Source organism: Aedes albopictus, chromosome 2 (genome assembly GCF_035046485.1).
Source record: "Aedes albopictus strain Foshan chromosome 2, AalbF5, whole genome shotgun sequence".
NCBI classification, from domain to species: domain Eukaryota; kingdom Metazoa; phylum Arthropoda; class Insecta; order Diptera; family Culicidae; genus Aedes; species Aedes albopictus.
In genome coordinates, this window is record NC_085137.1 from 84,440,615 (window position 1) to 84,512,703 (window position 72,089).

A 72,089-nucleotide genomic window follows, 5' to 3' on the forward strand; every position below is an offset into this window, starting at 1 on the left:
TCTTAGAGATTCCAGGGGATCTTCCAGAAATGTTTGAAATTTGTTCAAGAATCCCTCTAGAAATTCCTTCGGGGATTCCTCTTGGAATACATTGGGGATGCCTCAAGAAAATTTTTCAGAGTTTCTTTCAGGACTTTGTTTCAAGAATTGCTCTAGAAGTTCCTTCAGTGATCTCTCAGGAATTTCCCAGTGATTCTCTTCAGGGATTTCCCTAATAGCTCCAGGAGGATTGAGGGATGCCTCCACGTGTTCATTGGGAATTCCTTCAGAAGTTCCCTAAGCTATTTCAACGGGAGTTCGTTCAGGTATCCTTCCAGAAGTCCCATTAAAGATTCATAAATGCCACCTGAAGAAAAATTCCGTGAGTAGTTTCTTCAGAAATTCCTGCAGGAGGTCTTTAGAAATTAGTTCCTGCAGAGATTCCTTCTGAACTATCTTTAACAATTCCAACAGGAGTTCTTTCCAAGAATTCCATCAGAGATTCTCCCAGGTGTTTCAGGAATTCTTGCAGATGCTTCTTCAGAGATTCCTCCAGATTTTTTTTAGGGATTCCTACGAAGTTCCTTCAGAAACCTCTACACAAGTTCTACAGAGAAATTTATACAAAGATCCAGGGATTACCCCAGAAGTTTATAGAGGGACTAGCTGTCCCCGGCAAACTTTGTCTTGCCTACTGCGTTTTTTGACGTTTTAAGTTTCCATCCAAGACCAAGTCCCCGGTCACAAAACGTATGTAAGATCGATTTTTAAAAACTCTCAATTTTTCCATGTTTTTTGCCTCATAAACCTTCCTTGGGTGAAAACTAACAGAACAAAACTAAGACGATTAGAATCGGACCTTCCGTTCGCAAGTTATGCGTGGTCCCGCGTATGCCACTGCATTTATATATAAAAAATGCTCTGAGCTATCAGAGTTTATAAAAAAAAACAATTTTATTTCACTTAATTGATAGATTACAATAAATATCACTCACTTCACACTCGGAACTAACTCAAAACTTCTACCGCTAAACCTTTTATTATCTAAACCTATCGACTCAGCAAAACGGTCCCGGCCAAAGTCTGCGTCGATGTCTTCCGATCCGTCGTCGTCCACGTTGGTTGGGCGCGCGTTGCCACCTCGATTGGATAATTGGCTAGGTCATCACTTCCACGTTGCATCGATCGATGGGCCGATCGATGGTGTCTTCTGATTGGCTGGCATGTGGGCAAGTCTGTTCCTAACGCCTCCCCCCTCAAGTATCAAGCGTCCTCGTTTGATGTTTCAGGAGCTCGAATCTTGGCTCTGGGATGAGTTTCAGCCGCTTCTTCTCAGGATCCTTTCCTTCTGTTTGGGTATTGGAACCACCGGTTGCTTCTACTTCTCCTAGATTCTTTGCTCTAAGTAGCAGAGCGTCGACGTGGTTCTCCTTGGTATCCTTGTTGTGGGTTTTCTTGTAAAGAAAAGCAATGACGAAACAAAGAAATGTTAAAACCAGGAGGGCTAGGCCTCCAAATGTTACCCTCTTGTGTGTGCTGTTAAGAGAAAGTTGAATCTCGCTGAGTTCTTCCAAGTTTTGAATTCGCAGCATGAAGTTTTCCTCTTCGTTGTACGTGTAGTTTGCCTTCTGAAGAGGTTTGCTGTAAATTGGGATCAAGTAGTTTTCTTGGCTTATGACATCAATTTTACCGGAGAATGTGAAATTGCGTGCTCTGATTGTGCAATTCCCGATCTCTATTATAGTTGGTTCGGTAATTATTCTTGAATCCCCGCATGAATCATTCACCTCGATGTTTTCCGCAGTGTCAATAAGGATTACGCCGTCTATGACCTCTTTGACTTGGAATCTTTGTTTTGTACTTACGAGTGGGCACTTTGGTGTTTGATGTGTTAAGATATTGTAGATGCACTCGTCTTCAATAAGCTTGTTACCTTCGCAAATATCGCATTTTGTCGTTTGAGCGTAGATCAGATTGCCGTGTTTTGCCACCAGGTTTATGTCGGTTTCTATCCTCGAATCGTTGACCTTTAACGTGTGAAGCTCCAGCAGGTCGTAGTGGTGTTCGTCTAGTACTGGGGTCTTCACGAGTACCATCGCTTGTCCGCCGCTGATACCGATAGTTGCTGAGCAATACTGAAAGATTTCGTCAAAATAGTTAAGGGGGATGTTTTGCTTCCTAAGTTTTCCTGCGATAGCCTGCTTGTCATGTAACGAAAGAATATTCTTGTTTATGAGGCCTAATCTGGAGAACTCGATTTGTTCTTCTATGGATTCCAATATATGAATTATTTTGTCTGCATTCCAAATGAGATTAATGAACTCTAAGTCGGATCTAAGGTTTTGTACTGTGTTAAATTCTCTAGAGATTGTCGTACTAATTTTCCTTAATGAATCTGTAATGTTATTAAGTTTGCTTTTGTAAAGCTCGTTAATTTGGATTTGCTTGATTTGGTTTTGTACTAACTTATTCTCCTGATCCTGCAATATTCCTAATCCTTCGTGTATGATCTCCAGATCCTCGTTATCGGGATTACCCGCAATAAATTTAATTGCTGTTCCAAGGACATTCATCAGTGCTCTCTTTGTTCTACGTGGGATTAAACTAGAAAGTTTCTCCTTAGCTATCGTTAACTTCTCCTGAAGGGTTTGCTCTAAATGTTCAACGGTTTTATATGAGTGTGTGATCTTTTCTATGTATTTGATGTTATCTTCAAGGGATACCAGATTAATCTTATGTAGCGTCCTTTCATATCCTGTTTTTATCCGTACTGTTTTTATTTTTATGGCGACCATGCCATTATTGTTCGATATTTCCTTGTATGTGGTCGCATTTACCAGGTGGATGAGAATTAGTCTGGAAAGGAATATTTTTTTATTTGTTTAATGTTTTATAATGTTATGGTTTTTAAGATTTTATGTTTTTATTTTTTAATCCGGTTTTTGTGTATTTTAATGTCGTTACTGTCTATGTATGTAAGCTCATTATTAGTTTTAACTGTTGAAATTTTATACGGGTCTTGATCTTTATTTAGTCTTTGACCGTTTTTAATAAATAGTTTATCATTTTGGTTTAGAGGTTTGGGGCTTTCATTATCCGAAAACTTTTTCTCGTGATTTATTTTTCTCTTATTAAGCTCGACTTTGACGGCCGATTGAATTTTATGAAAATGTTCTGCTATTTCTTCTTGGTTGGTAGAATTAGATGAATTGAAAACTACTTCCCGTGGTTTTTGATTAATTGCAGAATGAAAAGTATTATTATAAATGTCCACCAAAACGTTCATTATTTCATTAATGCTTAGATCTTTGAATTTTGAATGAAGAGTCCGATAGAGTTCTATCAATGTAGAATGAAATCTCTCTACGATTCCATTAGAGCAAGAATTACTCGCGTGGTGGATCTCGATGTTTAAATTGTTAAGAAAACCGATAAAATCGATGGATTTAAAGGAAGGTTCTTGATCACAAACTATAGTTTTCGGTCTACCGAATTGCCTGATGTGTTCTGTAATTGCGTGCTTCATATCGACTATGGTCCTCGTTTGAAGCGCAATAATGTTTGCGAATTTTGAAAATGAGTCAACTATAGTAAGCCATTTTTGTCCCTTCATGAAAAATACATCAATATGGATTCTATCGAAAACAGTGTCGCCAAAAGTACTTTTTTGTATTAGTTGTGGGGGCTTGCGATCGTATTTACTACGTTTGCAAGTGTCACAAGCGTTTATAAAAATTTTGAGCTTTCTGTCGAGCTCTGGAAAAAAGTATTTTTGGAGAATCTGTCGTTTATTTTCTTTCAATCCTCGATGACCATACTCGTGGGTCTTTGCGATTAAATCATCCTGGTCGTTGCCCCATCTGACGTCTTCTAAAAGTGTCTCTGAAATGAAAACTTTGAATATTCTATTAGCAGAGAAATGATTTTTGTAAGTTTCCTGTATAAGTTGTAAGAGAGAAACAGGGGCTTTGATACAATTGATTCCTTTGGGATTTAGGCATCTTTTGAATACGTTTACTATGTCGACTTCGGTATATTCTGGTTGAGTTATGAGGTATCTGTTATATTTTGGGAAAACAGCTTCGTACGAATCGATGGTAATGTTGTCTATTCTGAATATTAACTGGGTTTTAAAGAAATTTATTGGCCTTTCTGTGCAATTAATGAAATAATCATCGCTAGTATCAGCAGAATGAATAGTCTCCAAATCCTCATCGTCATCATCTGTATTAACATTTAATTCGTCCTTTGCTTGTATCCTCGATAAAGCGTCCGCTACGACATTTTGCTTTCCGGGTTTATAGACGATCTCGTAGTCGAATTCGCTCAACTCCAACTTCCATCTAACGATTTTATCGTTAGAGTTAGTTAGTGAATAAATCAAAGGTTTATGGTCTGTTACAAGTTTAAATCTTCGACCATATAGATAGGATTTAAAATGTTTCACTGCCCAAACTATCGCTAAGAGTTCTTTCTCCGTGGTGCTATATCTTTCTTCTGTTACATTTAGCGTTCTTGATGCGAATGCTACTGGCCGATCTTTGCCTGGTGTACCTTGAGAAAGTACCGCTCCAATGGCGTAATCGCTCGCATCGGTCGTTAAAATAAACTCTTTTTCATAATCTGGGTAGATGAGTATCGGATCTCTTACGAGTATCTCCTTACATTTTTTGAAACATTCCTCCATTTCTGGAGTGATTTCAAATTCAACGTCTTTTCGGAGTAATTTTGTTAAAGGTTTCACTAGTTTAGCGAAATCTTTGATAAATCTCCTATAGTAGCCTAAGGTTCCAAGAAACTGTCTGATTTCTTTAACATTCTTAGGTACTGGCCATGCCCTTATAATTTTGATCTTGTCTTCATTTGGTAACACTCCGTCTTTGGTGACAGTGTGACCTAAAAATTGTACTTCATTTCTAAAGAATTCGCACTTATCAAGCTGAATCTTTAGTCCGGCTTCCTTTAACCGTTTCATAATCAAGTCAAGATGCATTTGATGTTCCTGTAGAGAAGTGGAAAATATAATAATATCGTCCATATAGACGAAACAGCAGACTCCGATTAAATCTCTGAGCATACAATCCATTACGCGTTGGAATGTTGCCGGAGCGTTCTTTAGTCCGAAAGGCATTCTGGTGAATTCGTATTTGCCTGAATTCACAGAAAATGCGGTTTTTTCAGTGTCTTCTTCGTCCAGTTGTATCTGATGGAAACCAGATACCAGATCAATTGTGGAAAAATAACGGGCTCTACCTAATTTGTCCAATATATCGGTTATATCGGGTATTGGGTATTTATCATTAATGGTTTTTTCGTTTAGTTTTCTGTAATCGATAACCAATCGAAATTTCTTTTTCCCGGAGGCGTCTGCCTTTTTCGGTACAACCCATACAGGTGCAGTGTATGGAGAAATTGATTCTTTGATTATACCATCGTTCAACATTTTTTTCACTTGTTTTTGAATTTCCTGTTCAAAAATTTGTGGATATCTGTAAGATTTTACGTGGATCGGCAAATTATCGGTAGTTCTAATTTTGTGTTTTATTTTGTGCGTAAACGTAAGTTTTTCGTTTTCGTCGTAAAGAATTTCTAGGTTTTTACGGATTACCTGTTCGAGAGCTTTTTTCTCTTCGTCGTTCATATGCTCATTCCTAAGGCGGTAATCGACATGCTTCTGAGAAAACTCGATGTTCGGTTTCTCTGCAATTTCACATTTATCCGGCCTGATATCAATTTGGTTCATATTTATCTCAAGAGGTATTTTTGAATGGTTTTGAATTGCTACCGTCGCCTTTCCATTTAAACTTCTGTAGATTCCCGGTAAAATTGAAAATTTACCGAAATTCCTTTCATCTGTGATTGTAAAATCTCCATCCTTTGAAGTTTTTAAAGTCAAATATTGAAATTTTTGTTCTGTTGTATTGATCTTTAGGTCGTTGAGGAATTTTTGTTTCAATTTAAATTCCTTTCTTCCGACTTTCAAGGTGTTTTTTGAAATATTCAGTTGAGCCTTTAGGTCTCTCAAGGATTCATATCCAATCAGACCATCGAAAAATTCATGGAATTTAAAAACGTAAAACTTCAGTTTCTTTTTAATCTGGAATGGATCAAATGAAACCGAATGTGTAATTTCATGAGCCCCTTTAATATTTGCCACCTTTACGCCTTTAACGACGTCGCAGTACTCTAGATTTACGCGGTCAGCAGAAATGTAATTCTTATTCGCGCCAGTGTCGATTAAGAATTTCAACTCGCCTTTAGTGGTGACGAAGGTAATGTACGGCAGAAAGTTGTTGTTATTTATTTGTTTGGATCGTCGCTTAGACCCTGGAGAAAATTTAGCTCCTCGCCAATGAAGTAATCGTCCTCATCGGATTCCAAAGTGGTGTCGACGACCGGTGGGGTATCAAATTCTGGTTCGTCTGACTCTGGTTTACTGTCGTCACTTTTGCCGTTAGTATGTGCGTTGATTTGCATTTTTGAACGGGACGTTCTCATTGAGACGTCGTTGTCGATCAGCTGTTTTGATGTATGATTTTTAAATTGTCCAGAGTGACTGGAGGCTTGGTTGCTATTTGGATTATTAGATTGTGGTTTATTATATTGATTCGGATAGCCTGAAGGGCGTTTGGAAAAATGTTGTGGGGTATTAGGTTTTTGTTCCATTTTCTGTCTATAAGCAGCGTTGGAATACTGCATGGTTATGTTATAGGCTTCTTCCAAAGATTCGGGCCGATAACTTCTGACGTGCATGGATAACTTTTCCCCTAGACCGTCAATGAATCTCGTGAGAGTCATGAGGCCGATTAATTTATTTATCGCTTTCGTACTGGATTTATAGTCTTCCATTACCGAAGCGGTTGATTTAATTGCCGTATCTATGCTTTTGATTGTGTTATAGTATTCCGTTATCGTTTTGTTCCCCTGGCTGATGTAAAATAATGATTGGAAATGTGAGGCCAGATCTCTTCTGTCCCCGTAAGCATTCAATAACACATCTTTTATGTCCTCCCAAGTGTTTGGGTTACCCGCTGCTATTAGGATTTCCTTTGCATTGCCGATAATTTTGGATTTGATTGCACGAATTATCTGGGAATACGTAGGAGTATTTTTATGTTTTTCAAAAAAATTTAACGTGTCTTCCACGTCCTCAAGCCATGCTTGGGTTTCTTTTTTGTTGCCACTAAATGGGCTTAAAATTTTTATTGGATCAGGCGTTTGGTATGCCAAAAATGGATCCTCTGCTTTCGTTTGCAATCTCGCTATGGTGTCGAATAGCGATTGCTGGTTGTCCGTAAGCTGTTGAATGTGAGCGATAAGCTCCTCTTTCGTAAGCTCGTTGGCCATTGTTATGTTTCTATTCACGTTGAATAGCACGGCTCGTTTAGATTTCGCGTGTGTGTTAATTTTTGTAGTGGGTAATGAGATTTGAGCTCGATATTCGCTCTCGCTGCAAATATGATTTCAATACACCTTGTGAGCAGTTGATTGCTCAAATAGAGAACACTAGAGCAGAAATTATTTGAGTTCGATATTCGCTCTTACTTCAAACAAATTCCGTTAATGCACTTTTTTTTCTTAATGCACATCAAAATAAAAATTATTTGGGTTCAATATTCGCTCTCCCCACAAATAGAATTTTCACTAATGCACTTTTTGTTTCACTTTGTAATAGTAGTAGTTAAATTGGTACTTACAAGATGATTCGTTTCATCAGGGAGTCCGAGTTAAGTTGGGATACGGGTTCCAAATGGCGGGAACAATCCTCCTATAGCCTCGAATCCTGGATATCCGCTCCACGATAGCTAATGCTGGACTACAGGTGCCCTCGGTTGTGCGTAGAACTGCTCCTCTTTAGAAACTTGATGAATGTGATAAACGATGTCCGCTCGGCTAACACTTCACTAAATTTCACCACTTGACTACAAGACTGCGCCAAAAATGCTCTGAGCTATCAGAGTTTATAAAAAAAAAACAATTTTATTTCACTTAATTGATAGATTACAATAAATATCACTCACTTCACACTCGGAACTAACTCAAAACTTCTACCGCTAAACCTTTTATTATCTAAACCTATCGACTCAGCAAAACGGTCCCGGCCAAAGTCTGCGTCGATGTCTTCCGATCCGTCGTCGTCCACGTTGGTTGGGCGCGCGTTGCCACCTCGATTGGATAATTGGCTAGGTCATCACTTCCACGTTGCATCGATCGATGGGCCGATCGATGGTGTCTTCTGATTGGCTGGCATGTGGGCAAGTCTGTTCCTAACGTATATATATATATATAGATAGATAGATAGATTCCCATATAAGAGTTCTTTCCAAGATTCCTTCAGAATATTTTTTGTAGATTGCTCAAGAAGTTCCTTCGGAAATTCTTCCAGAAGTTCTTCCAGAGATCTCTTGTGGGGTTCTTTCAGATTATAGATTGAGATTGAGATTTTTCCAGGAAGACTCACGGATGTCTCCAGGAGTTACATCATTTCTCCAGAAGCACATTCAAGAAGTCCTACAGGAGTTGCTTCAGGGTTTCTTGTAGGAGCTTTTTCAAGTATTCCCTAAGGATTAAATTCAGGCATATCTTCAGGATATTCTTGGGGGATCTTTCATGGAGTTTTTTTCAATAATTCCTCAAGAATTTCCTTCTGGAATTCTTTAGAGAATACCTCCTGCAAATCCTTCTTACCGGAATTCCTTCAAAAATTCACAAGAGACGAATCAGCCAAGGGCTGAAAGTCTCTATAAAAAAGACTAATCAATCAATCAATTGATCATTCCCCTGGAATCCCTGCAGGGATTTCTCCTGTAATTTCTTTGGGGATTCTTCCTAGAAATTTTTCAGAGGTTCCCCTGGACTTCTTTCAGGAATTCCTCCGGAGATTCTTCTTAGATTTTCTTTCGAGGTTTTCTCCTAGACTTCCTTCTAGGATTCCTCCTGAAATTGTTTCGGGGATTACTACTAATATTCCTTCGAATTTCTTTGGTAATTCCTATTAGAATTTTTCAGAAATTCCTCCTAGATTCCTCATGGAATTCCTCCAGGGATTTCTCCTGCACTTCATTTAGGGATTCCTCTTGGACTCTCTTCGGGGATTCCTCCTAGAATTCATTCTGGAATGTCTCCTGGAATTTCTTTGGGAATTTCTCATGGAATTCTTTCGGGTATTCCTCCTGAACATCCTTCATAAATTTCTCCTGATCTTATTTCGGGGCTTTCTCAAGATATTTTAAAGTGAATCTCTCTTGAAATTTTTTCGGGGTTTCCTCCTGGAATTTCTTTGATAATTTATCTTAGAAATCCTTCGGCTCGGAGATTCCTGTTGGATTTGCTTCAGGGATTCCTCATGACATTCTTTCAGGAGTCCTCCTGGAACTCCTTTGGGGTTTCCTTCTGGAAGTGCTTCATAGATTTCTCATAGAATTCCTTCGGGGATTCCTCCTGGAATTCGTTCGGAGATTTTTCCTGGACTTCCTGTGGGGATTCCTCTTGAAAATCCTTCGAGTATTCCGCTTGGAAATCTTTCGGAGATTACTCCCAGAATTCCTTCAGGGGTCCCCTCTGGGATTCCTGCAGATATTTCTCCTGTAAATGTTTCGGGGATTTCTCCTGGAATTCCTTAAGGAATTCTTCCAGGAATTCCGTCGGGTATTTCTGCTGGACTTCTTTCGGGGATTCCTCCTGAACTTTCTTTGAGGATTGCTCCTAAACGTTTTTCCAGAATTCCTCTTAAAATTTCTTCGGCGATTCCTCCTAACACTCCGTCGGGGATTCCTCCTGAAATTTCTACGGGAATTACTCTTCGAATTTCTTCGAGGATTCTTCCTGGAATTATTTCGGATTTTGCTCTTGGAATTTCTGCGGGAAATCCTCCTAGAATTATTTCAGGGGTTTCTCATGGAGTTCCTACGAGGACTTCTCCTGGATATTTTTCGTTGGTCCCTTCTAGAAACACTTAGATGATTTCTTCTCGAATTTCTTTAGAAAAAAACCTGGAATTTCTTTGGGGATTCCTCCTGGACTCCCTTTATTAAATTCTCCTGGGATTTTTTCGGGGATTCCTGTTGATGTTTCGTCGTGGATTCCTCTTGGAATACCTTCGGGGTTTCCTCCTGGGATTCCTTTGGTTATTCCTCTTAGATCTTCTTCGGATTTTCTTCATGAAATTCCTTCAAAAATTCCTCATGGAATTACTCCAGGATTCTTAATGGAATTCCTTCGGAATTTCCTTCTTGAATGTTTTCGGTGATTTTCCTAGAATTCCTTCGGAAATTTCTCCTGATATTCGAAGATTCTTCCTAGAGTTTCTTCGAGGATTCCATCTTGAATCCATCATGAATTATTCTTTGGGGATTCCTCTCAGAATTCCATCGGGGTTTCCTCTTTGAGGAATCCGCTTGTGATTTCTTCGGAGATTCCTCCCGCAATTCCTTCGGAGGTGCCCTCTGGGATTTCTCCTGTAATTTCTTCGAGGATTCCTTCTAGACTTCCTTCGAAGATTCCTTCTTAAATTTCCTCCTGATATTTTGTCGAGGATTTGCGGAATTTCCTCATAAAATTTCATTGGTGATTTCTCTTCGAATTCTGAAATTCCTTTGGGAGTCCTCCTTGAACTCCTGCAGGGTTTCCTCCTGGAATTCCTTCGGTGATTTTTATCGGGGATTTCTCTTGGAATTTCTTCGAGGATTCCTGCTGGAGTAATTTCGGGGATTCCTCTTATTGCTTTTCGGGGGTTTCTCTTGAGGGGTTCTTAATTCGAGCATTTTTCCTGAAATTCCTTCGGAGATTTCTCCTGATATTTCGTCGGGGATTCCTTCTGGATTTCCTTCGGAATTCCCTCTTGGGATTCCTTTGGTAAAACTTCTTCAATTTTCTTCGGAGATTCTCCTATAGTTCCTCCGGGGATCTCTTACGGAATTTCTCCGGGGGTTCCTCTTAGAATTCCTCTAGGGATTCTTCCTAGAATTACTTCGGAGTTTCCTGCTGGAATATCTTATGGGATTTCTCATAGAATTCTTACGAAAATTCCTCTTAGTATTCCCTCAGGAATATCTCCTGGAATTCCTTTAGAGATTCCTTCTCGACAGTTTTTGTTGATTCGTCCTAGAAATTCTTTGGGGATTCCTTCTGGAATATCTTTAGAAATTCCCGCTGGCATTCCATCGGGGTTTTCTCCTGGAATTCCTTTGTAAACTCCAGCTGTAATTCGCTTGGGATTCCTGTTTGAATTCATTTGAGGAATCTTCCTGGAATTTCTTTCGAAGTTTCATCCTGGATTTTCTTCTGAAATACCTCGAAAACTTTAATGAGGGATTTCTTCAGAATTTTCTGCATGGATTTCTAAAAGAGATTCTTGAACCGCCTGAGACACCTGCAGAAGTTTCTTCAGGGTTTCATACAGCAGCTCCTGCAGAGATACGTCCACCATTTTAATCATGGATTCATTAATCATGAGTTCCTAAAATTCCTCCCTGAAAACACTCGGAGATTCCTTAGTGAAAATAGTGTTACTTAATTATCAAGTTTGATAGCTTCTGAAGGTTTTGAGAAAACAAAATAAGAAACTGTAGTAAAATCAAAATTTTATTGCCCTTCGTTTGCAATGGAATAACGCAACATGCATTACACTGAGGATACCGGTAATGTCTCAATATTCCATTCATGATTGTACGACATTTCCCCGAAAACCAGTTCCCCGAATGAAGTTTCCCCGAAAGTTATTTCCCCGAAAAACGATTCCCCGAACGAACCGTTTCCCCGAATGTACCGTTTCCCCGAATGTACCGTTTCCCCGAATGTACCGTTACCCCGAATGTACCGTTTCCCCGAAATATTTATAATACTATTTTTAGTACTGGTTTCTAATCATTTTCTTGATTAACTCCATTGTCTGAACTAGTCATTAAAACGAAGTAGCGGAAAGTTAGCCTGAGTACAAAGTGTGCCGATGTATAGTCTTCAGAAAGATATCAAGATCATGGAATTTTACATCTCATTGATATTGTGCATTCTCTCTTACCATGAATTCTTCGAGATATAGGGTAAAAAATATAATTTGGACATGTATATAATTTGGACATGCACTGTGAAATATGTCTTGTTCCGGAGAGCTAATAAAAGTAGATACTTCTGAATATCGATTATTGGATCAAACAGACCCTATTCTGATGACTTACGTTGAAAATACGCTTAACAATTAAGAATTTACTTCAAAATTATCGAAAATGTAAAATATTTCACTAAAACCCCTCAAATGCACAGGTATGCAGGACGACATACACTTCACAGTCACATACAATATTCACCTCAGAACCGTTGAATTGATAATTGTAAGAAATTTAAAAGCCTTATTGCAATGAAAACTATTCAATTAAGAAGCATTGGGCAGCCAATCTCTTAACATTAATCTAGAACGCCTGAAATAGGTGATGTCCAAAATACATTACAAATTTTCTACTGTAAATATATTTTGGTCATCTTACGAACTACATGGGGATGCTATGTGATTGCATACTTGGAGGCGTATTATGTGGTTCTGCCGATATTTCCTCGATTTTAACAAAAACTGTAATAGTTATCAAAATAGATGCCTGTTAAGCGGAGACATTTGATTATTTACAAGAAAATATTTGTTAATGTATGCTACTTTCATGATAAAGCAGTATTCATTGCTGAACATGGTGATAATTGCCCTGTCCAAATTATATATACCTGAGGGTGTCCAAAACATATATTCGGTGTCCAAAATGCAATTCTAACAGGTGATTGGAAATTGTGATTTTCTCAGCATTAAATGCGTTCGTTAAGCTGTTTATCACCAGGAACGCAAAGTACAGGCATATTATAAGCGTAATAGTAACTTTACAAAATAATCAAATCCTTTCTAAGGAAGCTATGGGACGATTTTTCTAACATTGTCCTCAGCCTGTCCAAAATACATGAATTACCCTAATGTTCTTCATGATGCTTCAATGAGGTTTGCTTTTTTTTAATATGGGTCGTTCTTTTCTGTTGTACTGATTGAAAATGACATGGCACTCAACTAAGAATACGCTCATCAAAATTTTCCCTTCTTTAATTCATAGGCTGTTCTTTCTATTTATTTTTGAATTTTCAATCGATGAAACGCATAATACCTTTAAAACGAGTCATCGTGATTGTGATAGTAATCTGCTAAAGTTCATTGTCATTGTAAAACACATGATCCAGATGACTTCAACTTTAAGTCTTAAAGTATTCTTGCAAGCGAAGGAAATGAGCATAATTTGAATGTGTTATTAACAGGCTCTAAAACAAAAGTATGTAATGTAATTCAATTTGTTTGACAAACAGATTTGAAGCTAAGCACTCTTCAGTTTTTTTTTTGTAAATCAATGGATCAATCATAATCGAAGTAGCATTTGGAATTGACATTTCTACAGAAAATACTAGTAGTTAGACCGACGGCAATATTTTGAAAGAACAGTATATGATGAAAGAAGGGGGAATCTTTGATGAAGATTTCTACTATTCTTCATTACACCAACAAAGCTAGCCATGAAAATGTTTGATAATTCTCAGGTCATTTTCACAGACCACATACGTGCACGAAAAAGACGGATCATATATTCTACTTTATCGATCATGTTGCCCTCCTTTTCATGCTCATGTTAAATCTGTCAAAATGATCTCAGGTTCGTTGGTGTAATAAAGAATAATGCCTATAGATACAGTAGATGTATGAGAAATTACATCGCTAATGGCGTTGTAGACAATAAATTAATTAATTTTATTACATATCTCAGGTGTATTTATCCTTTATTTTTACATACACATGTTGTTGTGGATGTTTTGTTTTGGCTCGTCGAGTCAAGTACAAGACACTGAAGACGGCCTTACAGTTGAGGTCGAAATACGTATCTGTCAAAGGATGCAAATTCTTAGTGGAATTCAAAGGAACCGTACTTAACCCGATTTTCTTTTATTTACAGATATTCCCCTAACAAGCCCAGGTTAATCATAACTATAAAATTGGTTTGACACGGCTGCGAACGGTCGCGTGGTTTGACAGAGGTGTTAGGTCCGCGTGTTTTTTTTTTTTTTCGTTTGAAACGGCGGATGAAAATTTGATTCCGCTGTAGGTACTACGCCTTCCGGCATAGATTTGAGTATGTTTACCGTAGTTTTGGTGGAATCAGCTCGCGTGTGAAGATAAAATTGTCAATGAAATTGACGAGAATATGTGAATTATTCAGTGATAACATTCTCTTCTACCCTCGGATATCGGTGGTCAAAGAGATGAGTTTGGAGTGGAACTGTGTAGAATGCCGTCGCAATCGGTAGTCCTATCACGTCACAGTTACGGTTGAGTTATAATGAAACATGTTTAATAGGTATGCATATGGGTGCAAAAAGACTAATTCAAAGAAGATCACAACGGAAAACAGAGTTTTGTGAAGAAAAAATAATAGTAATAAAGTGCATTTCTGGCTCATGGTCCAGCGATGTTCAGTGATGATGCGCGACGGAGGTGAAAGCAAATGCATGACAGCACCACGTTGGGCTTGTTTCGAGCTGCGATTGAAGGATGAACTTTTGAGAAAGCTTCAAAAATGTTGGATTTGATTATCGGTTGAATCGGGTGAGATCTTTCTGATTTTATTTATTGAAGTACTTATAAAATTTTGTTAATTAAACTGGACCATGTCATTGGGAGAGATCAGTAGTGTTTCTCGTTTCAGAGAGCGAGTTTAGGCGCTTAAGCCTAGGCATTAGGGCCAGGACACGGACCAAATACCTGTGTTCCATCCCAGGATTCCAAGGACCAAGGGGCGACATTAACCTTCTTAGCAACGTCACCCCCACCGATTTTTCACGTAGTTAGCTTTCTATACAAAACTGAGCGGTTGGTACGAGATGTCCCCGTTTAATGGTTTTATTGTATAATCAATAACGCTGCACAGTAGGCCTGGCCGCTTTAATACTTGTAATGCATTTTCGATGATGTACTGCAAGCATTAATAATGACAAGAAAAATGGTAGAAGTAGTCGATTCTATCATTTTCCAGGATTCTTTCAATGAATGGCTGTGTATGTGTAGACTAGACTAGACTAGACTAGACTATAAAATTGGTTTGACACTTTTAGGACCGGTACTGACGCTGTGAGGGAGTGGCAAACTAGATGTTGGTCACACGAACGCTCGTGACATTGACATTCTGTGGCTAGTTATTCTACTATAGATACCTACTAGAACAGTCGGTCACAAAAAAAATATTAAATATAGCAGCAATTAAATTACTGATGACTGATTGAGCAGTTTAACTTGAAAGAACAGTCTATGTTTGAAAGAAGGAAAATTTTATTAAATGAATGGTTATCAATCTAGCCAAAAAGAATCTGCTGGATCTTTAGGCAGAAGTATGTCAGGCCGAAGTACGTTAGACTGCAATCATTAGGCCGAAAGTATCATTACGCCGGACGAGCATAATTACGATTGAGTTGAAAGCCAAGAAAAAAAACCAGTTCGATCATATACGGGGCTGAAATTTTTCAACAGGCCTTTTTGATAGCGATATATATTTTGCTTTTTTTCATTTTCTCTGTTTTTCTGTCATTGTTATTTTCCGATCAGAAACACGGGAGCGAAATGAAATAGGTACTCACACTCGCACGCAGCGAGCTGAAAGCGAAAACTGACAGGGCTAAATTTCAATTCAATTTTCGGTAGTTGAGTGTTTTTACCCGTGGTAGCGTATAGGGCACTCACTCTCACAAGCCACCGCTTGAGACGAGTGGCCTGTCAGCATGAGTAGTGTGTGGATGATTGGGAAATGACCTAGTTGGGACGCTCATGGATGGAGCTCTCGGCCTCTGTCAGTTCTCACATCGAGGAACTGAAAACAACCGCCGCAGTCATTCATGTTCGGCTGAAAAACAGGCACTGAGACTGATATTTAGCAGGCCCAATACTCAAAAGAATAGTCGACTTCTCAAAGAAGGGTAATCTGTCATGGGACAGTCAGTGGTTTGATAAATTACTACCGTCAATAAGCTATGCAATATTACAACTAAAAACGACTGTTATAAAAAGAAGCGAAATTTGATGATGGAATGTTGGCAGAGTGTTCACTTAATTGATCATCAATACTTCAGTAACAGTATCACATCAACATTAAGAAATCATCTATGTGAGAAAAGGGAAAAGGATAAAAGAATATTGTGAAATCATGGAAGTATATCCCAGTATCCATAGAATTCCCTAGATTCGAGGAATGTTAAACACTCAAGGGACTCAAACATCTTCTAGGCCTTCGAAAACAAATTTTAACATCGTTTATGAAGTAAATTAAGAAGACGGCCTACTGACCCATTCTACCCTATGAACTTCAGCTTCGCAACCCATTCGGCTTAACGTACTTCGGTCTGACGTACTTTGGCTAAGCGTACTCCGTCCTAAATACCGGATGCCCCTAGTTGTGCATTGGGTCAATGTTAAATGGCATATGCAATAATCTTTTCGGGGAAACGGTACATTCGGGGAAACATTTTTCGGGGAAATGATACATTCGGGAAAAAAAACTTTCGGGGAAACTTCATTCGGGGAGCTGGTTTTCGGGGAAATGTACAACCTCCATTCATATTATAAATATTTGTCTGCTCCATAAACAAATATAGGGCACTGCACTGTTTTGATTTCGTATGGGATTTTGACGTTTCTTGGCCTTGTTGTTTATAAAATTTCTGTAAGAGTGAAAGAGAAGGATAGAACTTCATGCAGTGCCCTATAGTATTAAGGCCGTCAAAAATTTCAAAAATGTAAACAACGTAAAAACCAAAAATCATTTCGGATCTGTTATGCCCATATGTGACGCCTGATTTTTCCAAATAAAAGAATAAGTTAAAAAAGCCTAATCACTGGTGGCAGTGCGGAGCCGAACAGAAATAAAAAAGGTATTAATTCTAATGTAACAGTTTATGTCATCAATGGTCATGAAAAAGCCCATAGAACGTAATGACAACTTTTTTGCTTTGCCAATGTTGAAATTATGGTCAAATTTTGGTCACGCCGATTCACGCCGCCGCCGCCGCCGCCGAAAGCTGCTACCGGCGTGACGCCGATGACGCCGCCGCCGCCGGCCAAAAATGACCCTCACGCCGCCGCCGCGCAAAATATAGTCGGCGCACAGGTCTACATCAGCCTCCACTAAACGGCAGCAGGAGCAGCAGCAGAAAAATCAAAAGCCAGAAAATCAGATATGAAAAGAGCAAGTGAAAAAGAAAATTGGACTGAAAGTTGTAGCCAGCGCCCAGTTTGGGGGGATGGTGGCAGCAAAATATAATCTGAAAAGACCGAAATCAGATTACGGATGATGTTGGGGTCCTGTCTTGGTTGCATTCAGCTTTGCCCTTCTACTACTCGGTGCAGGTTGACGCGTTCATCGGGAAATTATTTTCCCTGACTGTCATAATGCTATGATAATTGCATGGCAGAGTTCGCGAATCAACTTTGACACGCCTTCTACCGAGTTTAAGTAATAGAAGTCAGTTTACTGAATGTAGATTTTACGCGCATGATGCCTTTGCGAGAAATCAAAACAGTGTTAAATGAAATTCGTGGTACTTCAAGCAAGGGAAAACCTTCCTATCAATTTTCTCCGCAATCGAGTCAGTAAGTAGTGTTACCCAACTAACAATTTTGCTGTATAAAAGTTTAGGAGAGCTTTCTTTCACAAGCGCTTTCTCCATTAGCTATTACGCAGCTACCTTTGTTAGTAGGGTAAACATGATTCACTGTTATGTTCTTAAAAAAAACCCAAAACACTAACAACAGACGAATACAGAGTGAATAGATTTCTATTTGAATATAATTTTAGAAATAGAAAAACTGTTTAAGGTACTCTTAATATCTACCTGAGATAGGCTCAATCAAACAATGAGCCGAAACGTTCAATGCTATAGATAAAGCCGGCTAAAATAATATTCTGAAAGAAAAAAAAACTAACCAAGAAGCAAAGAAACATAAAAGAGACATTAAAAAACTTCATAAAAAATCGAATACGATTGATTTAATATGTATGTTTTGTATGTATCTTATTGTCCCAAAAAATGCAACTTTGTTTTGTCAGTAATGAACAGATCAGATAAACAATCCAATATAGAAACTTCTATTCCATTCTTCCTCCAAGTTCTTTGTGCCTGAAAACAATGACAAAGTTATCTTGAATCTCTTCGACATCTCTCGTGAGATGTGATTCAATGACATCAGTATGCGCGCTTGCATATCAGACTTTCCTCTACCACGGCTTCCGTCAATATCATCCCCATAAAGACCTAATTAAACTTCTGTAAACTCATCAGGAGATAAAATCGAGTAGACTAATCTCGTTAAAAAATCACACAAATCGTGAGAGTAAAGTGGCAACAGCAGCAGAGGCCACTCCTTCCCATCCGCATTCCGCATCCCTTGAATGCCAAAGATCTAGCCTCGGACGAGCACGCTGCTCTGGCAACCAACGACAAACTTTCGTCTCTAAAAGAGTCCACAGTTCTTCCGCTTTCTCCAACAACGCCAGCCAGCACGATGCAAAACAAAATCGGCGACAATTTCAACTTCCATTCTTCTTCAACCATAACAATTGCCGTGTCCTTTCAGCAGTTTCAATTTTCCATTCTGAATAAAAGATGTATTTCTAACGCCTTGCAGGCCACCGGCCACCTCCTTCCCATAGCAGCAGCAGCAGCAGCTGCCTTAATCTTTGACTTGATTTCTGTTTCGAGCACAGGCCGCTGCCCGTCGTCGTCGCCTCCGGCAGGCAGCCTGCTACTCTGGCCAATCTGCTTGCCATGCACACTAAACGGAAACTTCCAAAAATTGGAAAAGTTTCCTCCCGAGTCAGATAATAAAATAAAGCTGTTTCCTCCCCGGCCCGGCTGGTATAGTGTGCGAGCTTTCAACACTCGATATTTCACTGCCGTTCGTTGTCATTTCCGCGCACCGAGTGGGTGCCAGTCAGCAGCGAAAGTACCCCTACAAGAGGGTTTTCTAGTTCTTAATTATTTAGCTGGTTATTCAATCAGCAAAGTTGGTCATGGCTGACTGCCGTCCGTGGTGGTGTGACTTTCGATGTATCGATGGAAGAAGTTCGACTTTCAACTATGGAACATACTTAATGAGTTGGCTATAAACTTTCCAAGTTGGGCTAGGTTGTTATCGAACAATAAGTTCATCAATTCATAATCTAGAACATCTAGGTATAAAGGTTGAAATAAGTCACTAAGTTTTCGCCAAATAACGGTTCACAGCCGGAAAGTCTCACACAAGACGTATGATGCTGCCCAATGCTCAATAAACACTGTAGGGCAATGGTTCCCAAACTTGTCGGAGCAATCACCCCCTTGAAGCTGTTGAAAAATATTTTCGCCCCCCTAAGTTTGCATTTTTTGAAATAAGTTTCAAAATTTTGGAATTGTATAAAAATCTACAAATTCTGTCTATTCCGTAGGTTACTGGAACAAAGTTTTCTTATTTTCACTGTATTTTTTGATATTTTGAAAATGTTTTGACGCGCCAACAAATTTTATTACATTTTCATTTAACTTCCAGTCTATAATTTATAAAACAGAATAGTGACTAAACAACTTTATATTATATTTATATTTTTGGAAAATTTTAAGAAAATGTAACTCAATTTAATTATTTTCAAATATCGAAGAAAGAAGATTGAAAGTAGGGATTCAGCCTTGAAAGTCGTCTTGGTTTTGCTGACAAAATCTTCAAAAGTTCGGCAAAGATTGAAACTTTACCGAAAATTAGATGATCTGTAATAAATATGCCAAAAACAAAACAAAAACCTTTCAAGTAGAGTGGCAAATATCAGCAATTTTACTAAATATGTAGGCGTAAAATGTCATCTTGATTATCAACTCTCGAATAGCGAGAAATTTGTAAATTCAAACTTGAACAAAATCATAAGGTTCCGAATTTTGTTTAAAATTCTAGCACAAAATCTCAGAATACATGAAGCTTGAAAAACTCTGGTAAAATCAAAATACTTTCATAGTTTTCCTATATACTGAAATATATGAAAGCATTAAGAAAAAAAAATCGCGTTTTGAATTCACACCTGAGACAAATCAAAGGCAGACAAGTTTCGTATTTCTTAATACATAAAGAATCATTTTGTTGCAAATTTCCATAATTACTTCATTTTCAAAAAAAAAAAAAAATAGATAACAAAAGTGTAACATGCTTTCTCATTAAATAAATGTTAAAATTTCAAACATGTATTAAGTATTAAGTGCATTAAGTAGATTTATTATTTCAAATCAGATTTTGTTTAATAGTTCGCAATTTTCAACCGTGGCTGTGTTTCCAAAAAAAACAAAAATTGCTATTTTAGAAGAGAACTGAAGAGCTTCCACTGAATGGCTGATGACTCAAAAAAAGAACATGATCAAATTCTCCGAAAAAATTGGACTTTGGTTAAGATTTGATTTTCAAAGTGGGAATCATTTGGGAATCACTGCTGTAGGGGAACAAATTCCAAAATGCCAAAGTGGGGTAACATGGCCCAACTCATTAAATCATTCCCGATTGTGATTTGATCATTACTATAGGTGTATAGTGCCAAGATACACTCCCGTTCAAAAGTTTGGGGTCACCCCCTCAAAAACATGTCATTTTTTTGGCCCATATCTCCGCCAATTTGCGTCCGATTTCAAAACCCTAGGTTTCATTCAAAAGAAATAAGTCAAAGAAACTTTGAACATGATTTAAAAGAAACTTTTTCAAAAAATTTTGTATGTTAACTTAATCCAAAGTTGCCAAATTTTCTAAAAAATTAAAATAAACTTTCGGCAGTGTCGCTGGAAGTTGAGTCTACCAAATTTTAAGATGAGAGCGGTAATATGACCTATTTTCTATTAGCTTTCAACTGCTTTTTACAGAACTTAGCTAAAAAATCTAGAAAAAAAGTAATTAAGTAAATTAATCCTTGATGTCATCGACCAAAAGTTTGGGGTCACCCCTCAAAATGCTGTATCGGCCAAAAGTTTGGGGTCACTATCGTAAAACATTGAAAAGTGATTTGATGATATCTTTGTCATCTTTCATTCAATTTTAATTCTTCTTGGCTTATTTGAAACAAAATGAATGATACTTACTGCATAGACATTGAACCACACATATTTGTTGAAATTTACATACTTAAACTTAACGTAAAGTTGCCTCATTTTTTGACGCGTGATAAAATGTTTAGCACATTACAAAACATTTTTATATACAAAAATCGTTAAATACGTTAAGTTGAAGACATCAAACGTAAATTTAGTTAATTATCGTTGAAATGAGCCAAAAATAATTAAAATTGAACTATAGATGACGAAGATATCACCAAATCACTTTTCCATGTTTTACGAAAGTGACCCCAAACTTTTGACCGATACATCATATTGAGGGGTAACCCCAAACTTTTAGTCGATGACATCAAGGATTAATTTACTTAATAACTTTTTTTCTAGATTTTTTAGCTAAGTTCTGTAAAAAGCAGTTGAAAGCTAATAGAAAATGGGCCATATTACTGCTCTCATCTTAAAATTTGGTAGACCCAACTTCCAGCGACACTGCCGTAAGTTTACATTCATTTTTTAGAAAATTTGGCAACTTTAGATTAAGTTAACATACAAATTTTTTTGAAAAAGTTTCTTTTAAATCATGTGCAAAGATTCTTTGACTTATTATCTTTTGAAAGAAACCTAGGGTTTTGAAATCGGACGCAAATTGGCGGAGATATGGGCCTAAAAAAATTACATGTTTTTGAGGGGGTGACCCCAAACTTTTGAACGGGATTGTATATGTATTTGCATAAAATATCTTTCTAGAAGCCAGGCAGGAAAACCCACGGAAAATCATTTGATATTTAAATGATAATTGTCAACTTCCGGTTTCTCTTGCATGCAATTTATTATCAGCTATGTGACTCCATGTGATTGAGAAACACATGGAGGCGCATGGTTGTTAATGCTGTCCATGTTTGGGGTCTCTCAAATATGACGACCATCGTTAAGGGGGAATAATGATGGACGTAATTTTGTAATGTTTTCATAAAGTGGCATCATACCCCATGACAGATGGCCTTTTTGCACTACTTCCGTTCTACGAACCTACTTTTAAAATCGCTAAAAATCGATGAAAATGCATTAGTTACGAGAATAGTTCTACTGAAATACCCAGCAAATATATTTTAATTGCTGTTCCAACTTTGAATGCCTAACAAATGAATCTATTTATCGTTGAAAACTATAAAAATATGAAAAAAATTACATCTTTCCCCATCTAACCCTATGTCAAATTTCCCGAAATGATCCTGGAACTCCTGGATGCTGGATTCCGAAATGAACGAAGACATTCACAGCGTAGTCTTGTATACATACATAATACATAGTAATACATAATCAATTATCACTTCGGGTCTGATATGTGGAGCCAATACAGGTCGGACTCGATTATCTGGAGTCGGGTTCTGATGTTTCTCAAACATATATCTGGGGAACGGAATGCTCTATAAAGCTGATATTTTGTCTAACCAACTTTGATCAATAATCTGTCGAAATTTCAGCTTCTTACAGCATTCAGATTGCGAGATATAATTTTGGAAAGCGCCAGAATCCGATTCTGGATAATCAAGTCAGACTAGTTTATGCATTCCACTATATTTGTGCTTATTCTGCGCGGCGTGTTACGTGACAAAAGCCGAGTCGCACGTGTCCTCCAATTCCCGTGTAGGCAAATGCGGTAACAAGAGTCGATGTAAGTGAACACTAAAGAATTCTCACCGTATTCCCACAGTCGGCTTGCATTTATCGACAAATGTACCACACGGGTGAAGCATTCACGGGATATTTTTCGCTAGAAAGAGTTGAGATCGTGCATACGTACCGTGATTTCGGATGAAATTGATCATTTCCCACAAATTTTGACTTCTAATTTTCGATTAGTACCAATATGATCAAACTCAATGTTTTAAAAGAAGTAGGGTACCGAGCCGCACTTGGGCAGTGACTGGAATTTTGAGCAATTTCTCACTATAACTCATTCAATTCAAAACCAATTGATATGAAATTATGTACACGGCCAGATACTATACATATCTCACTGTGTTCCAAAATTTGTGTCATTTGGTTAAAAATTGACTGAGTTATAGCAGAAAAGTTACCAAAATAGAAGCTCTGTCGAGATTGTTCCACTTCTCTTAGAAGATGAACTCCATCACTTAACGATGTTGAAACTTCTACTGTAAATCATTTCAATGCAGGGTTCCCACACTTTTTCAACTTGCGACCCACTTTTGATTTTAATAGAATTTGGCGACCCACCAACATGAAAATTTATAAAATAAGTCATTTTTTTGCAAATTTGGACCACTTTTTTAAATAAATACAGAGGGTGGCCAAAATGTATGAGATAGGCAACATTTTTATTTCTCTCACAAAAAAGTTCAACATGCTGTAACTTTTCATAAGGTGAATAAAAAAAATCTCAAATGTTGACTGTTTGTCAACCTACTATATGTGCATCATTGATACAAATTTGAGCTTGATTGGTTAAGCTTTCGTGAAGCTAGAACCGTTTCCGTGAAATACTATTTTTCAGACAGCTTTTTCTGAACTGTCATATCTCTGAAACCAGTGACCCGAATTGAATAAAATTTTGAACGTTTATCAACAATACATTAGTGCTTCACAAGTTATTTTAACATAAAAAGCATTATAAACATTTAAAAAAGTTATCATGGATTGACACTTTTTGGATTATTCTCGAAAAAATGTATTTTTTACATCAATGACATTAAATTTTAGTTTTGATATCCATTTTCTACTTCTGTTCTCAAGATATCTCTAATAAGATATATTAGAGCCTAATTGGATTGAAGGAAGAACACATTTACTAATTTTTGTGTCTTAATTTAAATATAACTTATTTCCTCTATGTGGATGAAAATGTCAAACCGGTATAACTTTATTCTTCGTGAGAAAATATTAAATTTTATAATGTCGCATAAAGTATCAATATATTGTTGATGAATCTTCAAAATTTCATTTGGACCGGTTTACTGGTTTCAGAGATATGACAGTTCAAAAATTGATTACATAAAAAATAGTGTTTTACGAGAATGGTTCTGGCTTCGCGAAAGATTTACCAATCGAGCACAAATTTGTACCAATGATGCACATATAATAGGTTGACAAACAATCAAAATTTGAGAATTTTTGAGAGTTAAAAAAAGTTGCCTATCCCAAACATTTTGGCGACCTCCTGTACATTTTATCACTCTGATAGGTTCCACAACCTAACATTACGTAGCCCTTAAACTTTAAAAAAAATTTTATTAAGTTAGTTTATATTGCTCTTTTAGTTTTTTGAAAATGTCCAAGAAAGGTTAAGGAGCCCAAATTTGCAGCACCAGTTAAATTTTAGTCTTAAAAATTTGAGACGAGATTCCAAGTTCCTAATATATTTAACCAGTCTGGCTCCAGATATAGTGGTAATTTTATATTTCTGCAGAACATTTAAATCTACTTTAACCCTCGAGCAGTTGCGTCTTTAACTGCCTACAGTGACGCCGCGCTCACGTTATGTACCACATGCGTTGGAGACGAACCAGCCTTGGGCTGAAAGTCTCGATAATAAAGACATAAAAAAAAAAAAAATACCACATGCGTGCATTTTTCATGGTGCGTGTACTCAGTACACTATGCGACCGCTCCCGGGTTAAAATTAAATATCAGTTGAAAATGCTATAGATATTCACAGCGTTGGGTGAACATCAAATAGTTTTAGAATTATAGCACTGCTGGATGGTCAGATGAGCCATACTCACTTGTTTTATTTCCTATTGAAACCACATTTAAGTTTTCCCGTTAAAGTTCAGATTATCGTCATTCATCTGAATTTCACAGAAGTTAAGCTTTACTTATGGTCGGTACAGGTGAGATTTTTTGTCAAAGTTTGGTAATATTTTTGGTGATTTTTGGTATTTCTAAATTTTTAGGTATTTTAATTGCTGATACTGGCGTGTAAGTCTAACAGAAAATGCTCACGGCAAGCAACAACTTGAACTCATTTTTTTTTTTTTTTTCAGAACGCAAGTAATATCTCAAATTTTACCCTAATCTTAAAATTTCTGGTTGAAAGCTCAAAGTTTTAGAATCGATCTCAGAACACATACAGTAATTTCAATATTCAATACACTCCAGACAAGACTTATAATAACAAAATTTTGAATAGAATTAAGAAGAAACCGAAATGGATTTTTCAAGGGAATATTTGAAAATAAGAAAATGGCTAGCAATAACATTCGACATAAGTTAATAAAGACTTCGCGACGCACCAAAAATCAGCTACTGGTGGGTCACGACCCATTGTTTGGGAAACGCTGTTTTAATGTGTTTAATAACATTTTGAATTAAAAAGCATTTATTCTACTTGCGGGGTGAAAGTAGACTGACTGATTACAGTGTAGTGCTTTTGCAGAGCTGAAAATAGTTTTTCCAAATAAATTCAACATCCAAGAATTCTAAAAGATAAGCAAAACTTTCACAAGTTTTCCCAATATTTAATTACACTAGTTTACAGTGTTTATGGACACAGTAAGCTGATGTTCATTTTCAGTGTAAAACCTTGCCCTAAATTTGGAAACATAACGGAAAACAATAATAGGAGCGGTTTTTTGCCTTTCTAAAAAAGTAGATTTTTGTTCTGTTGTTAAGCAAAGCTGTTCCTTACTGTAACTCGCTAACATCTATAATATTTAAAATGTACGTTGAGAACGAATATTTGAAAAGACTATTGAAAAAATATGGCACGATAAAGGCTGGGTATGCTGCACAATTCAGATCCCATTTTGATCCACTAGCCTCTGCCCAGCAACTCCTATCCCTACCTCCACGCGGTACCGGCCGAAAACTATGAGCAACCTTAGGGAAGATCGGGTAACCAACCCCGGTGGGAACTTTGGTCGTAGGCTGACAGGGAAGGGGGGGTTTGCTTCGGCAAACCTGAGCGTCTGTTCTCCAGGAGGATCGGCTCACAACAGCGTCTGATCCCCATGTTAGGGGCGGCTGATCTACGTCCGAGTTTTTTTTTTTTTTTTAAACACACATGTTATAATAGAGTTACGACAGCGCAAGTTTTGGTTATATAGAAGTTTATTTGACGTAATTTTAACATTGTGTTTAAATAACGTAAAATAAACTTCTATACAACCAAAACTTGCGCTGCCGTAACTTTAATATAACATGTGTATTGCTTGGGATGCGGGTGCTCCCAATGAAGTTGAGAGATCGGCAGTTCCACGTACCGAGTTTCCAATCTCGGTACGTGGAACTGCCGATCTCTCAACTTCATTGGGAGCACCCGCATACTCGCCGCGGGACCGGCATCGTAGCGCTGCAGGAGGTGTGTTGGACAGGATCTATGGTGCGAACGTTTAGAGGTAATCATACCATCTACCAGAGCTGCGGCAACACACGCGAGCTGGGAACAGCTTTCATCATGATGGGTGATATGCAGAGGCGCGTGATCGGTTGGTGGTCGATCGACGAAAGAATGTGCAGGTTGATGATCAATGGCCGATTCTTCAACTTCAGCATAATAAACGTGCACAGCCCACACTCCGGAAGTACTGATGATGACAAGGACGCATTTTACGCGCAGCTCGAACGCGAGTACGATCGCTGCCCAAGCCACGACGTCAAGATCATCATAGGAGATTTGAACGCTCAGGTAGGCCAGGAGGAGGAATTCAGACCGACGATTGGTAAGTTTAGCGCCCACCAGCAAACGAACGAAAACGGCCTACGACTCATTGATTTCGTCGCCTCCAAAAACATGGCCATTCGTAACACCTTCTTCCAGCACAGCCTCCCGTATCGTTACACCTGGAGATCACCACAACAAACGGAATCGTAAATCGACAACGTTCTGATTGATAGACGGCACTTCTCCGACATTATTCAGCATCCATTTATTACGTAACGCTAAAATCGACAATTTTCGAACCCCCCCCCCCCCCCTCACCCCTCCGTAACGCTTTTTTGTATGGAAACCCGAAATTTTTTGTATGGACCGTAACGCTCGGCCATACTTCCCCCCTCCCCCTAGAGCGTTACGTAATTTGTGGATGGCGCCTTATCAACGTCAGGACCTATCGTGGCGCTAACATCGACTCTGATCACTACCTGGTGATGGTTAAACTGCGCCCAAAACTCTCCGTTATGAACAATGTACAGTACCGGCGGCCGCCCTGGTACGATCTAGAGCGACTGAAGCATCCGGATGTCGCCACCGCATACGCGCAGAATCTCTGCACCAGTTAGTAGTCAAGATCTGGGAAACCCAACAGCTACCGGAGGAGTGGAAGGAAGGGATAATCTGTCCCATCCACAAGAAAGGCGACAAGTTAATGTGTGAGAACTTTCGAGCGATCACCATTTTGAATGCCGCCTACAAAGTGTTATCCCAGATCATCTTCCGTCGTCTTTCGCCTAAAGTAAATGAGTTCGTGGGGAGTTACCAAGCCGGTTTCATCGACGGCCGGTCGACAACGGACCAGATCTTCACCGTACGGCAAATCCTCCAGAAATGCCGTGAATACCAGGTCCCAACGCACCACCTGCTCATCTACTTCAAAGTGGCATACGACAGTATCGACCGCACAGAGCTATGGAAAATTATGGACGAGAACATCTTTCCCGGGAAGCTTACCAGACTGATAAGAGTAACGATGGACGGTGTGCAGAACAGCGTAAGGATTTCGGGTGAACTATCCAGTTCATTCGAATCTTGACGGGGACTACGACAAGGTGATGGACTTTTCTGCCTACTATTCAACGTCGCCCTGGAAGGTGTTATGCGACAAGCCGGGCTCAACAGCTGGGGTACGATCTTCACGAAATCCGGCCAATTTGTCTGTTTTGCGGATGACATGGATGTTATTGCTAGAATATTTGTAACGGTGGCAGAACTGTACACCCGCCTGAAAAGTGAAGCAGCAAAGGTCGGACTGGTGGTGAATGCGGCTAAGACAAAGTACATGCTGGTAGGTGGGACTGAGCGAGACAGGACAAGCCTTGGCAGCAATGCTACGATAGACGGGGATACTTTCGAGGTGGTAGAAGAATTCGTCTACCTCGGTTCCTTGCTAACGGCTGACAATAACGTGAGCCGTGAAATACGAAGGCGCATCATCAGTGGAAGCCACTTTGGCTGTGCCGTTTTGCATTAACCCTCGAGCAATCGTGTTTTCGACCACTCTCCGCGATACCACTACGCTAACGATGTGTAAAAAGCGTGCTTTTTTCATGGTACACATGTACTCAGTACACGACTTGACCACTCCCGGGTTAATCTGCAAAGATCGATCGAAGTGCTGCCTCTATCTTTCGATTTTTCTTCCGCTGACCTAACATCAGTTTTTCAATACATCTATCGTTCATATCTGGGCGCATTTTTTCTTATGGAATTAAGCTGAGAAGCAGGTTCACAACTAGTTGGCACATAACGCCGAAAAACGAAAAATAAGAGCCCTTGATTAATTAGTTTTTACATGTTGTGCCCCTCGGATTAGATTGAATGAAAAAGCATTTAATTATAAACTTCTTGATCAGGTTTTCTTCAATAAATTTAGTGTTTTGTCGTGAAAGTCTGCTCACGTAATTTCCGTTAAGAATTTTAATTAGCTTTACACCCTTTAATTTCCGCTTCAAAAGACCATCACTTTTTTCGTGTTTCGCTCACTTTACACCGGATCGATGAAGCTAGTAGATGTTTGCGTAGCAGCTCGAAGAATAAGGAAGCACAAGCACCATGACTCTCCTAATTCCTTCACGTAGCGCTACGCTTGAAAGATAAACCGGCAAGATTTTGGCAAATATGTTTTTCCTATGCAAAGTTTAATCCGAAGTGGGGATCAACTGTAAAACAAAAACAAACAAAGTACATAGATTGCGAGAGCGTGTCAAGTAAACCCAATTCTCCTGTGCTATGTCTAGCATACTTGTTTTTCATTCGCGGAATGCCCTAATTAATGTAATTCCATAGGAAAACTTTTCATGAGAATTTATATCTTCATATTGTTTGCTAGTGTTCATGCGAATTTTCATCAATCAAGAAATATAATAACGTCACTGATTTTCAAATATTTTCCAAAAAAAAACAAGGCGCATGTTTCTTGCCAAAATTTAAGTGGAATATTATGCATACTTAAAGCATGCTTATTACAGCTTCAAAGAAGAAGCTGCTAATCATAAAATGGATTTACGTAAATCACGTGGCACATTTTACTGCTTTACGTGTATTAGCAGTGCTGAAGTTCAGTGCCACATTCTACCAATTACACTAGTTTACAGCATTTCTGAACTCAGTAAGGTGATGATCATTTTTGGTGTAGAATCATGCCCTGAGTTCGAAAACGCGAAGGAAAAAAATAGTAGAGCGGAATTTTTTTCGACTTTCCATAGCAAGGTCCTACATATGATACCTACATATGATACGTCAAATTAACATTTAGAAACAATTTTTAAATTGTTTTTTTTTTATTGAAAAAAAATAATTGCTTCGTATATTTTTGGAAATTTTGCTCAAATTTAAGAATATCGTTCCTTAAACTTGCCAATATCTTAAATTTCATTTATCTGTATTCAGATGATTGAAAGGTATTATATTCAGCTTTTATTTCACGGAAAAAGATTTAAAATTGGTTGAACAAAACGCAAGGTATTTGAATTTAAGTAAATTTCATATTTTTAAAAATTGTAAAATTTGTTTTTGAGCTAAAACTTAAAAACTATTCTACTTAAAATTTTTTGAAGCACGGTTTCGAAATCAGCACTAGATTGTGGTTAAAATTTTTTGGTCGTTGACAGAATTTGATTGATTGATTTATCTTTATTTGAGAGACTTTCAGCCCTTGGCTGGTTCGTCTCTCGTTGACAGAAGTATTTTGTAAACTAGTGTTATTCCACCCAATTTTCTTCTTCAGAAGCACAATTTCTCGTGTTTCAGTTAATGCAAACCGCTTCTTCATCTAAAGGCATGGCATCCAATCAGCGCCATTCATCAGCAGCAAATGAAATGTGAAAAATGTCTGATATTCTTATCGTGCAAAGGTCCAGATGAAACAATTCTGAAGAAATTCAATTTACAGTGGTAATAATTAGGCAACGTAATTGAGGAGAAATTATGGCGCAATGTGACGACAGCCACCGCTCGAAAGCGGAAATTGTGGCCAAACTTTGTAATGAGAAAAATTGTCAATTTCTGTTGCTCTATCGGGTTGAAGAACTCCTATGAGTGAGCGTGAGAAAGACCAGTGCAAAAATGCACTTCTTCGTTGGTGAAGTATTGAAGCTTTCATCAACCACACAGAGCATTGCAGTACCTCTGCGGACTTGTTTGTCCGGTACAAATCATGCAACAAATAGAACATTCATAAATATTTAATCTTCTACTCCATGTGCCAAATTCGATCCACATGAAAACAGTTGACCTATTTCGTCTTCTAAGCTGCTGGTTATTTATTTATTTTACGAGCCGTTTGAGTACGGCTGTGCAAAATTGACAACCGAACGGTGCCTGTCGAAATGCTTTTCCATGGAACGGTGGTGGCTGAGTTTTGCAGTAAATTGCCATACGCGGTTCAATTAGAAAGTGGAGAGCAGAAAAAGCACGTGTGCATACCCAGCGAAAAATGGAGCAATTTTTTGGCCAAAAAATAAGAAAAACTGAAAACGGTGTTACTCATTTATAGATTTTACACAGACATGAAGGATACACAAGGATAGTTCGACTGTACTTGCTTTCCAAAAGGAGAACCCACAACACAATGTGTGAGTATTTTGGATAAGAGATCCCAGGTCTTCACCGTGTTAGTCATGCGTTCGTTCTTACCATCACACCAGGTCAACACCATAGTTCTCCAATGTCAGTCACGCCCAACAATCACCAGACCATGCGCAACCTGGTCAACCCATCATGCTCTCTGCGATCCACGTCTTCTTGTGCCAACATTAGCATTATTACATTATTACATAACATTAACAACTTTGCAGGGTTATTGTCCGATATTCTCGCAACATGCCCTATTCAATGCCTACAAACTATTCTTCATACCACGGTCTGGGATTTCGGCTCTACCTTCAGTCGGGCACCAGAGAGTTATCATGAATGTGATTTTAAACTTCATCAATTAATTTAGTTATTTTTCAGCAACCCTACCCAGATTTTAACAGTTCCGATCATGCTGTACAGTACCACCCGAGCGAGCAGCGTGAATTCTGGTGAACGACAGCCGCCTCACCTGGCGCCTTTTGCGAGTTGTTCGTTTTTACCTTCATACTTGAGTGATTTGTTTTTCTTTCAAGTCTCTGTGCCAAAGAAATAGCAACCCTTGCCCCCGAGGCCGCTCTGGAATGGAGAAACGAAAAACATTCTTGGAAATTCTAAGAAAATAGGCTTCTTGTACCTGACGGCAGCGGCATGATGGCATGGTATGGCCGCATACTTCAGTCAGTCATAGCTTTGGTTGGTGCAGCAGCGACAAGAGAGGACGTCGGCGGCGACGACGACGGATCAACGATGGGGCGAAGACAGTGATTTGCGCATCGTTTCGGTACACTGCTGAATGAATAATCAACACCATGTCACACTTGTGTTGAATTCTGATCGGACTGATGAATGACGGCAACCGATTGCAACTGGTGCTGGCTTCGAAGATTGATTTGGAATTTGAATTATATGGCAGACTTCTGATGTTCATGTTTGGAGCGTAGCATTTTGGCCATTAACATCTTGTTAATAACTAAGGGGCTAATCAAAAAAGGTGATCCAGGAAGTTTAAAATCGAATTTATAGAGAGGGGATGTGATAGATTTGAGGAGGGTTTAACCTTCCTAATGCATCACGTTGGGAACAGATCGTTACGTTAACATGGTGTGTACATACGGTATGGGTCAAAGATGACCCTAATGCACAAGGAGGATTAAGGGTAGACATGATGCTAGAGGAGTTGACGGGGTACTTAAATAGGCATGGAGTTTGAGCGAGGTTCAAGGGGTGGTCCAGCGGGATTCAACCCATCCTTCTGAAAAACCTCCTAAAATTCTTCCTGGAATTTTTTAGACTTGAAAAATGCATTCTTGAAACCTAACCATATAACCATCACTCCAATATCAGCTTTGAGTATCCTTACATCCCATTTTAAAACCATCTTCAAACTTCTTTATCTCCCCCTTAAAAACAACATTTCTTCTTCTTCTTCTTCTTCTTCTTCTTCTTCTTCTTCTTCTTCTTCTTCTTCTTCTTCTTCTTCTTCTTCTTCTTCTTCTTCTTCTTCTTCTTCTTTTTATTTGTGGTTCCACGTTCGCACTGAAACTTGGCCTGCCTCTCTTCAACTTAGCGTGCTCTGAGCACTTCCGCAGTTATTAAATGAAAGGCTTTCATTGCCTACCATTACACGTTGATTCTGTTAGTTCATCGGCGTCATTCCCCTTCTCAGGTCTTCTTCGAGGACTTTTTTTATGGAATGAGAAAATCTGCTTATCAGATACCCAAGTGGTGGTTCCTATGGATATGTGGGTTCCGACACACCAAAAACTCATTCTCTCTCTTCCGTAAAAGCGTTGAATTGCTCGACTAACACATTTTGATAGTTTTGAACATCCCAATCAATTGTATTTCTTTTGTAATCATTACCGCAATGGGTTTGCTCTGAATAAGTGCTTTTCTACACACATATGAAGTAAGTTTCCCTCCCTTTGCTCACTATTACAACTACCAAAAAATAGAATAGACATATTGTGTTCTACTAAAGGTGGACATAAACATCTTTGTAATTGATTGTACGACGTTTCCCCGAAAACCAGTTCCCCGAATGAAGTTTCCCCGAAAGTTTTTTCCCCGAATGTACCATTTCCCCGAAAAATGTTTCCCCGAATGTACCGTTTCTCCGAAAAGATTATTGCATATGCCATTTAACATTGACCCAATGCACAACTAGGGGCATCCGGTCTTTAGGACGAAGTACGCTTAGCCAAAGTACGTCAGACCGAAGTACGTTAAATCGAATGGGTTGCGAAGCTGAAGTTCATAGGGTAGAGTGGGTCAGTAGTCCGTCTTAATCTCTCTTAATTTTCTTCATAAACGATGTTAAAATTTGTTTTCAAAGGCCTACAAGATGTATGAGTCCCTTGAGTATTTTACATTCCTCGAGTCTAGGGAATTCTATGGATACTGGGATATTCTTCCATGATTTTACAATATTCTTTTATCCTTTTCCCTTTTCTCACATAGATGATTTCTTGATGTTGATGTTATACTGTTACTGAAGAACTGATGATCTTTATATCTCACTCTTAAGTGAGCACTCTGCCAACATTCCATCTTAAAATTTCGCCTTTTTTTATAACACGCAGTTGTTTTTAGTTGTAATATTGCATAGCTTATTGACGGTAGTAATTTATCAAACCACTGACTGTCCCATGACAGATTACCCTTCTTTGAGAAGTCGGCTATTCTTTTAAGTATTGGGTTATATATGATCAAACTGGGGTTTTTTTCTTGGCTTTCAACTCAATCGTTCGTCCGGCGTAATGATACTTTCGGCCTAATGATTGCAGCCTAACGTACTTCGGCCTGACATACTTCTGCCTAAAGATCCAGCAGCGTCTTTTTGGCTAGATTGATAACCTTTCATTTAATAAAAATTTCCTTCTTTCAAACATAGGCCGTTCTTTCAAGTTGAACAGCTTAATCAATCATCAGTAATTTGACTGCTGCTATATTTTTTTTATGACCGACTGTTCTAGTAGGTATCTATAGGCATTATAGTAGAAATATTCATCAAAGATTCTCCCTTCTTTCATCATATACTGTTATTTCAAAATATTGCCGGCGGTCTAACTACTAGTATGTTCTGTAGAAATGTCAATTCTAAATGCTACTTCGGTCATGATTGATCCATTGATTTACAAAAAAATGAAGAGTGCTTAGCTTCAAATCTGATTGTCAAACACATTGACTTTTGTTTTAAAGCCTGTTAATACACAATAAAATTGTGCTCATAGACTTCCTTCGCTAGCAAGAATACTTTAAGACTTAAAGTTGAAGTCATCTGGATCATGTGTTTTACAATGGCAATGAACTTTAGCAGATTACTACTACAATCACGATGACTCGTTTTAAAGGTATAACGTGTTTAAAGGGCGTTTTCATCGATTGAAAATTTAAAAATAAATAGAAAGAACAGCCTATGAATGAAAGAAGGGAAAATTATGATGAGCGTGTTCTTAATTGAGTGCCATGTCATTTTCAATCAGTACAACAGAAAAGAACGACCCATATTTTAAAAAAAAAAACAAACCTCATTGAAGCATCATGAAGAACATTATATCTCGAAGAATTCATGGTAAGAGGGAATACACAATATCAATGAGATGTGTAAGTTTCCATGATCTTGATATCTTTCTAAAGACTACACATCAGCACACTTTGAACTTAGGCTAACTTTCCGCTACTTCGTTTCAATGACTAGTTCAGACAATGGAATTAATCAAGAAAATGATTAGGAACCAGTACTAAAAATAGTATTATAAATATTTCGGGGAAACGGTACATTCGGGGAAATGGTACATTCGGGGAAACGGTACATTCAGGGAAACGGTTCGTTCGGGGAATCGTTTTTCGGGGAAATAACTTTCGGGGAAACTTCATTCGGGGAACTGGTTTTCGGGGAAATGTCGTACAATCTTTGTGATTTGCTTCCATATTGTATAAGAATCATATAAAAGTCCAAGTGACAATCAGTACTAGAAGATAGTAATACACATTACAAGTAACATTACAAGAAGTATCGTTACACCAATCGGTTGTAATACATACCACCAAATGGACTTAGTGTTGAAGTGATTTAATTATGAGGAAACGAACCATCCCAGTGTACCTAAGCCAGACCATTATCTAAAAAATTGAGCTTTTGGCATCAACACTTACCTTCGCGGTACGCCCGTTAGGGATGACTTCGAGAGAGGAGGGGCGTGCATGTGTACTCTCTATTCGTGAGCGTTCCACCATACCGCCTTAAGTTGTCCTCTCTCCCCTGGAAATTAGGGACTTGGCTAGTACTTTAGACCACCCGTTGGAAGATTCTGGAAACCGTGGAAGTACCGGAATCCCACTTGTCCGCCTCGGTGCATATCTCCCGCCAGGGTTCCTTGTATGCGAAATGAAACTCGATTGGCTCGGTATCGGAATTTGAAGGGTACGATTTATTTAGCGAGAAGATACAAATGATCTTGGTTGCTCGGCGGTCTGGTTTGAACTGGCAGGCCTGGCTATCCTATACTAGCTATACAATACGCATAGAGCATAGTTGGGAAACGAAATAACGAGAACTATTTGCTTTCGCTCACCTATCGGAAGGATAGATGATCTTGAGAGAGACCTAGGTCGTTATTGAGAGAATCTGAGACTTAAATACCGTTAGGGTGATTCAAAAGTAATCCTATTCTTAACATAGCCGGCCTCCGTTGAAAAGTGTGATTTTCAAAACCTTATCTACTATTTTACAATCTTTATCTTAGCCTAAGACACTTCACTTGTTTGTTAATTTCTAAGCAACGATGATCTACTAGTTCTGAACCTCGGTTCTCGATGTCGTCGGCTGGGAGCATGGCGGCCTCCGCCACGTTGGTGTTCCCTCGGTTGGCTAGGGGACGTGGAGCCAGCTTATCGACACCCTCGCTAGCGGTTCACAGGTACGCCGAGGGGGGTCGGTTGACCACCATAGCAGTGCGAAGAATCTCGACGGAATGGTATGGACGGAGCAACATGGAACGATAAAAGGCATTTGGTTTACAATTGGCAAAATGACGAGACAAACGAAAATGGCGGCATAGCATTTCAATGCAAGAGACTTGCGGCCATGATGACGGTAGAATAACGGTCCGCAAAGATCTACGCCGGTTTTCAGGAACGGGTAGGTGGGAGTCACCCGTTCGCTAGGAAGATCTCCCATTAACTGCTCCTGGACGGTCGGTTTGCAGCGATAGCATCTGATACAGTCTTGAACCACTTTCCGCGCCAGGTTGCGTACTCTTAGTGGCCAAAACTGCTCCCGCAAGTGGGCGATTAACAATTGCGGGCCGGCGTGAAGAAGCTTCTTGTGATAGTAGGTGACTACCATTTTGGTGAAGGGGTGGCTCGGAGACAGGATCATTGGGTGTTTGCGTGTTTCCGTCACCGGAGCGTTGCGAAGACGGCCACCAACCTTCAGGATTCCGTCTTCCAACATTGGTGCTAGGGATTTTAGCTTGGAGTTGGGTTTGACTTCTCCTGTGGCAGCGACGGCTTTGACGTCGTTGGTCAGCGACTCTTGTTGGGCTAAACGAACCAAACGCATGAGCGCGTCCTTGTACTCAGTAGTCTTCAGAAAACCGGTTCGTCGATTTGAGGGATTGCGTTGCTTGCAATTGTGGCAAAATCTCAGGAGATATGCCACCACCGAGACTAGGCCAGTATATGATGACCGAAGACTGAAAATAGGGTTTGGTTCGTGAACTTGGATCGGTAGGACAATCGCTCTTTCCTCGAGTTGTTCTGCTTCGAAGTTCTCGAATGCTGGACGGACAAGAGCAGGCCAGAATCTGTTTGGTTGACTGAGCCACGGTGGACCGTTCCACCATACTGCGCAATCTCTGAGTTCCGCGGGCAGCATTCCGCGGGAGATGATGTCTGCCGGATTCTCGATTCCAGGCACATGATTCCACAGTCCACCTTCCATCAGGTGCTGTATTTCGGACACTCGGTTTGCCATAAACGTTTTCCAGCGAGATGGGGCAGCCGAAATCCACTGGAGGACGATCATCGAATCAGTCCAGAAAAAATACTTCATTGAGAGATTCAGTGTTTCCTGGACCTTCTGGGCTAAGTGGCTCAGTAATAGCGCCGAATAAAGTTCGATCCGAGGTGCCAGTTTCGACTTCGAGGTTAGAAGACGAACGGATGTGTCGCCGCTGGAGGACACGGCGCGGAGGTAGATGCATGCCCCATAAGCCTTCTTGGAGGCATCACAAAAACCGTGTAATTCGATAGAAGTTTGATCGACGATTGGGACGGCCCAACGAGGAACGATAATTGTCTCGATTGCCGCAAGTTCGGACCGAAATTGCAGCCAGCTCTGTTGGATTTCGTTTTCTAGCGGCTCGTCCCAGGAACGCTTGCTTCGCCAGAGGTCCTGCACGAACAGCTTGGCAACTACGATGACTGGGCCTATGAAGCCGAGCGGGTCGAAAAGGCTCGAAGAATCGGAAACCACTTGCCGCTTGGAAAGGCAAACGTCTTGCTTCCATTTTGGAACGTGGAAGCCCAAGCAATCGGAAGCTGGCTCCCACCTAAGCCCGAGAGTTTTGATGGAAGCTCCTGGATCGAGGCCCAATACGGTTCGTTCATCACGTAGTGCCTCAGGAATATGCGAGAGAATCTCCGGAGAATTGGACGACCATTTGCGCAGTGGAAATCCAGCGGAATGCAGAAGCTGAAGAAGCTGCGTGCACAAGACCCTTCCAGATCGAATGGTCTTGCTTCCGGTAAAGAGATCGTCCATATAAAAATCTTCGCCTACGAGTTCAGCAGCGAGAGGATGAGACTGACGACCTAATACGGAGAGCTCTTTCAGACAGCGAGTGGCTAGGTACGGCGCTGAAGAAGTGCCATACGTTACCGTGGAGAGCTCAAAAATGCGAATCGGCTCCGACGGATCATCTCTCCAAAGAATCCGTTGCAGACACTGGTCTGAAGGATGCACCTGAATCTGGCGGTACATTTTTTCGATGTCCGCAATAATCACGTATCGATGGGTTCGCCACCGCAGGATCAACGAGAAGAGGTCATCTTGGACGGTGGGTCCCACCATCAGCGCGTTGTTCAGAGAAACGTTGGTGTCCGTGACGCAAGACGCGTCGAAAACTACGCGAAGCTTCGTGGTTACGCTGTCGGGACGTTCGATGCAGTGGTGTGGAAGATAATACGGGCGATACGGTGTGGGCTGACTAACATCTACTACTTCCTTCATGTGTCCAAGGATTCGGTATTCCTCGATGAAAGCGGAGTAAGCTGTCTTCAGTTGTGGTTTGGCTTGTAATCGGCGTTCCACGGATAGGAACCGACGTTTGGCGATATCATACGAATCCCCCATCTGCGATAGAATGGTGGGTTTCTTCGGAAGTTGGACAACGAATCTACCGGACTCAGCCCTCGTGGTAGTGGCGACGAAGTGAGCCTCACAAGTCGATTCTTCTACGGACAAGGTGCTGGAGGACTGACAGGATTCAAGTTCCCAAAATCTGGACAACTGCTGTTCGAGCCCGTCCGTGCTGCAAACGTGGACGATGCTAACAATTTCGGGATCTGGTCGGCTATTACCAGTGCGACCGGAGACGACCCAACCCAGCATGGTATTCTGCAACACAGGTCGGCCGGGGCCTAGGCGAATCAGTCCATCGAGAAGCAAATCATAATACGCATCCACTCCGATAATCATATCCACTGTTGCTGGTTTGTTGAATTGGGGATCTGCCAGAATTACTCCGGTAGGCCAATTCCATTCGGCTACGTCGATGCTATTCGAAGGAAGTTCACGTGTCACAGCAGGCAGCACGTGGAACTGAAGCTGGGTACGAAAACGGCAGCAATGCGACTGAATGTGGACTACGACAGAGTGTGTGGACGGAGTACAGGATTGTCCGATTCCCCCGACGATGTGGTGTTCCTTGACCCGTTGCACTTGCAATCGTTGGGCCAAGCTTTCGGTAATTATGTTCAGCTGCGAGGCGGGATTGAGCAACGCTCTAGCCCACAGGGTGTTTTTCGAAGAATCGATGACCTTAACGAGCGCAGTCTGCAGCAACACGGTTGATGGGATTCGGCGGACGTTGGCAACCGAGGAGGTAGAGCAATGACTGAGGGCACTCATAGATGGTGTCTGTTCGTCAGATACGGTAGATGGCGAGGAAGACTTATTTGCATTGGACGACGTAGTTGGAGCGACTTGAGCTTGAGATTGAGTCTGAGGGCTGGCTTGAGTTTGATTTGGGACCCTGTGGTTGGGGAGGATTTCGAATGGGAGCTGGTTGGTGGAGCATCGTGTGATGTTTTTGACTGCAGACGCGGCAGGCACCGGATGAGCAGCTTCTAACCTGGTGATCAGCGGATAGGCAGTTGATGCAGAGACTCCTTTTCTTCACAAAATCGTACCGTTCGGAAACGGCTAGCTTGCGGAACACATCACATTTGAACGGCGAGTGGGCAGACTGGTCACAGAAACAGCATGGCTTTTGAGGTGAATTGACGACGGAATGCACGCTGCTAACCTTGATCTTCGGCACACGCGCTGGATCAGATCGGGGAGGATCAGAGGCCCGCACTTTCCCAGGCGCGATTGACTGGAGAACGATGCAATGGGAACGTAGGAAATCGATGAGCACCTCGTATCGGGGAACGTCTGTCGATTTGTGATGGTTTTCCCACTGCTTGAGCGTTGCAGTGTCGAGACGAGAGCACACGATGTGAGCCAGCAACACACTCCAACCCTTGGTGTCGATGTTCATTTTCTCAATCATCTGCAGATTTCGTTCGAAATCGTCAATTAGTCGAGAAAGGGATTCGTAACTTTCCCGCTTCAGGGGTTCGACGGAAAGAAGTGCATCTATATAGGTTTTAACCACAAGCTTTTTGTTATCGAAGCGCTTTGTCAGAGACTGCCAAGCAATGGCATAGTTGGCATCAGTAATGTCGATAGGCTCGACAACCCGCTTAGCTTCCCCTGTCAGTGATGCGACAAGATAGGAAAATTTGTCCACATCAGAAAGATTGGGATTGGAATCGATGAGACTTTTGAACGTGTCTCGAAAAGTCAGCCACTCAGTAACTGACCCGCTGAAGGATGGAAGCTTGATTTCGGGAAGCTTTATCCGATCCATTGGATTGGCGCGATTGGCACGTGAACCCGCACCTGCACTGGTGGAGGGCACCGCGTTAGCTGTGCGTTCAGCATTTACGAGAAAACCTTTCACCTGCACGTAGATCTTTTCAAACCGATCACGTGAGGCACGACTAAGCTTTTCATCTTCGTCTGCAGTTGGCGATTCATCATCCTGCAGCAAATCAATTTGCAACCGCACCTTCAAAAAATTCTCAAAAAGCCCCTCCAAACGATCCATCCAACCCGCGATCTGTCCTTTATCCCGCGCTTCATCGTATTGATTAATAAATTTGACCACGTTGTTCAAGGTGTCGAAGCAAAACTGCTCTTGCTTGGTCAATGCTCGCAAATCAGGGGCCATTGTTACCCTTCAGCACTGCAAAACCCAAAAAAGCTCAACAATCGTTCGAACAACAGTTCTGTTTCGCTCTAAAACCACCAACAGCTTTATTCGCTCACGCCGCGAGAAGTCAATCCACCACCTCGTGTTAGTCCGGTGCGCAGCGTGCGCTAATCATCAACCACTAACTCGGCTCTACACTCTCTCAAAAAAGCGCTCAAATTCTCTCTGCGATTGCTTCGGTTTGCGCAAGGGGTTAGTCGTATGCTTCTACTCGCTTACCTCATCTATCTGCAACAGTGACGGGCAGCGCCGCGGTACGGCGCGCGACGGTGTGGCGGTGAGGCGCACGGTGGTGAGGCGCGCGGTGATGAGGCGATGAGGCGCGCGGCGGTGGGCCGACGAGGCTCGGCCTTTGTGCTGGCGGCTATTCTTTCCGATCCAGTTGTATAGACCGACGCCACGCTATCTGCTGACCACGCGGTCAACTCGAGTCACGCTTTGGTGCTACACTCCCTTTATCACACTTTATGCGTTTTCACTGGATACTGTTGGTTGGGCAAATTTATTCTTTTGGCGTTCAACTTTCTAATTTCCACTTTAAGCCACGGTGAGCTTGGGTTGTTCTTCACACACTCAACCTCAACAACACTCACGTGCACGCGGTACGACAATGAACGATTCCGTTCGCGGTATCTTACTTCCGACCGACGCGAAACTGAGTTTACCGCGACACCGGGATTTGCGACGATTTGAACACTATTTTCACGAGAAGCAGCTGCTCACACGCGAACCGAAAACTACGAATATACCGAGGCCAATCAATCCGGTTCGAAGGACCAATTTTTATGTATGCGAAATGAAACTCGATTGGCTCGGTATCGGAATTTGAAGGGTACGATTTATTTAGCGAGAAGATACAAATGATCTTGGTTGCTCGGCGGTCTGGTTTGAACTGGCAGGCCTGGCTATCCTATACTAGCTATACAATACGCATAGAGCATTGAGTTGTCCAAAAAATGTGTCACGAAACCTAATGCAAGCCTATCCATATACGTGAGAACAAAAGATGTTTACAAAGTTCTTACAGATAGATTAACACGGGAAATCTGAACACAATCCACTACCACACAGGAATTTGGATTGGTCAATAGTTGGGAAACGAAATAACGAGAACTATTTGCTTTCGCTCACCTATCGGAAGGATAGATGATCTTGAGAGAGACCTAGGTCGTTATTGAGAGAATCTGAGACTTAAATACCGTTAGGATGATTCAAAAGTAATCCTATTCTTAACACTGATTTCCACTTTTCATCTTCTTCCACACTCGAATACAGTCAGCAGCGAACGGTTGTCGCTTTAGTTTGTGTGTTTGCTTGTCAGCGACGACAGCAAACACCGGCGAACGGTGGGAAGCCATATATGGAATTTAAATATTCGTCCGCATTCGCATCGCAAGCGATGGAGAGGTGATGCGATTCGTGAGTGATATTGCGCGTACAAATATTTGAATTTTTCAAAAAAAAATTATTATTTTCTTTGCTAATCTAGCATTTCAACAACAATACACTAAAAACGTATGCATTGCATGCAGAAATTCTCTTCTAGTAATGATAATAGCCGCTTCGATCGCTCACCAGCATTCGTCACCATTCGCCATTCATTCATTCGCTTGCGATCCAAACTGCGACGATCGGCCACGAATATCCATGTCAACCAGCTTACGCATCGCTTCCCACTGGTGATGGGGTTGCAAGGGGCCTGCAACTCTAAACCCTCGTTAGTATACAAAAATACTACAAAATACTACGGAAATATTTTCATCGTAGCAATCCGATTGCTTTGATCGGCAAATTTAATTATGACAAAATGTCACTAGCTTAGAACAAAAAAATCGGTGACTGCAAATGCAAGCTGCATTACCATTGCATCGTTTATAAATTCAAGAGATTTGGGGAATTTGGGGGAATGTAGATTATGCGTTTGGGGGGTTCAGAGAAATGTGGATTGCTGTAAAAGTGAATAAAACAATGAAATTGTTACATGTTCCTTATTTTATTTTTATTGAGATCAAGGATGGGAACACTCACTTGGAAAGAGTTACACTCACTTGCAGTTTTCTCAACTAAGCAGCGTGCAATCAAGAAACGATGTATGGACGACTTTTACCTTGTGATTTCATCTAAAACTTTGCCCAATAGTGTAGGGGTCGCACACGCATACCGAAGTCGTGAGGGAGCTGCGAAGCCAACTCTCCACGAGGTGAATGTAAATTACACTCACCTCGTGGAGAGTCACTTTCACAACTCTGTCAAGACCTTGGGATTCGTGTGCGACCCCTACTTTATTCGACAATGTTTTAGACGAAATCACAAGGCAAAAGTCGCCCATACATCGTTTCTTGATTGCACGCTTCTGAGCTGAGAAAATAGCAAGTGAATGTAACTCGTTGCAAGTGAGTGTTCCCATCCCTGATTGAGATCCCATAATATAGCAGTAACACAGGGAACCCTTTCCTGTTGCCAAGAAAGAACCAAATGGCTTCCAAAAGTTTAGCTGTACGTTTTCCATACAGCGTGATGCAGAATATTCTTCAGTATATTTACTCAACTACTGTCTTTACTATTGATATGTGAGAACTCTAGAGTACATATGGTATTTGCTGCTAGTTTACTGCCTGATACAAGTTGGCCCAATGGTTGGCCTGTCGCGTCGGCGTCGTGAGCCATTGGCATATAGAGGGCTGCTGAAGCATCATCCTAGGGTGTAAACGTCGAGGAAGCATCTGCTTATTCCTTTTGATTTAGTCCGAGCATCAGGATGCTTTCTCCTGTTTCAGCATTTTGCTTTGTACCGAGCTTTGTACTGAAAAGAATTAGACACACTCCAACAAAGATTTTAATTGATAAGAAAATGAAACTTACTATCACAGTGCAACAACACCCTGTCGAACGCGAAAAAATAGTGACAAGTGGGTAGCTACTGTAAACAGAGCCTTTTCTTTATTTGGCGCCAAGGTTGCTATGATACAAAAAATACCACGAAATACTAACTGAATACTAGACTAGTGGTAAATATCATGGAAAGTTTAGAGTTGCAGGCCCCTTGTGGGGTTGCGTGTTTGATCACGACTATCCGTTTGCTGCATCTTTCTCAATTCGCTTCAGCAAAGAGGAGTGAATATGAATGGAGTGAGGCGAATTTACCGATCCTTGTCTCCTGCCAACTCGACGTTTGTTCCACGAAGCGTGGGGAGGGCAGGGAGCCTGCCTGTCCGAATCTGTGCAGATACCACCTAAGGCACCCATGGCTTGACAGAAATACTGTCAAATGAAGTTCACCTCGCCATGAGACCTGCTCGTCCATTTAGACACGCTCCATCTACCCTTGCTGGAAGAATCCCATTCCCTCGAAAACTTCAACATAGGCGACGTTCTAGCGATCCGTCTCGCACCTCTTATGCCGCATCGCTCGAAGCACTCTTCATCCTCTGCCACCACTAGTGCTATGGACATCATGCCCACTAGCACGCATACTGCGTCCTCTGAGACCGTGTGGTATGCGCTGACCACCCTAAGGCACATCAGCCTTAGGGTGGGTACTAAGGGGGCCCACACTTATATGAAAATCAAAAATTTTGAAAAATTCCAAGTCTTGCTTCCTGAATCACTTATTTGGAACTTCCAGCAGCTAAGTTCAAAATTTGAGCAAAATCGATAAAGCCTAAGGGGGCGCTCAACAAGCTTGAAGTTTGTATGGGAAATCTTGGCCAAATGTATGCAGAAATCTTAAGTTTTCGAACTTTGCCGCTAGGTGACGCTGTAAGCGCTAAATATTCAAACCCTTCGGTATTTTTGTAGGTGACTATATGCTAAACAACTTTGTCGAAGATCGCAAAGTGATCCAATGTCTGTGAAAAAAGTTATAGCCTAGGTAAAGTCAGGTGAACAATATCGATATTTTTCCAGTACATGTAAAGGAATAATATCAATAATGAAATCTCAATACTTTGCATCACTTTGCCTAGGGTATAACTTTTTTCACAGACTTTGGATCACTTTGTGGTCTTCAACAAAGTTGTTTGATATATAGTCACCTATAAAAATACCAAAGGGTTTGACTATTGAACGCTTACAGCACCACATAGCAACAAAATTCGAAAACTTAAGATTTCTGCATACATTTTTCCGAAATTTCCCATACAAACTTCAAGGTTGTTGAGCGCCCCCTTAGGCTTTATCGATTTTGCTCAAATTTTGAATGTACCTTCTGGGAGTCCAAAACAACTGATTGAGGAAATAAGACTTGGCATTTTTCAATGTTTTGTTTTTCATATAAGCGTGGGCCACCCTAGTGGGTACTCTCAAGTCACTTCACGTTTCGGTTTACCACTAGCGCATTCGACCAAGCAGCGGCACCATCTCGTAGTATGGAGACCGCTACTGTCGCGAGCAGCTTACGCGAGATTATTGCTGAGCTATTTGAAATTATCTTTGACAATGCCATTATCGCCATGCCTGCAAAAGGGCCATATTCCACATGGCTCTCCAGTAGGGTGGCCCACACTGAAAAACAAAATTTTCGAAAAAAAAATACCAAGTCTTACCTCCGGATTAAGCTGTTTTGGAATCCCAGAAGCTAAGTTCAAAATTTGCGCAAACTCGGTCACACCAAAGGACTTGAAGTTTGTATGAGAAAACATAGCCAAATGTATGCGGAAATTTTAAGGGTGGGGTGGCCACACTTATAAGAAAAAAAAATTTCGAAAAAAAAATACCAAGTCTTACCTCCGGATTAAGCTGTTTTGGAATCCCAGAAGCTAAGTTCAAAATTTGAGCAAAACCGGTTACACCTAAGGGCTTGAAGTTTGTATGAGAAAACTTAGCCAAATGTATGCAGAAATTTCAAGTTTTCGATTTTTGCCGCTAGGTGGCGCTATAAGCGTTTAATAATCAAACCTTTTGGTATTCTTGTATATGACTATATGCCAAACAACTTTGTTGAAGACCGCAAAGTAATCCGATGGCTGTCAAAAAAATTATACCCTAGGCAAAGTGAGGCGGAGTATTGAGATTTCATTATTGATATTATTCACCGAACTTTACCTAGGGTATAACTTTATAACCATGCGTAAGATCACTGTGCAGTCTTCGACAAAGTTGTTTGGCATATAACCACCTACAATAATATCGCAGGGTTTAATTTTTGAATGCTTACAGCGCCACCTAGAGGTAAACATTGAAAACTTAAAATTTCTGCATACATTTGGCCATATTTTCCCAAACAAACTTCAAGCTTGTTAGGCGCTCCCTTAGGCTTGACTGTTTTTGCTGAAATTTTGAACTTAGCTTCTGGGAGTCCAAAACAACTGATTCAGGAGGTAAGACTTGATATTTTTCGATTTTTTTTGTTTTTCATATAAGTGTGGGCCACCCTACTCTACAGTATAAGACAAAAGCTACCCGGGACTCCTAGATGGTATATAAAAATATGTTAGACCAATAGGTCTTAGAAAAAAAATATTTATTTGAACTAAAACTTAATTACATTTGAACATTATAGTATCAACTAACTAAACCGATATCGAAAAGAGCCGAACGCGTCGCGATCTAGAAACTGAATGAATTATGATACCGAGTTGCCTACCAACTGTACTCAATACTCCTAACTGCTGACTAAGCTGGGTGAAGTCCACCGGTCGGATTGCTGATGTCTGCAGTGGCGCGATCGTATAAATTGGGCCATTGGTTTAGGAATGCTGAGCTTGCTGTTATCAAGTGTGTAACTATATGGCACACTCGATGGCGGCTCAGCTGACGCTGTTAAACGCATTCTTTACGTCCAGCGTGTCGACTGCACAATAACGGATTCCTGTTCGCTTCTTTTGGAATGCTTTTTCGGCCGTTTTAGTTACAATCCTAATAGTGTCCACCGTCGAACGACCCTTTCAGAATCCGAACTGGTTATCCGAGAGGCCAGAGCCATCGAGTTTCTCGGTAGAAACCATCAGCCTCGACAGAATGATCCGTTTCAACAGTTTCCCGGCGATGTCCAGAAGGCAGATAGGTCTGTATGCCGACAGTTACAGTTTCACGGGCTTAGACAGTTAACTAATATTTGCCTTTTCCACCTCCCCGGAAATTCGTCTCTGTCTAGGCACATCTTCATACAGCCATCCTGAACATGTCAGGGCTATCCTCGATGGCCGTCTTGATGGATACTGTCGGAATACTTGCCTTGTTCAGTTCAAGCAACTTCGCTATTGCGATGAGCTCGTCTTTCGTTATCGGAGCGACCTCGGTTTGGCCATAGGGGACGTAGATCCGTGATTTTGTATCGTAGCGCGGGAGCAGCGTTTCCACGATCTTCTGCAGTATTTCAGAGGAGCGTTCTGGGGATGCTGACGCGCCCTTCGTTTTGGCCATGACATCATACCAAGGGGTCGTGTTGGCTGCCTGACAGAGATTTTCGAAACACGCCCGCTTACGCGCCATAAGCTCTTTGTTCAGTACCAGTTTAGCTGCCCTGTAGGCTTCACTTCGCTCCATTTTACCCTCATCGGTGCAAGCTCTTTGCATCCTCCTTCTAGCTCTTAGGCTGGATGTGCGGAGTTCAGCGATTTCTGGACACCACCAGTATACCGGATTGCGTCTATTTCCGGGTAGGGATCGCATTGGTATAGCGGCGTCACATGCGTCGGTGTTACCCTCCATAAGCAATCGCTCTAAAAATGCCGGCTTAGTGAACCGCGAGATCAACCATCCCCGATGACGGTCGTTGACCTTCGGCTGTGGCCGTGTTCCACCCTGTATCGAATCGACAGATGGTCACTGTGCGTGTATCCATCGACGACCCTCCAGTCCGAGCTGGGGTTTGGACCCGGGCTCCAGAAGGTCACATGGCCTCTGTGACTGGTGATGGCCTCTGCATCGTTATTACTGTAAGATTTTCTGTCGCCTACGTTCGTGACTTCCCCGTTCAGTCTAGCCGTAGCTTCGAGTAGAGGCCAGCCTCTCGCGTTAGTCGATACCCACTTGACACCTTGAATCGGGTAAAACCCCTCCAAAACCTCCATCGGACCTCTGTAGACTTCTGTTAACCCTCCTTTGGCATTAGGGTCATTTTTGATCAAAACCGTACACTATACGTCAGCGAGCTGCCGCCAACGTGATGCGAAAGGAAGGTTAAACTCTACTGAAGGTCCTAAAAGCCCTTGAAATTCCCTGAAATATCTCAAAACGCCTTGAAACCTTTAAGAAAACTCATTTGAGAGCCCGATAGTCTTCGGCAGCACTTTTTTTGTAATGGGAAAGTCTTCCCATTAACTATAATGAAGCCTCTGAAACCATCGCCATGGAATTGGAAGTTTCACAATTAGTTCTGAGTATCATAATTTGTTATAGTTATGTTACATTTTAGTTAAAATATTCTAGTCGGGTGTCCATATTTAGTATTATCAAAATATTTGAACATTTGCATATCTGCTTCAAATTCCGACATTTTTAGATCCACATGAATGCTATCTGCCTTTATCAAAATGCATGCATCTGTTGAATATAACATCTAAGCGTACATTCTGAATCCACTTGCGGTAGGGATGCTGTTTATGTTATCGCTAATGCGCGATTCTCATCATCAACGGAGTCTTCTACACGAATACCAGCAGCTAACCGGTTGTCTCGTTTATGCTGCGCTGTTCCTCTTTCCATTGCCAGCAGCGGACGGGATCGGATTTGCACTAATGGTGACATCAACGACAACTGCATACTGCATACAGCAGGAAGACGTGGCTCTATCGTAAAATTTCCGTCAATTTGAAAGATAGTTAATATACACGTACCGATCCGGAATAAACTCCCTGATGCCAGTAGTGCAGCTCAGTATGGGCTGCTGGCCACATTCGACCGGTGTGTGGTGTTGCGAATAGTCTCTGTTCTAGCTGTTGCATTATTTGAGTTTTAACAGTTCCTGATGTTCATTGAGATTAATGGCCGCAGTAGTTGTTCCGAAGGACGCATCCGCCGGCTGTCTAACACCCGACCGAGCTCAGTACACGAGCGAGCAAGTCCAGTGACGGTTCACTATGTACGCAACATGCCGACATTCCCCGCTGCAGACCGACTCTGCTGCTGTTCTAGTTGCCCTAGGTTAGAGATTGGTTATTTACTACTACACTGCATACAGAATACGCAAAACATTTACCTATCTGTGAACTGTTGTTGGCGGAAAGGACGAACGCAAACATCACACGAAGCACCCTCTAGGGGCTGTCCATAAACCACGTGGTCATTTTTTTTTGGGATTTCTCAACCCCCCCCCCCCCCCCCCGCGTGGTCATTCGTCCATACAAAATTTTTTATTCGTCCATACAAAATGCTCATTGGCCGAACCGCCCCCCCCCCATGACCACGTGGTTTATGGACAGCCCCCTATCTATACCATGAAGATTAGGCCTGTCCAGCTTTTCAAAAATGTTCTCTGATTCTCAAGTCCACCCCTATATTTTGATTGGCATCCTGAAAGAAGTAACTGGTCAAAATTTCAGCCAAATCCATTGAAATTAAGAGGTGCATCAAATCAAATTTGTGTTTTTCGATTATTTTTGAACTTCAAAAAATCATAACTATACTAAAACATGTCAAAACTTAATTCTTTTGACAGAAATTGAAAGCTATACTTGTTTGCTACAACTTCTCCGAACAACGTGTGCCTATAAAATTGAAGGAAACATGTGTAATTATCACATTTGTGATCAGAAAAACCTTAAAAAGTTGATTTTTTGATAGATTTCGTTCTGGAACACCCTTTTTTACGTAAAAAGTTGGATTTTTCAAAACGGCATCATATTCTCCAATGTTTTTTGGTTATTTGCTTCTTTGACACTAATGCTGTAGGAGTTGAGCAAAAATTACTAAAATTCGTGAAAGCCAAATGAGGCCTAAAAACTAGCTTTTCGGGTGCAATCACGCTTTGGCGCGCAAAAAGTGGCATCGCGTCAGCACTGATATGAAAGCCAACACCTGTCATCACGCTTGTTTGTTATCACCCGTAGTAAGGGGTAGCCTAGGCAAACTACAAGGAAGCAAAGCTACTACGTTCAGTACAATTTCGCGCCACAGCGTGATTGCCTCCAAAAAGCTAGTTTTTAGGCCACATTTGGCTTTCCCGAATTTTAATATTTTTTGCTCAACTCCTACAACATTGGTGTCAAAGAAGCAAATAACCCAAAAACATGAGAGAATATGATGCCGTTTTAAAATATCAAACTTATTACGTATATTAGGGTGTTCCAGAACGAAATCAATTAAAAAATCAACTTTTTAAGGTTTTTCTGATCACAAATGTGATAATTACGCATGTTTCCTTCAATTTTATTGGTACACGTTGTTTGGAGAAGTTGTAGCAAACAAGTATAGCTTCCAATTTCTGCCAAAAGAATTAAGTTTTGACATGTTTTAGCGTAGTTATGATTTTTTGAAGATCAAAAATAGTCGAAAAACACAAAATTGATTTGATGCACCTCTTAATTTCAATGGATTTGGCTGAAATTTTGACCAGTTGCTTCTTTCAGGATGCCAATCAAAATATGGGGGTGGACTTGAGAATCGGAGAACACTTTTGAAAAGCTGGACAGGCCTAATGAAGATGGACATACTGGTGACAAACAACTCCGGCTGCTATCCAAACCAATGAGTTTTCACCGGAAAGGGCAGAGAGCAAAAAAGCATTGCTGGCGAAGGTGGAGCTTCACAGTAAGCTACACCTCGTCAACCGAGTCATTGGATGCTAAGGACAGCACCATAGTTATGGCGAATGGCAAAATTTATGGCTATAATCCTTGTACAAACTGTGAATGATGGCAGTGACTGGGTGAGATTTTGAGATTCAGTGACGGAAATCGATTTTGAACTAGACAATGGACGGTAATGAATCAACGGGCAATTAAAGTGGCAGTAATGGAAAGTTTCTTTTTTTGGGCTCATTGTTAATTTACTTTAAATTATCCCTTCCAACCTTAATCTACGTTACAATGATAGAACGCACAGGATTAAGTTGTGCTTAATAAAGAATACAGATCCACGGGTATTCTACGTCGAATCTGTTGACTTCCTGGAATACAGAACTTCAGATCTACCTACAGACGCATTGACCATTTGATGTTTCTTGAGTTATCAACTAATTAGGTTGCACAAAATACTACAGGATTCGAAGGCTGTAAGAATGACTGTAAGACCGAGGACTAGTATAGATTAAGAGACCAATTTGACTACCAAAAGGCCAAAAGGTTACAATACCTGAGACCAGAAGATCCAAAGGTTAAAGGGTAAAAATGGTATACAAGCTCATAACAGTTGTGAGCTTTCAAATGTTTATAATATGTAACAATATTGAGAGAACTCAACATTAAATATGCTACTAATCGACAAATGCTGCAATTATCCTGATGTAGCAACTATCTAATTTTAACTCCAACCGAGCAATAGCCAACGAGGTCCACGCCGGGCACTGGTACGGATGAACTTTTAATGAACCATATTTGATTATCCAACGATAGTAGCGCATCAGTTGAGAAGCGAGAAAATCAGTGCTCTAAGCACGAGTGGGAAACGTGCACTGTGCAGGCAGGACGTATGGGATATGAAAAGAAAAAAAGTAATTTAATTGCTGCCACCATGAGCTGTCCCGCAAGCTAACTAGCAGCACACCTGTATCACCGACCACCTTCAAAACCACACGCTATCACAACCGGATCGGGATGGTTAACGGACCTGCGTTCTCAGGATCTGCGAGGTACCACGATGGTGTCTGTCGGTACCGTCGTGTTATGACCGTGCTAAAATAACTTTCCAATTTAATTTAGAGAGAAAAAAAACTGCGGTGATATCGACATGATCGCCCCTACCCCGCACATCATGTCATGTTCCGAATAGTTTACTGACGGGGTCTACGCGACGGTTTCGGAAGGCTATTCGTTTGCGATGCGGTTTAAGTGGTCAACGTGTAATGCCAGATTTGGTTAGATGGCATTTGGTCCTGATTAGCTTTGCCTGTTTTACATGTAGCATGGCTTTAAACAGCCGGTGAATGGTTAAGAAGCTAATCATCGATCGCTTGTATTGCGTTGCGTGGTAACAGATTAATTAGTACATTGCATACTGAAAGTTATCATGTTAAAAGCTTTATTACTCTTATTACTCATGGAAAACTATTTAAGAGAGAACGACTATTCAACCGGAGGTCTACATGATAGCTCTCATTGCTGACCACGCCCATCTTCTCCGTTACGAGAATAGGAAAGGATATGATCATATGAGACCAGCGACTCACCGACGTTCTCATAAATGTCAAAGAGTTGGATATGAAGAACAATCCTTTTTTGATTTTACTGTAGGCGAGTATTGTGGCAAGATTCAGATTTTCTGAATGTGGGCTTGAGTAAATAATGTAGATGTGTTGCTGTGAGTATGAGTGTCCTTCGTATATTAAAAACAACATCGTTGGGAGTGACGTAGTTAAGAAATAAATTGTCGCTCCATGGGACCTGTAAATTCAGGGATGGGGCAGCTATTTTCACTGTGCTCTGGCTAATAAGCCTAGGCTTAAGCGTCACACACTGGGGCAGGATGCCATTATCGACAGACAAAACCTCTAGTGCTCTGTTAATAACAAAATAAGCATTACCCCACTTTTGTTTGCTATTTACGATATAATACAGGTTCTCGACTAGTCATGAACAAAATACCACATGCCAGGACCTGCTGCTTCATGAGTTATTCATAAATTTATAGAACATACTTTTTCAACTACTTTGATGAAAACTTATGAAAAAATAGTTGAAAAATGTTCAAAATTTTTATCAGCCAGAACCATTAGTATGTATATTTGAACATTCGATGCAAATCATGATTAATAAAACATCAACACATAGAGAAATTGTCAAAATTGATTTTTTTGGAGTACTTTTGCTTAAATATCGGATAGCGCCATCTACGTAAGTTGCGGAGTATTAGTATCTTCGGAAGATATGTCAAAAACATAACAACAAACAACTTTGTCGAAGAAATTTTTTTGATACGAGGCTTCTGTAAAAAGATAGAACTGATCTAGATCAGTTCTAACTTATCTAGATCAAATATCGAGTTACCAAAATTTGGTCCACATTACCCCAAGCCTTTTTGTAGAAGACGCCAAACCTCTAGGATGCATATCCAGAGCGCTAGAGGTTTTGTCTGTCGATAATGGCATCCTGCCCCAGTGTGCGTCACTGGTTGCTCTCTGAAACGAAAAGAAGAACAATTTGTACTACGTGAATTAACCTGGCTTGCGTTTTCAATTTCACGTGGATAGGAAGGAATACAGGATGATATATATTTATGGAGAGGTCAACGACTCACCGAGGCCCACGTATATAACAGAGTTGGGTTTTGGTCAAAGGAGTAGTCTATTGTTAGTATATAATGCAACAGAATTATAATCGTTCCTAAGATTTGCACTTATCGATTTTCTTCAAACTCATGATAATTGAAATTCGATGAATATGATGCAGCAGCCTCAACAATGTGATTGTAATCTCATAGAAATCGATTGAGAAATCCGTTCAATTAGCCTCTCAGTGTTTCAGCTCAAATGCGTCAGACAACATAACCTAGCAATTCTTCATAACCAGACCATAAAAAATCCAGGGTTTCACCAAGAAACACTCAAAATCATCCGCTTAAACTTCCTTCAAAAACATCTTCAAGAAATTTACAGGAAATCGCCAATAAGTTTTTGCTTAAAAACTTTAATGTATATTTAAAATTTGTAGTTTCAACTGGATGTGGGCTCGCAACATATATGTTTGTTATTCGGTTCGATTTTCATCTAGTGAATCAATGAAGGATTTTTTTTAATTTACCAGGACAATTTTGTGCAAGATATTCAGAAAGTAATGCTGGGAGGGATTTTTGGAAAACAACCTTGACTTTTTGCCTTGTACTGGAAAGGCTATATGTCCATTAAAAAACGATCTTCGAAAAAACCCTCGGAGGATCAAGTCGCATATACCAATCGACTCAGTTCGAAGAATTGAGAAGATGTCTGTATGTGGGTATGTATGTATGTATGTCTGTGCGCAAAATAAGTTCACTCATTGTTAAGGCACTTCCCATTGGCCGATTTTACGGATTACACTAGCTTACAGCATTTTTGAACTCGGTAAGCTGATGATTGTTTTTGGTGTAGAATCATGCCCTGAGTTCGAAAACGCGAAGGAAAAAAATTACAGTAGAGCGAAATTTTTTTCGACTTTCCATACAAGGGTGATGATTTGAAATCGATTTTTGTTCTATTTTTAAGCAAAGTCGCTCACGTCACACATCTCATCCTCCGTAATCAATGCTCCGATTGAGCTGATTTTTTTACTGTAACTCGCCTACATATGATATGTCAAATAAACGTTGAGAATGAATTCTTAAGTATTTTTTTCTTATTGAAAAAAAAATACATTTCTTCATATAATTTTGGAATTTTTGCTAAAATTTAAGGAGATCTTCCCCAAAACTCGCCAATATCTTGAATTTCATCAATCTGACGCGCGCGAAACCTGTATTCAGATGATCGAATGGTATTATATTCAGCTTTTAATTTATAGAGAAAGATGTAAAATTGGTTGAACAAAACGCAAGATATTTGAATTTTATTAATTCCATATTTTAAAAAGTTGTAAAACTCGATATTGAGCTAAAACTCAAAAACTATTCTTCTATAAATTTTTTGAAGCACGGTTTCGAAATCAGCGCTAAATTATGTTTCAAAAATTTTAATCGATGACAGAAGTTCACGACTTTCATTTTATTTTGTAAACTAGTGTTATAGCTCGAATCGAACCGCATTGTTTGCTATTGAAAATGGTCCGGATCGGTCAAGGCGTTCCGGAGTTATGGCCATTTCAGTGATCCGGACCAGCACCGGTAGACCTTGCCGTATATAAAACTGAACCAAGCCCCATCATGCGACACATCAAACTACGGTGATTTTTGTAACCTTTATCATGGTTGACGAATTTTGTGCGGAAATCAACACTGGAGACCAGAAATTCCACGATGTCGACACAAAATTCAAGACGGTGGCCTAATATTCAAGATGGCGTTCTACATTCTAAGATGGCGTCCCAAAACTCAAGATGGCGGCTATTCAAAGGTAATTTGGACTAATCAATCATTCAATGAGGGTTTATTTGGTATAAGGAGGATTTTCGTAGTCCAAATATAGTATCCAGAATAACCAAGATGGCGGGATTATATCCAGGATGGCAGCTGTTTAATGGAGTTTTAGGCTCTAAAACCATTCAATATGGGTTCATATATCTGGTAAGAGGAGGAAGTCTGAGTCCAATATGACGACAAGAATCTCCAAAATGGCGGACTTAAATCCAAAAAAGCGGCTTAAAATTCAAGATTGCGGCTTGTTTTAAGAGTTTAAGGCTCAAACATCAAAAGCCAGATAAACGATACGTTTTCTTGTGCCATGAAATGGATTTTTTAAACGTATGAAAGTGCGATATTCATCACATGAGTTTAGTTGAATTGGGTTTTCCGAAGGCACGAGAAAGGCGTTATTACCGCCAGGTGGATTAATTTGGGTTTTTTTTTTCATTTAATTAAATGGAGAATATGGAGAAAAAAATAACAATTGTTTAAAAAACTCAGTTTTAGTCAAGTGTTCCTTTAGAAATGTCCACAACAAAAATCAGATGGCATTTCGAAAATAATTGCTATAAATTCACTTGAAGACCACAAAATTTTGTCATATTTTTTTTTAAGATTTCTGCCAATGATTTCACGAAGAATTCCTGCCAAGTCTGTTTGAGTACCCGGGTAGAGGCCAAGTACTGACGATCAAAATATGATATTGATTTGAATGATATAATAAATAAAATATCTGAAGATAATATAAAAATAATGTTTTTTTTTTTTACTTATTCGATTATTTGGAAGGCTCGGGCGCCGCATAAAAAAAATGTTAAAGGCATCAGTCGTCTGGCCGTTTCGTAAGCCTCGGCGTGTGGGTTCGATTCCCACTTCAAACGGTGAAAACTTTTCGTCAAACGGAAAATTCTCCACTGGACCACTGGGTGTTTCGTGTGTTGTCCGTTGTCTGATGTTACCCAGGTAACCAATAAGCATTTAAATAAGCAGTATTTCAGTTTCAAAACTGCATTCCACCTGCTTACTGCTATATAAAAGCAGTTCGACTGCTAAACTGCCCTAAATAAGCAATCGAACTGCTGCGTAACATCTGACAGCTGTTGTGTAGCATTTGAAATGCTCGATATATTTTAGATAAGAAGCATGTGAACTGCTACTTTAATGCCACAGAACTGCTAGGAGAGACGAATGATGCTAAAAGTACAACACAACAACACGACAACAACGTTCTAATGTGGCATGTCTGTAGGACCGGCATCATTCGGGTATCCTTTTAGTCATAGGTAGCAAACGAAAGTGAAAAAAGAAAGTAAAGAGGCCTTTTGCAAATAAATCTCACCTGATGCGTTTTCCAGGATGTATGTTAATTATTAGCACATGCCCGAGCACGGGGTTAAACGAAACAACTGCTGGTGTTGAGCTTCATATAGATCAAAAAATCAACGTACATTATCTGACCATCTATAGCTTATACTGTAGCGCGGTTCTGTTACGTCATCAACCCGAAGATGGAGGGATCGAATCCCGGTTTCGGAGAAATTAGCAAAAAAAAACTAACAACCTTCCATAACGTGCCCCAAATATCAAAAGCTGCACAAGAAAGCGAGAGAAACAAATGAGAAGAGAAAGGGAGGAGAATAGGTATGAAGCGGGCAAAATGAGCAGGGAAAAAATTTTGTTTTTATTTTTGACAATCTGAGGGACAGAAAGGTTAAGCATTTTATCAGCCGTATATCGGGCCGAAACCTGCATTTAAGTAGCACTAATGGCGCCTATACGGCAGATTGGCACTAAATAACCTGCTGTAAAGGCGCATATAATGCTAAATAAATGCCGCTTTAACTGCTTATTGGTTACCTGGGTAGTGCTCGTTCAGTCTATGCAACCTCTGCAATTCTTTGGATTTTCTTCCGGTTTATCCTTCGTGAACGAATGAGCAATCGATATGGATTAGAAGGCATTCTTAACCTATTGGATGCAGTAACCAAATCAAACACAGCTGAATAGGAATATCTGGTGAGCTCGTTCTTTGCTGTTCCCTTTTATATTTGAACATGACCTATAGGCAAATCTGACGGAAGCTAACGATCGCTCCGCATCTGGTGGCAGGAATGAGAACCCTACGAAAAACGTGACACCGTCAAAAATTGCGCAGCATAGGCAAAGTGCACTTTTTTCACTTTTTCGTATCGGATTCCGCATCGTAGAGAAACAAACGAGCACTTTTTGGAAAGAAAATTTACTTCTCTTTCAGATGCGCTTAGATCCGGTAGGTGCTTACAAACAATTTATGTGATTAATTTGAGGAGCTCTTGGTATGCCTCCGGCGGGCGATCTTCCGGATTTTTTGTTAGCTGGCCATTCCGGTATCTGTCGGCGTGGGCATCAAGAATGATGATAATGGAAGCCATTGCAAATGGAAAATAGCAACTCCTAGAGCAAAAAATGAGTAAAATTTGACGACAAAAAATTGATCTTTTTATGTAAACAAACGATTTTCTCCTTATCTCACCAAGCGCTTCTACTATTGGGGGTAATCTGAATTAGCCTATACTTGAAGATTTCGGCGGGGGTGGCCTAAGGAAGCCAATTGAACTGATTTTCGGATAAAAGTTTGTGGAGTGGCCTGGCTTTTGTTACGAGAAAACAACCATCATGTAGTTTCCAAATGTCTTCAATGAATAAGATTTAGTAATAATGGTTATTTGGGAAAATGAAGTACCATGTGAAATCGTATTTCCATCGCAGTGAGTGATTGTGCAAATTAATTTGCGATCTATGACCACATAGGGGTGGTGGGGGTAAAGTGGACAGGTACAGTTTCATGGCTTTTATTGTTTTTCAAAATGTTTCAACGATTCGAGCTTATGCCTAAACATGAATCATTATACTTTTGCTGATCTTGAACAATAAAATCAAATAAACCTCTCCAAGATGATAAAAACTTTAAAATTCACGTGGAAAATCGGAAATGATGTAAAATCTGCTTATAATTGCTAAGGTTTTCTCGTAAGTTATTTTCAAATTATTACAAGTTTTAAACACTAAACCAATAAAGTCCACGTAGAAGAATATATTTGACCGAAAAAAAAATAAGTTTTGTAAAAAAAGTTTTGGAAGTAATTCTAACAAAATCAGACAGTGGGGGTAAAATGGACAATCGCTTCAAATTTCACCAAATTTCATTTTTTTTTTTTGCAAACTTCAGAATTATCAGCCGTCATACTCATCGTGAGATAGTTGAAGTAAAAAGTTATAAAAAAATATTTTATATCAACAAAATATAATTTTCATCCAAAACAGTCCTTGTTTTTTACACTATTTTTACAATAATTATTTAAGTGTGTTTTAAAGTTTGTATTAAAAGTTTGAAAACAACAAAATAAAGGTATCGTATGAAATTTGATAGTTTGTATTGAAAAACATAGAAACAATATGCTGTTATATAACTTTAAACGACTTGTTCATTTTACCACATCGATTGTTCATTTTACCCCCACCAATTTTTTTACGCTATTTTGATGCACAATTTGGTGAAGAAAATAATCATAGAAAACAATATTTTTTAAATGCAACCCCTTTCAAGATGTCTAGAGTATATCATTACCTTCCATATAACTCGGAAAAGCAGATGGATTTTGCCGCATTTCCGCGGGAAACGACCAAAATGCTTAGGTTGTCCACTTTACCCCCACCGGTACGTGTAACACGGATATGCGCTGCATTTGTACGTACTGCTTCTTTTACTTGGCGTAGCGTCCTCACTGGATCAAAGCCTGCTTCTCAGCTATGTGTTTTATGAGTACTTCTAAAGTCTGAGAGCTTTTTCTGCCAATGAACACTTTGCATGTGTTAATCGTGTGGCTGGCACGAAGATTCTCTATGCCCAATAAGCTCAAAGAAATTTCCCTTACGAAAAGTTCCTGTACTGACCGGGAATCGACCCCGTCGTCCTCAGCATGGGCATGCTGAATACCCACGCCATCTTAGCTGTGGCTATAGGGACCCTGCACTGCATGTAAATTGGTTGTCCATGTTCAAGTTGAAAGAGATGAACCTATTCACTGTTCCTATCTGTTTGATTTGCAGCGTAAAATCCTCTACGCCAAATCGATAATCCGTTGAAAAAAATATCTCATTTTCAAAGCACCCCTGATTACCGTTCATAACCACACAATTTCGCAAAACATACAAGCACGTGTGTAGTGGACCCATTGCATTGGTCAGCTATATTGCCTCCGACCGCGAGCCTAACAGCCCTACATGATCATAATCAAATTTAATAATCACTGCCCATCTCCCGGTTGGAAACACACCCCACAACCATCATAAATATTCGAGCCAAATTGAAAATACCACGGAAATTTCGCTGCCATAGCTGCTGGTCACTATCCCTCTACCGCTACTGTTAATACTCTACCTACCGGTAGGACTGCTTCTGCTGCTGATGCGACTGGCAATGGTTCTCACAATTCGGCCAGACGATGTTCCTCCCAGGCCACCCATGGCTAGCCCCGGCTAGCGTAGTCAGAAGGGGCAGCTATATCGACAGACAACGGGGACGGTTGCTAGAAATTAGCAATTCCACGGCCACACATTCCGGAGATAAATATGAATGTTTTATTGTTTGCGGTAGGGATTTATCGAACTGCGGCGTGGAGCAAGATAAATTTGTGTGGGTTTGATTTTTGATTCTGTACGTCAATCGCGAAAGTGCTTTCTAAGGGGAATACTTCCACATTACTTGTTTTACTCATTTATTTATTCACTTAATTATCTCGATGGAATCCCCGGAGGAATTTCTGGTGGAATCCCTGGAGGAATTCCTGGTGGAATCCCTGAAGGAATCGCTGATGGAACCCCTGGTGGAATCCCTGGTGGAATCCCTGGTGGAATCCCTGGAGGAACTCTTGGTGGAATCCCTGAAGGAACTCCAGGTGGAATCCCTGGAGGAACTCCTGGTGGAAACCCTGGAAGAACTGCTGGTGGAATTCCTGGAAAAATTCCTGGTGGAATCCTGAAGGTATTCCTGGTGGAATGTCTTAAGGCATCCCTGGTGGAATTCTTTGAAAGAATAATTGGTGGAATTCCTGGAGGAATACCTGGTGGAATTGCTCGAAGAATATCTGGTGGAATTCCTCGAGGAATATCCCCGGAATTCCTGAAAAAATCCCAGGAGGTATTCCTGGATGAATCCCCTGAGGATTTTCTGGAGAAATTCCTAGAGGAATCCCCCGAAGAATTCCTGGAGATACCCCCGGATGAGAGCCTGTAGGAATTTCCGGATGAATTTCTAGACGAACCCCCGAAGGAATTCCTGGAGGAATTCCCGGAGAAATTCCTAGAGAAATCTTCAACGGAATTGATGGAGGATTCTTCGAAAAAAATAAAAATTAAAAGGTTCAACATGCCCAGCTTTAGATGGTTTCTGATTATACCTGCATGTACCTCATTCGTACAAGCTAATTTTCGATACCGTCCTGAAGCGTTTGCACATCGACAACTGCGTGTTCGAGTGCCATACAATGAGGCTTGAAATTACAATTGTTTCGCATAGCAAACAAACGAATCTGAATTCAATGTTCAAGTCCACCTGAGCATGATTAACGATATCAGAAAGAGGGACCACCATCAGCAAAATATGGCATTTGAAGGTTGCAAATAATGCTGAAAACTTTACTGAAGTTTTGGATTCTAGATGCGTATACAATATAGCAGCTTTGGTGTGAAAATGTTTTCATCATCAAAATACTTTCGTTTTCAAAAGAATGCCCAATACTTTGAATCAGACATATTCTTCTTTTGTCTATATTAGTGGTGATGGTTTGTATGGATTAACAGTTTTGATATAAAAGTAACATGCTCTTCACCCTTGTAAAACCCAAAATGAGATCCGGCCGGTATGCTCCGAGCATCTTGACTCACTATTTCGGTAAATAGCTAACGGAACACAACATATTGCACATTCAAGTTCATCCCCTTGTGTGACAGTGTGTTGACTGCTGGCTGGCTGGGTTCTGGCAAAATATGTTAATCTCTGCCGAAAGGTGTTTATGCACAGCAGAAGACGGAACTCAATGAATGAATTATGCATGGCATGTGGCAGAGACGATTTACATGCATGAAAATATGTTTTGCAGACTAATTTCCCTGGCCAACGAGAGCGGAGCTGAACTCAAGTTATGTAACATTTTGGTTTAACCATGACGACAACGTGTCTGCCTGAAAACTAAACTTCATAAGTTGTGCGATCACAAACATGTCGCTTAGCGTGTCCACAATTATTAGAAGCAAATCAAAGTAAAAATCGACAAAGTTCGATGGAATATGATAAAACACATGGAGAATATGATAAACAGATGGACGATAAAAACATTTTAGAAGATATAATAGAAACTAGAAGTGCTCATGTTACACAAGCAAACTTGAATGGCTTTGCATACGGTAAGCCATAAAACGTTAAAAAAAAGTTCACCTCAAACTGTTAAGTCAAAAACTAACAAATAAGTGAAAGAAACAAGGGAAAAACTAAAAGTTTAAAATATAAATACAACCTAGAAGGTAGAATCTGAAAGTTTGGAACTAATAAGTTATAATAAGCTGAAAGCTAAAATTAAATAGGACAGATCGGTGAAGTACTAGATTTGTAGTAATAAGCTGAATTTTAGTATTATGAGAAGGTCAATTCTCCGTTTCTGCAATGAAATGGTGCAAAAAGCGTTTGTATTATGAATCCAAGCAAAACTTTGGGCAACAGTGTTGTTGTTTTCTCCATTTCTTGCAACATAAACAACAAAGTTATCCAATGTTTTGCTCAAACAGCATCAAATTAGGAAAGGAATCATAATACCCACGCTTTTTGCACCATTTTATTGCAGAAACGGAGAATTGACCTTCTCATCATACTCAAATTCAGCTCATTACTACAAATCTAGTACTACACCCAGCGTGCCCCATTGCAAGAAGAAATTTGAAGCTAAAAGCTAGCAGAAAGAATGTAAAACTAGAATCTAAAAAAACACTAAATAGAAGAGAATGTTGTTTTTAGTTGATCTACATATATGTATAGTCTTGACTTTCATATTCGTTTGCAACTCAGTCCAAGTTATCCTTACATTCCAACGGTCAATCAAAACAACTCATGACTGAATGTCTGTGCTTAAATACCTCACCTCCTCAAAACGGTTTGCAATTCATCCGGATCAACCCGTCTGTCCGACAAAAGTATCTTCCGCGTTCGTCCTGGCACCAAATCTGACATTCCCATTAACCCGGTACCTTGTGCTTCGTTCCAATGGATAAACACGTGTACCTATCTACCCACATACACATATCCACCCACCCGAACATACGCTCACACACATTTTGCCACGTTTATTGTTCATCCGTCCAACTGGAGGTCCTCAGTAGCGAACTTGCAGCAAAACCGGGAAAATAACATTTAATTTCCACACGCCAATCAACGGACGATAAACGTTAAGCGCATTTTGCCACGGATTCCCGAGCATGGCGTGAAGACATAAAGTTGTCGAAGAAACACATATGAGATCAAGCGAGATATTGAATTTGGGGATGATGATTGGTACCTAATGGACGATGAAGCAGGCTGAACTTTCTCAATGTGTGAAATTTGAGAGACAGAAAGCCAATATCAGACAGATCTTATCACCATGATTGCATAGAATATAAACCGAATAAGAAGGAAGAAGTAACTAGTTATAGCGGCCGAAGTTGATAACTATGCTATGCTATGCTATGCTATGCTATGCTATGCTATGCTATGCTATGCTATGCTATGCTATGCTATGCTATGCTATGCTATGCTATGCTATGCTATGCTATGCTATGCTATGCTATGCTATGCTATGCTATGCTATGCTATGCTATGCTATGCTATGCTATGCTATGCTATGCTATGCTATGCTATGCTATGCTATGCTATGCTATGCTATGCTATGCTATGCTATGCTATGCTATGCTATGCTATGCTATGCTATGCTATGCTATGCTATGCTATGCTATGCTATGCTATGCTATGCTATGCTATGCTATGCTATGCTATGCTATGCTATGCTATGCTATGCTATGCTATGCTATGCTATGCTATGCTATGCTATGCTATGCTATGCTATGCTATGCTATGCTATGCTATGCTATGCTATGCTATGCTATGCTATGCTATGCTATGCTATGCTATGCTATGCTATGCTATGCTATGCTATGCTATGCTATGCTATGCTATGCTATGCTATGCTATGCTATGCTATGCTATGCTATGCTATGCTATGCTATGCTATGCTATGCTATGCTATGCTATGCTATGCTATGCTATGCTATGCTATGCTATGCTATGCTATGCTATGCTATGCTATGCTATGCTATGCTATGCTATGCTATGCTATGCTATGCTATGCTATGCTATGCTATGCTATGCTATGCTATGCTATGCTATGCTATGCTATGCTATGCTATGCTATGCTATGCTATGCTATGCTATGCTATGCTATGCTATGCTATGCTATGCTATGCTATGCTATGCTATGCTATGCTATGCTATGCTATGCTATGCTATGCTATGCTATGCTATGCTATGCTATGCTATGCTATGCTATGCTATGCTATGCTATGCTATGCTATGCTATGCTATGCTATGCTATGCTATGCTATGCTATGCTATGCTCACAGTGCAGGTAACGCAGCTGAACCTGAACCACTGTGATGCGGCTCAGCAACTGCTTTGTCAGGCAGTTTCTGAGTGGGAGACGGATATCGCCATCATATCGGACCCATACCGAGTACCCGCCGGCAACGGCAACTGGGTCGCGGATGGGACCAGAAAAATGGCGGCGATATGGACGACGGGTAAATACCCCGTTCAGGAGTTGGTGTCTACTACCTATGAGGGCTTCGTGGTCGCCAAAGTAAACGGGGTCTTCTTCTGTAGCTGTTATGCGCCTCCGCGGTGGCCGATCGAGCAGTTCACGCAAATGCTGGACCGCTTAACGACCGTGCTAACAGGGCGAAGGCCGGTGGTAATAGCGGGCGACTTTAATGCCTGGGCCGTGGAATGGGGAAGCCGTTTCACGAACCAGCGGGGTCAGATCCTGCTAGAAACACTGGCCATCTTAGATGTCGACTTGGCTAATGTCGGTACCAAGAGTACCTTTAGTCGGAATGGAGCGGAGTCAATTATTGACGTGACCTTTTGCAGTCCTGGCCTAACAAGTAGTTCGAACTGGAGAGTAGATGATGGCTACACTCACAGCGACCACCTGGCGGTTCGCTACAGTATCGACTACAATAACAGCAGACAGCGGATAGAAGAAGAGGCGGCTAGGTCAAGGCCAAGCCCTCGCAGGTGGAAGACATCATACTTCGACGAAGGGGTATTTAGGGAGGCGCTCCGCCGTGAGCGAAACTTAATCGGTTTAGACGGCGACGAGCTGGTAGCGGTGCTCTCACGTGCGTGTGATGCGACCATGCCTAGGCGAGTCCACCCTAGAAATGGGAGGCCACCGGCTTACTGGTGGACCGACGCGATTGCGGACCTGCGCCGCGCCTGCCTAAGGGCTAGGCGGCGGATGCAGCGAGCACGATCAGAGGAAGAGCGAAACGAACGGCGGGTGGTGTTCGCCGCTGCAAAAGCCGCGCTTAAGACCGAGATAAGAGCAAGCAAAAAGGCCTGCTTTGAGGGTCTCTGTCAGAGTGCCAATACGAACCCGTGGGGTGACGCCTACAGGATCGTTATGGCCAAGACGAGAGGTGTGATGGCTCCTACAGAGCAATCTCCAGAGATGTTGGAGGGGATCATTGGAGGACTTTTTCCGCGTCATGATCCTAGTCCTTGGCCTCCTTTCGTAGGACAGCCGGGGACTGGGGCTGGCGATGAGGAGAGGGTCACCGATGTGGAACTTGCGGGGATAGCTAAGTCCCTTAGCGTAGGTAAGGCCCCAGGTCCGGACGGAGTTCCGAACCTGGCCTTAAAAGTAGCTATTGCAGAGGCTCCCGAGATGTTCAGGTCTGCTATGCAGAAATGCCTGGACGAGGGAGTTTTCCCAGAAGCTTGGAAGAGGCAGAGCCTGGTACTATTGCCAAAGGCGGGGAAACCACCCGGAGACCCGTCGGCATATAGACCAATATGCTTGATTGACACGGCGGGGAAGGTGCTCGAAAAGATCATCCTCAATAGAATGTTGCGGTTCACCGAGGGCGAAAATGGTCTTTCGAGTAACCAGTACGGCTTCCGGAAGGGGAGGTCCACCGTAGACGCTATCTTGTCGGTTACAAAAACCGCCGAGAAAGCACTCGAGCCTAAGAGGAGGGGAATTCGCTTTTGCGCGGTAGTGACTCTGGATGTAAGGAATGCGTTTAATAGCGCCAGCTGGTCTGCTATTGCCGATGCGCTCTTGCGTCTGGGGATACCGGAGTACCTGTACAAGATTCTCGGAAGTTACTTTCAGAATCGTGTACTAGTCTACGACACGGAGGTGGGTCGGAAGTGCTTTCACATAACCTCAGGAGTCCCGCAAGGTTCCATCCTGGGTCCGGTGTTATGGAATGTCATGTACGACGAGGTGTTGAGGTTAGAGTATCCAGTGGGAGTGGTGATTGTCGGATTCGCCGACGACATTACGCTCGAAGTCTACGGTGAAACGATCGAGGAGGTAAAGTTGACTACCAACCACTCGATCAAGGTTGTGGAGGCGTGGATGCGGTCCAGGAAACTGGAGCTGGCTCACCACAAGACAGAGGTGACGGTTGTTAACAACCTGAAGTCGGAGCAGCAGACGGAGATCAGTGTAGGAGACTGTACTATCCTGTCAAAGCGCTCCGTCAAACACTTGGGCGTGATAATAGACGATAAGCTTACTTTCGGTAGCCACGTCGATTATGCCTGTAAAAGAGCCTCCACAGCTATTGCGGCACTGTCCCGGATGATGTCCAATAGCTCTGCGGTGTACGCCAGTAAGCGCAAGCTTCTGGCTAGTGTTGCTACATCCATACTTAGGTATGGCGGCCCGGCGTGGGGCACCGCGCTAAGTACTAAATGCTACCGACGGAAGCTGGAAAGTACTTACAGGCTTATGTGCCTGAGGGTTGCGAGCGCGTACCGTACCGTGTCACACGACGCTCTCTGCGTCATTACTGGTATGGTGCCTATCAGCATTCTTATCAGTAAGGACATGGAGTGCTTCGAAATGCGCGGCACAAGAGGCATACGCAGGACTGTCAGGATGGCCTCTATGGTCAAATGGCAGCGCGCGTGGGACAGCTCCACCAAAGGAAGGTGGACCTATAGGTTGATACCGAGGGTAGATAGTTGGATTAATAGGCGCCATGGGGAAGTCACATTCCACCTGACACAGGTCCTTACAGGTCATGGTTGCTTCCGACAGTATCTACATCGTTTCGGGCATGCGGATTCTCCCGAATGCCCAGTGTGCAATGGTTTAGAGGAAACGGCGGAACACGTTTTGTTCGTGTGCCCGCGTTTTCGCACAATGCGTGACCGCATGCTTGCCACATGCGGGGAAGACACAACTCCGGACAACTTGGTCCAGAGGATGTGTAGGGATGAGTTTGGCTGGAACGCCGTTTCAACGGCTATTACCCACATCGTCTGGGAGCTACAGAGGAGGTGGCGCGTGGACTCGGAGAATGGCTAGTCCAGATGCAGTACAAGAGGTGGTCCAGGGGTTCGGAGTCGGCTTCGTAGGTCATACCGGTGCCCTGCGGTCGAGATCGACCCTTACAACGATTAAGTGGCCGCGGAGAGGAAGTCCCGGTAGCGGTGCTGTCGTGGCGTCGGTCTACTGGGTTGGATCCGAGCCCGCGGTTGGAAAGGGGTCCCCGGCAAGGGTCGGGGTAGGTGAGATCCTGCTGTCTGCAACCTACGGGTGCATCTGATAGGGCCTGAAGGGTAGTGATACCCTTCCTTGCGGGCAGGTCAGATCGGGTTGCACGTGGGCATCAGTTCTTGATGTCCGCTCAGCAGTAGGGCGCGGGCGGGGTTGACCCTGCCCGCCTTCCGAGGACAAAGGGAGTGGCGAGGACCACTCGGGAAACTGGCTAAGCGCCAGCATGCTACCGTGATGGACTCTCCAAAGCGAGTCATCGATGTTCGTTGCTGCAGGCTACGCAGCTAACCTTGTGGGTGCGATGTGCACTAGCCCCTCTCTGAAGCAATACCTTCTTGGTGGTTCCGGAGAGACGTAGGGTTTGGCGACCATAGGAATGGTTTAGTGGGTACGAGGAGAGAGTAGTCCTGGATTTTACTTTTGTTGTAGAAGACAGCCTGTCAGACCTACACTACCCTAACCTTCTGTTAGGGTGTCTGTTGAGCAGATTATCCCCCTATGGTTTAGAAGAAAAAAAAAAAAAAAAAAAAATGCTATGCTATGCTATGCTATGCTATGCTATGCTATGCTATGCTATGCTATGCTATGCTATGCTATGCTATGCTATGCTATGCTATGCTATGCTATGCTATGCTATGCTATGCTATGCTATGCTATGCTATGCTATGCTATGCTATGCTATGCTATGCTATGCTATGCTATGCTATGCTATGCTATGCTATGCTATGCTATGCTATGCTATGCTATGCTATGCTATGCTATGCTATGCTATGCTATGCTATGCTATGCTATGCTATGCTATGCTATGCTATGCTATGCTATGCTATGCTATGCTATGCTATGCTATGCTATGCTATGCTATGCTATGCTATGCTATGCTATGCTATGCTATGCTATGCTATGCTATGCTATGCTATGCTATGCTATGCTATGCTATGCTATGCTATGCTATGCTATGCTATGCTATGCTATGCTATGCTATGCTATGCTATGCTATGCTATGCTATGCTATGCTATGCTATGCTATGCTATGCTATGCTATGCTATGCTATGCTATGCTATGCTATGCTATGCTATGCTATGCTATGCTATGCTATGCTATGCTATGCTATGCTATGCTATGCTATGCTATGCTATGCTATGCTATGCTATGCTATGCTATGCTATGCTACACTTTTGAGATATTTGAATCTATAATTCTTGTATAACCTGCAATTCGTTAATTAATGCAGCAATCAAATTCCCTCACGATTATGTTCTTTCCCCATATTCGGGACAACCACCGTTAGTGACTCCAAGCACTTCAAAACTTCACCTCCTGCCAGCTAGTTCACACTGGTTTGCGCAAAGCGCAAGTTCATATGCGTGGCAAATTGGCACGCTCCAGAAAGGCCACTCCGTATCGTTGTTCCGGCAGCAAAGGTCAAGCAGCTGTCATGGACAGCATGAGTGCTGCTGTTTTCAGTTCAAAGCGCAATTTCATCCGTGCTGTTGAGGCTCTGTCTGCCACGCCACAAAGAGCGATGGATCGTTGTCTACCTTAACGGCGTGATATGAGTGAGTGAGTGAGTGAGTGAGCGAGCAGCCGTGTTGAAGAGTACTTGGCGCGATAATAATATGTTGCACTCACAAATTAATTACGATTCGACGAAATGCTAAAAGCTTGACTTTGTGTGACAAGGTGAATTTGCTTGTGGAAAAGTTTAATGAGTTTTCCGAAGTTGCACCGATTGTGCGTTTTTTTTTTTCATTTCAAGCTTTTTCGGTGAAAAATATCTATAAGGTACAACATTGTAATAGTGTAACTTGGAGCAAATTGCATTTCTGTTTGTGTCTCGGTACATACTAAAAAGCTTTATCATTTCGAATTTGGAACATCACGTTGAAATATATAGAACAATTATATATTTGTAGGAAACGGTGAAATATATTTTCGAGCTTTTGTAATTTTACCGATCCAGCAAAAATGTCTTTGAATAAATTCTGTGGTTAAATGTAACAGCATTGCTAACTCGATTGTTTTTTTGGTTCATTTGACCTGTTGTGTGAATTGCATCGATTAAGATCTGTGTTGACTACCTTGGAAAACAAGCATATTCAGCCTTTTTTTTCAATAACATACTCTAACTAAACTAACTTTTAGTTTCAAGCGATTTTGAAATTCAATTTAGAAATTGAATAAAACAGTGTCAACTCAGGAACAAAGTTCAAAATAAATATGTACCTGTTTTTCTTATACTCATTCGTTTCGTGTTGTTTATCGTTCTGTCCGTTTAAAACAGTAATGTTCAGTCATATATTTTCTTTTTTTCGAATGTTTACCATTATAATCCAATATTGAAAGTTCAAAATAAATGCCAAGGCATATTGTTTATCACCAATTTAATTGTCTTTTAATGTTATCCAATACGTAACAATCTGCATTCAAGTAAACAAAGGGCGCAATTTGATCTTTTATAAACCAACACAAAAGTACCAATTATTCGGATTCAATATTCTGACCGGGCAAATAAATTACTGCTATGAAAAATAATTTCCCATGCTTTATCGCTCTTTGCACTCATCTCATTAATTTCACTTTTTTCCCAGAAGCAGTGTAAAAAATCTACGCGATAATGTGCAAATTGAAAATAAATTGCACATCATGTATTTTTCGCCATGCTGCACATTTTTCGGCCATATATTTTCGCGCGACTATCCACCTAGAACCACCGGAACCAATTTTCTCAAATCTACGAGAGCTGTATCAACAAAAGTATGTACACCATCATCACCACCGGACAACACACCAATAGCTCGAGCGCGTTCCGTTTCGGGTGGGGAACCATCAAAATGCTCAATCCGTCATGTTTGCGCAGCGAGTTGTACAAGCTGCATAACAACCAAAAATAATCACGCAATTATCCTCATGCACAATGCAGGAGGATTCGCACATATGATGCATCGGTAAACACGATATTGGTTTGGTTAGGCCGGCCGATCGGGTGGTGCCGCCACCGTAGAGTGAAACAGCAGCACATCGAGGCACCACCGCACTGGCTCATCGCATCATCGTCCGTGGCGAAACAAGATTTTTAAACTTGTCGTGGTCGAAAATAACTGCACAGCATATAGGTGCGTGGATTTCCGCTTCCATCGAGGCGGTTTCTGCGAAACTTTGTTGTTCCAACAAATATATATATTGATATTGCGGGTTGAGTGAATTCCTGGACATAAACATGGTTCAACGACGAATTTGTTCAGATTTTGGAGCTTATCCGGTTCTACACGATTATGTATGTCTTTCAATTAAACGCATGCCTGTTCTCCGACACCAGGTTCTGAGGTGAGCTTCAGAGGGAGTTCAAAGGCGTTTCATTGGCGTTTCAGGTGATTCAGAAGAGCTTCAAGACGTTTCAAGCAGATTTCGCTTGTAGATCTGCTGACCTAAGGGAGCTCGTGGAGATTGACAGCACATGCAACTAGCAAGCTGTGCAAGCATGAATTTCTTCCAAACACACAAGTTATTCTTGTGAATTCGATGGTTACTGCTCAGGAAGTTATTGTTTGCACTTAAATATTTCCTATCTCTTCTTCCCTTGCTACTCGGGATATTTTTCATCATTGTATTGAACACGTCTTAAACTCCTTTTAACTTTGCTTGCTGCTTGCTAAGGTAGCAATTTGAAGCTGTGCAAACGTTGTTCCAACTATGTTAAAGCAGCCTTCATTTGAACAATAGCTGAGCACATTAGGTGCAAGTACAATCCTACATTCAACTCCTAAATATCTAATTTTGATTATTTTATTCAACCTTTTTGCTGGTTTGAAATACTGAAATAAAGCTTAATATGACCTTAATCAGTAATCAATATTTTTTTGTTGTGAATGAAAATTATATAAAAAAGCGTTCGTAAGGATATTTTTCGCCATTTGCGGTTTTGAATTAACACAACGATGTATTGAAAAGTATATATGCAAAATAACTAAGTCACTAAATCTAGCATCTAACCACACACAATTGTATACAAATCCTTAAAAAGAATAGAATCACTTGTTGTGTCAATGAACAAAAACGATAATTGAATTGAACCTGTATTGAAGGTGAAAAAGCAATGTAGACACTACGAAAACTTTCTCAGGCCAACTCTCAAAAATTATTTGATTAAAGGTTGAACAACAGATGAATAATTCTGCATCACGCAGAAAAATGACGCTTGTTTGAAACAATAAAACGCATGATTGGTTTTCCAACTGAACATTTACTAATTCCAAAGTAATATTTATCTGTTCTTACTTAGGAGCGGACCTGGTGTGATGGTTAGAACACTTGACTATCACGCCGAGGACCTGGGATCGAATCCCACTCCCGACATACTCACAAAATGTGGGTTCTTCCTTCGGAAGGGAAATAAAGCGTGGGTCCCGAGATGTACTAGCCTAGGGTTAAAAATCTCGTTAATACAGACAAAAAAAATGTTCTTAGAGTTTATTGATGGAAACAACCAATTTCCATCATTCCATATAACGTTAGAATCTTCATTTATTTCTACAAAATGGGGACCACCAACATAGCCCGGATGCACTCACACATCTTTAAAATTCTTACCCTAACTTCACCACGACGAGAAAGATGTAGCAAATCCATCACTGCAACTTCCAAGTGCAGTTTTTTTTACTTATTCGTTTATTTGGGAGGCTCGGGCGCCACGTGGGCATAACAGAGCCGAATCGAAGTTTTTTTTGGTTATAATAAAATATAGAACAACACAGACTAATATTAATCGTAATAAACGTCAACTAAATCTATTGCAATATTGTAGGCGGCTGCTATTCTGCTCTTGTCTTCTTCCATCAGTTGCTGGCGTTCATTCTGATCTTCAATCCACTCGTACGATGAAACTTTGAACCTTCTCCTAACGGAAGACAAGTCCGGGTCCGCGATGATGCAGCTGTCACTCTCGCTCGATTGTGGATTAACCTCGTTTTTCTTTTTCGCTTGTTTTTCTACATCCGAATCAGATGACCGTTGTCGCTTTGTTTCGCTTTTCTTCACTTTCTTTTTCAATTTCTCCTTTGGCTGTTTGCACTCGCCGGAGACAGCTTCATCCATCCCGGCTTCTTCATCTTCTTTTCCTTTTTCTGCCTCGACATTTGTTGCTGGATTTTGCTGTGTAGCCTGCTCTCCTCGACGATCCAGAAGCAACGGACACGATCTTTTCAGATGCGTATCCGATTGACATCTGTAGCATCTCAACTTCTTGCCATCGTAATAAATCCTCCCTTTTCGGTGACGAAAATAGAGCACATCGGGAATTTCCTTCTAAACCTTCATGTACAGCCCACGTATTCCAGTGAACATATCCAGCTGGAATTCAGCGGGGAAACGTTCACGAACAACACGTCGAATTCTTCCGTACTTGCACAGCACCGATGACAGATCCTGATCCGAAATCTCCGGTGGAAGATCGAAAACACGTACATATCGAATGGTCTCTCCAGCCATCGACATACGTACAGAAACACTTTTCCCATCAGAATAATGGAAAGCAAGCAGCTCGGGATTCTGTTTCAAGGAGAACTTCATGGCTCCTTCGGTCTTGAAACGTATAAAAATTGACTTCTCGTCAGAAATTTTATACACGGTTTCCATCATCGCGTGGTCGCCATTGATTTCCTTAACAAAGCGGGCCACAACCGCCAGAGATGGTTGAGCGGCATCTCCGGGGA

At 40.9% G+C, this 72,089-nt stretch overlaps 1 protein-coding gene across 1 annotated transcript; it reads right to left on the minus strand.

Annotated features, from left to right (window-relative positions):
- Positions 1–1,235: 1,235 nt before the first annotated feature.
- LOC134286104 (uncharacterized) lies at positions 1,236–40,353 on the minus strand. The gene is made up of 5 exons (XM_062847674.1): positions 39,208–40,353; positions 35,895–39,137; positions 1,845–2,114; positions 1,503–1,604; positions 1,236–1,433 (listed from the first exon to the last, which is right to left on the minus strand). The coding sequence occupies exons 1-5, from the start codon at positions 40,351–40,353 to the stop codon at positions 1,236–1,238; spliced, it is 4,959 nt and encodes a 1,652-aa protein (XP_062703658.1).
- Between the last annotated feature and the right edge of the window lie 31,736 nt (positions 40,354–72,089).

Excerpts from the sequence above, each read along its gene's own strand:
- LOC134286104 (XM_062847674.1), bottom strand. The coding sequence starts at position 40,353 with ATGGCCCCTGATTTGCGAGCATTGACCAAGCAAGAGCAGTTTTGCTTC. Across the intron at positions 1,605-1,844 it reads AAACACCAAAGTGCCCACTC|GCAAACTACACGTACAACGA; the intron begins GTAAGTACAAAA and ends CCTCTTCAGAAG. Across the intron at positions 1,434-1,502 it reads TTAACAGCACACACAAGAGG|AAAACCCACAACAAGGATAC; the intron begins GTAACATTTGGA and ends TTTCTTTACAAG.